The 54,715-nt window shown below is 35.6% G+C and overlaps 2 protein-coding genes across 4 annotated transcripts; one reads left to right on the top strand and one right to left on the bottom strand.

The window, feature by feature from the left end:
* Positions 1-21,629: 21,629 nt before the first annotated feature.
* Positions 21,630-45,290, bottom strand: LOC108973078 (alpha-protein kinase 1). Of its 3 annotated transcripts, XM_018940099.1 has the most exons (3): positions 45,076-45,290; positions 44,959-45,019; positions 21,630-24,889 (listed from the first exon to the last, which is right to left on the bottom strand). In XM_018940099.1, the coding sequence occupies exon 3, from the start codon at positions 24,750-24,752 to the stop codon at positions 21,717-21,719; it is 3,036 nt and encodes a 1,011-aa protein (XP_018795644.1). In that variant the 5' UTR covers positions 24,753-24,889; positions 44,959-45,019; positions 45,076-45,290; the 3' UTR covers positions 21,630-21,716. The 3 variants fall into 3 exon arrangements, with proteins under 3 accessions (XP_018795644.1, XP_018795645.1, XP_018795646.1); XM_018940100.1 differs by lacking the exons at positions 44,959-45,019; positions 45,076-45,290 and adding an exon at positions 25,292-25,863; XM_018940101.1 differs by lacking the exons at positions 44,959-45,019; positions 45,076-45,290 and adding an exon at positions 25,103-25,244.
* LOC108973077 (dynactin subunit 1) lies at positions 26,841-31,074 on the top strand. Its single transcript, XM_018940098.1, has one exon. It carries the CDS (start codon positions 26,992-26,994, stop codon positions 30,802-30,804), a length of 3,813 nt encoding a protein of 1,270 aa, XP_018795643.1. The 5' UTR covers positions 26,841-26,991; the 3' UTR covers positions 30,805-31,074.
* Positions 45,291-54,715: the final 9,425 nt, after the last annotated feature.

Here is a 54,715-nt window from a genome sequence, read left to right as displayed (position 1 = left end):
ACCGAGTTGTTGACGAGTGCTCTCAGAGAGCAGGAGGGCAAGCCGAGTAGAAAATCGTTCGGTTGTCTGTTGTAATTGCAGCTTCTCGACGTCGAACTGTGTTTGATGGCGTGCGTTTTTTGCTGCACAGATGCCCGTGCGAATCTTGGCTGCAACAAGATAGTGGTCCGAGTCAATGTCAGGACCTCGGAGCGCATGCACATCTAAAACACTGGAGACGTGTCTTCCGTCTATCACAACATGATCGATCTGGTTGGTGGTTTTTCGATTCGGAGACAGCTAGGTAGATTGATGTATCTTCTTATGCTGGAATCTAGTACTACAGATAACCATATTTCGGGCCCCGGCGAAGTCGATCATCCTCAACCCATTTGGGGATGTTTTCTCGTGGAGGCTGAATTTACCGACCGTAGTGCCAAAGATACCTTCTTTGAACTCCCTGGCGTTAAAGTCGCCAAGCACGATTTTGACATCGTGGCGGGGCCAGCTCTCATAAGTGCTTTCCAAGCACCCATAAAAGGCATCTTTGGTCACATGGTCCTTCTCTTCCGTTGGGGCGTGGGCGCAAATCAGCGATATGTTGAAGATCCTCGCTTTGATGCGGATTGTGGCTAGAAGTTCATTCACCGGGGTGAATGATAGTACTCGGCGACGGAGTCTCTCTCCCAAAACGAATCCCACACCAAACTTCCCCTCCTTTATATGGCCACTGTAGTAAATGCCACAAGGACCTACTCGTCTCTGTCCTCGTCCCGTCCAACGCATTTCTTGGACGGCGGTGATGTCAGCCTTTATTTTTACGAGGGCAGCGGCACCTTCCTAATTAAGGGACCGAACATTCCAGGTGCTTGCCTTCAATTCGTAGTCCTTATTTCGTTTGCCATGGTCGTCATCAAAAGTGGGTCTCTCATCCGAGGCTGTTGTTGCGTTTTCATTGGGATGGTTTTTTTTACGTGGCGGGTCCCAAATCCAGCGCATAAACCTATGCAGGGAATGTTTCGCCTTCTCACTTTAGCTCGCCTTCAAATGGATGTTCTTAGGCTACCCAGAGGATACTTGGTCAAGTAATGGAAGTCGTGAGCTGCTTGAGTCATATGTAAAAGAATCGTTTCTGGTCACTCCCAAGTGAATGGTGATCAGAGAACTTCCTCACTTGCGTGAACTTCTACACATGACTCCATCCATGAATTTTCTTCACTAATTCTATTTTTGTGCACAAAACATGTACAATGGGTACATGAGTATTATGCTCCCAAAAAAGGTATGTATACTTGTATGTAGTATATTATTTTTGTCTTCACACTAAAATAACTAAAATGTCCTTTCTTTATTCAATACGATAATTTACACTAATGACTTCTAACAGCAGTGTCAACAAACCATAACCACACTCAACTCTGATTTTCGTTCAATTGTTGGTGACCCTGCGCCTACAATTACAATAATGGAGGCTTTTCAGGAATACTTGAAGCAGGGCGCTTTTGCTAGCAAATCGAAAAGATTGCTCTTTAATAAATCTTATTGTTTCAAAAATAAAACAATTTTAAATAAAAAAATAAATAATTTTAAGTGCAACATAAAAGGGTTATTAGTTTAATACATTACAATCACTTTAACGAATTCGTTTATGCATTCACTATGCTTTAACTTACTGATGAAAAAAGGGCGATGTGGCCAACTACGTTCGCACTGAATGCCTATCGCCGTATTTCGTGGCTAGCTATTGATAACGCGCCATCATCACCAAATGAATCACGGAGAATTCCTCCATATTGTGTTTCGCAGTCGGTCTGCCTGCCTCAGCGCCTAGACGACTACTAATGGCGATGCCTGATGTCTTTTTAATTTCTCTTTGGCAACAGCTTGACACAACAAGGTAGACAGTAGGTATTTCTGAGCAAGCGCGCTCTGTCTCTGATTGCAGGTATGGCAGTTCAAATCAACTCAAATTAAACACTTCATGCTCCTCGTCTGATTAAATGTTCCTTTTTCCAGTACAAGTGTTGTATGGATATAACAAATGTTGGTAATACATGAACTTATTTTCTTTGTCTATTCTATTTTTATATTTCTATTTACCAAAATATAAGTTTTCTCTTAAAGCGTCGGAAAAATTTCTTATAGACTCTGTCTTTTGTTGTTTTATTTCCGTCTATCTGTTGATTCTCAATATGAAATTGAATTTGGCGCCACTGCGGATAAGTAATTAGAAGTGCCTTTTATGTCAATCGACCTTCAACAGCCAAAATTGTGTTAAACATTTACATATGTATGTATATGTAACATGCAAAACATCACTTGATTGGAAAAATTATGTACACACAGCAGAACCTAACTTCTAGTCACAACTTATATGTGACCGAAATGGCCTTTTCTGAAAGAATATAATTACTTTTGAATATTTATCCAAACGGTAGTAGGTCCCTACATTTAAACTTGATACCTTTGTAACCGAGTTGAATTTTCTTTAACAAATAAGATTTTAGTTCGAGAAAGTTTTGAAAAGTAATTCTCAAACTTTTTGATGCCGGCGATTTCGGCGAGAAATGTATAATACTAGAAGAGATTTCATCGTCATGAAGGCACGGTAAGAATTACTGAGGAGTGAACTATTTCGCAACTAGAAGAGGTTTCATCGTCATGAAGGCACGGTAAGAATTACTGAGGAGTGAACTATTTCGCAACGCAAATGTTATACGTCCACGGAGGCATGAACCATATTTACAGTACTACTAAACGACGCAAACCAGACCGTTTTAAAACACCTACTATGGAAAGAAGCATGGCGCGTTAAAAAACAAACTTATAGAACTAAAACCGGAAAATCTAGAATAAACGAGCGAGGATGGGCTAAGTACGGATGTAATCGAACATTTTATACTCTTGGAAATTTCAAGGTTCAAGGTCAGCTAAATATCTTCACATTTTGACATTATTGTAAAATATAGCGAAAGGATTCTACTTCACTATCCGACGAACTTGTGACTATAGAAAGTAAAAAAGAGTGAAAATTATACTAAATCATTCTCAATCAATTTTGTCTATTTTACTCAATACCACATACTACATAAAAGCCTCTGCGTTTCTGCGGCTAGCTCAGGCGGATGTTCCGAAATTCTACTATTAGTTGTATAGAGACTAAATCAGGTTTTCAAAGATTCGTAAACTTTTGTCTTAGGTATTTGGGAGTTAAGGGTAGTATTGGCCCGATTCAGTCCTTCTATTATTAGGAAAGGATTCTCTCCGAATTTCAATTACATATATCACACTTTAACCGATTTTTTTGGTAAAACAACTAAAGCAATATAGGCACTGGGCTTGAAAAATGTCGGTTCGATTTCTAAAAGATTTAGTCATAATGTGATGTGATACATACCATACAACCTTGAAGTGAACTAAACTATTATACTCTGGAGCAACATGTTGCAAGGGTATAAAAATAATAACAAGCGACGGAAAGTGGTATCAAAATGCCACGTATGTGGAAGACTACCCACTTAAGAGAGGGTCATGGACGCAGACTCTCTGTCCTCAGAGAATTCCGTAGGCATGCCTGTGATAGTAAGAAATTACCTTGCAAAAGAGCAATCGTGGAAATCTTGCCCTAAAGTAATAAGAAAGCGGTTCCGGGACAAGGGAAAAATACATGATAGGAGGGTTGTTTGTTTTAATGGGCACACCTTACTTATGATCACGATCACTATTTGGTTCGAAGGCATTTTAAACCCTTCTTACAGCCTTAAAAACAAAAGAAGGGCGATCCATCAGGATATTTTTATGGGCCTTGGCCCCTTGACTTTTTTTAAAATTGGGTGTAGCCCCACCCTGTAATGGGCGTAATATTTATATCTCCTAACTAACTACACTAAAAGTAAATTAACCAAATTTTTCAGAGAGAGTCTTTTCGGCACCTCCTCAAATAAATATGTTTCGGAAATAGGACAATAAGCATGACATCGTCCAACTTTAGGCGAAATTGTACATCTCAAGATCGACTAGATTAATTTCAACCAACTTGGTGCGTAACATTATATTGACATTCCTTGTCAATGATAAAATGATCGCTATGGGACCACAACCATGTCTATTCCTCATATAAGCACAAGTATTCGTTCTATCGAACGCTAATGAAGCACTAGGGCTAAAACTTTGCAAAAATAATGTTTTTTATACTTGCCATCTCAAGTGTAAAAATTGTCGAAATCGGACCTCTTTAAAGCCCCAGATACCGAATGTGTAGATGCCAGTGCCCTTGGCAGAGTTTTTACATAACATTCATATTAATAAGTCAATATGTAAGAAATCTAGCAAAATTAAATGAACGTATAACATTAGTTATAATTTATTTTAGTGCCGAATCCTTTATCCGGATTATTTATATACATACAAAAATAACTTTATATCTCTCTCAATTAATTTAAAGGTTACAAACACCACTTGATGACCTATTGACAATATAAAGTAATTCCTATTATTATGTTATCGCAGTGGCGCCAAAGACGAATTCATATTAAGAATCAACAGATAGACGGAAACAAAACAACAAAAGACAGAGCTTATTAGAAATAGATCCGACGAAATAGGAGAAAACTGATGTGCCCACAAAGTAAGAATGAAACTGACTCAAATATTACAATCATTTGTTATGTAAATACAACACTAGTACTGGAATATAAGAAGATTTAATCACTCGAAGAGAATCATATAATATATTAAATTTGAGTTGACTGCCTTACCTGCATTCAGAGAGAGCGCGCATGCTCAGTAGAAGCTACGGTCTACCTTGTTAGGAATTAAAAAGACATCAGGCATCGCCTTTAGTAGGCGCTTCGTTGTTGAAGCAGGTAGGCAGACTTCGCTGAGAAGCACAACATGGAAAATGTGTCTTCGATTCATGGATTTCAAAATTGACGATGATGGCACGTTATCCACGAACTAGAGGCAAAGTATGGGGCAGCCAGCGAAAGCAGTTCTCTGAACCGCCCCTCTTTATGTCACCATAATCACTAACTTAAAGCATAGTGAATGCGTGAACGAATTCGATTGCCTTCGCTAATGTGATTGTAATATGGTATTGTGACATAGCCTACGTTCAATTGCTTTAGCGTATTCTTAAACTAATAATCTTTTTGTGTTGCACTTAAACTTGTTTATTTTACAAGACTTAAGGAAAATATTTTAAGAAATATATATATTTTTAAATTAAATTGTTTTTTAATAGCGAATCTTTTCGGTTTGTTTTTGTTGGCAAAACCGCCCTGCACAAGTACTCCTTAAAAAATGACTTGACTTGGTGTGGCTTTGGTTTGTTGACACTGTTGTTAGAAACCATTAGGGCAAATTATTGTTTTGACTACAGAAAAAAAGTGTAGTTATTTCTTTAAATTTGGTTTAAAATTAACAGACACACTTGCATATATACCTAATGACATATAAACTTTATTTCTACATATCTTGACCAATTATATTATTATAGCAAATATTTATGTGTTGTTCATACGTAGCAGGTCGAATCAGATTGAGTAGTCCAGTTAAAAATTATTGTAATAAATTCTCACAAGCTTTCTTAATAGATAATTTCATTTAATTTAACCGAAGAATTAAAAAATATGCAGTTACTCATATGACATATTGATAGTGAAGTCCTCTGGCTTTCCAGTGACGTCATTTGCATACTCCTTTGTTTATTTAAATAAATTACCTGGTGCTATATATAAGGTGTTTATTCATGCTTGGTACTGTATTATTTATAAAATCTCTTTCTAGTTTTATGTCTATACATATTACAGTTGGATGCTTAAATATTGGGCGTGGCTCACTATCTAATTAAAGGCATATTAAGTAACTTCTACCACCTCCTCATATAATAAGCAAATTAATATAATGATCACGCCCACCCGCCATACACATATATAACGTTTTTGTTGAAAAACTAAAAGTGCAAAAGTTTGATGACTAAGTAAAAAAAATACACCGGGAACATTAAGTTTTACAACCAAGATGTTGCTTAAAGCTTCAACGGAAACATTTTAAAATGTGTTGAGCGCCGCCCCCTTTCAGGTGAAATCATATACCCCAGAAACTAGTTTACCAATATCAACCGCCTCATATCTAAAAATGATCGAAATCGGACCTTAACCTTCGTAGAAAGCGATATCGCCTCAGTGCAAAGTGTCTGATCTTCTACCGCAAATAAACAGTGAACCTATGGGACGGACGGACGGACAGACTATCACTCGGATTCCAACTGATCTTATCGTCCTAATCATTTACATAGACATAACACTATATCTAACTCGATTAGTTTTAAGTACATTACAATTTGATAGTTTAATGAAGAAAACTATTATACTCTGTGGCAACATGTTGTATGTAAAAGACGAATTAATGCACCGTAGCATACCACATTGGTTCTTGGTGAGCTTTTCACCAAATTTTTCCAATGACTTCTGACTATTCAGCAAACTCAAACGACCGCTCAGGGAAAACCGTTTTGCGTCAATTGAAGACATTAAACGTGATTCGCTACGCGGAGTACAGGTTCTTCCGGAAATCGACTTTAAGGGGTTATATCCACTTGTGATTTTCAAAAAATCGATATTTTTTTGTTTCCTTTTTTGAATGTACATATATTCAAGAATATTCTCTGAAAATTTCAAGTTGATCCGACTAATATTTTCGGAGATACAACCTTGAAAAGGTGGACGTTCGAGGTCAGGTATAAGCTGAGGGCGCAGGAATTAAAACTTTAAAGGCGTTTATCTCAAAACCGTGTTTTCAGAGTCGGTGAGGCTTACTCATATATATTTTTCAGGTAATGATCAAAGGAATAAGGTTTTGGACAATAATTTCGATTTTTTAAGCCACTTTGAAGTGAAAAGTTTTCATGAAAAACTGAATTTTTTTTTTGAACAGCCGCCATTTTGTCAAAAATCAAAATTTTGACTAGACCTTCCATCATTTCCTGTATTTATTTATCACAAAACTAAATATTTTTGGTTTTTGGTTTTCGGATAATTTTCACCAGAGATATTTTGCTCACCGCCAAGCACTTTTTTTCGGACGTCTCTCCGCAGATCCTCTACAGGAGCTAGGGGATCCAATATTTTTTTAAATAAGCCGCTGATTGTTAAAGTACATTAAATTCTGTTTAAGTACATGTTTTTCATTAATATATAAAATAAAATGCCTCTTTGGAAAAATCCAATTTTCTGCCTCGCAAGTGGATACGAGTATAACCCCTTACCTATTTCGAGGATTGAAAGACCGGCACAAGAGTGTTGTGGTCAAGGGGTATTACTATTTTAAAATTATGAACAAATTCTCACTATTTTTAGCTCATAGTAGTATAACTTTTACGTCATTCTAGAAGATCTTATGCAGGGATATATGTCAGTCAGTGTGCAAGTTATAGTTTAATAAAATTTAATAGAATGTTCTTGAGCAAAATCAAAAGTTAATACAATTCCTGTTCCAATATACAGTATATGTTAGTCACTTTCAACTTGACTTTAAATAAATTTGTATGATATTTTTCTGCAATTAAGTAAACCAATTTATACTGGTTATGAAATGAATTGGACTAACCACGTATCACTAACAAAATTAATCCCAATCCTCTAGTTGATATTTTCTACTTCAATCCAATTTAATAAACTTAGCATCTTCGGTTGAATCTCATGTGATTTATTAATAATATTCTTGCAAGAAACTTTAAAGTACACGGACCTGCTTTTTAATTCGCAAAAAAGAAATAAATAAATGCAAACAAAAATAATAATACGCCTGGTCTCAGAAGTATCACAAATGTCGAAATATAAAAGCTTGTAAGTGAAATAAGGCGAGCTAGACGTGAGTGGTACATAAATCGTTCCCCTTTCATTCATCTGCAATTGAAGTCTGCTGTACGTAAATTAAGAGCAGCGCTTAAGTGTGCGGAAAAATACAGTACTGAAAATTATATAAAGAAACTGTGCCGAAACTCAACAAGCAAACAATACTCCCTTTGGAAAGCACAAAAACGCATTAAGAATATATCAACACGCCCAAAAGAGACATGAGGGGTAATTGGGCTCGAATTGAAGAGGAAATGGTCATTTGCTTTGCAAGCCACCCAAGAAATGTATTTTAAGCTAAATACCCAAAAAACGATTTTAAGCTACCCACTTTCCCCGACACCACTAAGAAGTCATTCTTGTTTAAGAGACTTCAACTTTTGAAATTAAAAGGATCATAAGATATATACTAAAACATCGTGGGGACACCGCAATACAAGTATTATTGAAAAACTATTCCAACAAATTGGTGTACTCTCTTTGCTTTTTATGCAGTTTACAGGTTCAAAGACTATCCAAATTTAAGGAAGGCTCAGGTGGAGAAAACACATTTCAAGCCAAGTAAAATTCATGAAAATAGAAGTAAAATTAAAATATATCTTATATATAACAAGTAAGGAAGGGCTGAGTTCGGGTGTCACCGAACATTTTATACTCTCGCATGACAAGTTTCATTAAGATATCTCAAGTATCTCAGTTTACTCAAGTTACAGCTTGCACGGACGGATAGACAGTCATCCGGATTTCAACTCTACTCGTCACCCTGCTCACTTTGGTATATGTAACCATATATCTGACGATATATACCGTTATTAGCAACTTTATTGCGAGAGTATAAAAAAGAATGCTCTCTGAATTAAAATAAAATATCTGAGATATTTACCGATATTTTCGGTGAAAAATTAGGTTAAGTTATGTTAGGCACTGAGTTCATCGTGTTCGATATCAGGGATCTTGAAAAGTTATAGTCCGATCACGACAATTTTTCCACAAGGGATACCTCAGCTCAAATACCGTATTTGTGTAAAGTTTTATTCCGCTGTCATCATTGGTTCCTAATGTATGAATTATATAGAGAAGGCATCAGATGGAATTCAAAATAGCGTTATATTGAAAGAAGGCGTGGTTGTGACCCATATTTGGTACATGTCCTCAGGGTGTTAAGAAAATATTATATACCGAATTTCATTTAAATCGGTGGAGTACTTCCTGAGATATGGTTTTTGGTCCATAAGCGACGCCACGTCCATTTTCAATTTAACAAAAAAAACCTGGATGCAGCTTCCTTCTGCCATTTCTTCCGTAAAATTTAGTGTTTCTGACGTTTTTTGTTAGTCGGTTAACGCACTTTTAGTCATTTTCAACATAACCTTTGTATGGGAGGTGGGCGTGGTTATTATCCGATGTCTTCCATTTTTGAACTGTATATGGAAATGCCTGAACGAAACGACTGTATAGAGTTTGGTTGACATAGCTATAGTAGTTTCCGAGATATGGACAAAACACTAAGTAGGGGGCGGGGCCACGCCCACTTTTCCAAAAAAATTACGTCCAAATACGATCCTTTGTGCCAAATTTCACTTTAATATCTTTATTTATGGCTTAGTTATGACACTTTATAGGTTTTCGGTTTTCGCCATTTTGTGGGCGTGGCAGTTACCCGATTTTGGAAATCTTCGAACTTAACCTTTTTATGGAGCCAAGAAATGCGTGTACCAAATTTCATCACGATATCTCAATTTCTACTCAAGTTAAAGGTTGCACGGGCGGACAGACAGACGGACGGTATATATAACCCTATATCTGACTCTTTTACTTTTAGGACTTACAAACAACCGTTATGTGAACAAAACTATAATACTCTCTTTAGCAACTTTGTTGCGAGAGTATAAAAAGTAATCACAAAATGTGTTGCTAAACGCATAACTGAACAACGCCTGGACCAATTTTGCCAATTCTTTTTTTGAAATGTTCTTTGAAGTTATAGGATAGTTTTTACGAAGAGAAAACTTCGGATAATTGCCGGAAAACCCCTAAACAGTTGTGGATCAAGGAAGGTTTAGAAATAAAAATACCTTATACTCTTCACGAAGCAAAGTCGTAAAATTTGATAATTCCAAAAATTAACTTTTTTCCATACAAATTTAATTTAAATGTTTGTTTGTTTTGTTTTTCAATATTTTGATTTGTAAATTAATTGAATCATTCAATTTCGGTCGCTTGCTCTTTGATTCCGGCTATTCAAAAGAAAAATTATTGAAAATTATTCACTGAAAACTTTACATATGTGTGTTTCACACGAAAGAGGTCGCCCTAATCAACGTATGGCAGCCCAAGGCAAAGCAAGGCAAGAAATACCCCAGGATACGGTGAGATACGTGCGGAGTTATGGATCGCGGTCAATCAGCGAGCGATCGTCACGATGTCACAGCACGACTTTTCAAACAACAGTTACGATGTTTGATTGACTTTATCTTGAAGCAACGTATATGTGGTGCTGTTGGATGCTAGATGTACTCTGTTGAGTGGCAAAAGAGATGTTTTCCGTACCCACACATTCTTCTTTGGATGATGGTTACACCAGATCAAATTGATGAAATCATTTCTGCTCAAATTCCTGATGTAGAGAAAGATCCAGTCTTATACGATGTGGTGGAAACCAATATGGTTCACAGACCTTGCGGACACTACAATCCCTTTTCGGTTTGTATGTCTGACAATAAATGCACGAAACACTATCCACTCGCTTTTCTTTTGGAAACACAAACTGGAAATAATGGATATCAACTCTATCGGCGTCGGTCAGAATATTCAACAGAATATTCAGCATTCAACTTAGAAGAGTGAATATCGAAGTTGACAACACATGCATCGTACTATACTCACCATTATTATCGAATTCACATTCAAAACTCATATCAATTTTTAGTATTGCAGTTTGGTGAAATCGATCAAATATGTTTGATCCAGAACATTGCTCTATTCGGAAATGCCCTGATATTATACATGGAATGCATCGTCGAAGAAATAATTGCGCAGAAAGCAAGGCCAACAAGTAGATTGACATCCAGGTGTGTTCTCAAGTAATGCGTTAGGACGAATTTACAAAGTCCACCGAAAACAACGATTGTTTCTACCTTCGGTTGCTATTGATTAATGTAGGCGGTTCAACTTTATTTGAGCGATTCTTGCTGTGAATGATACGATGTGTGCAAGTTTTTGAAAAGCATGCCAGCAATTACAATTGCTCGAACATGGAATGAAACGATGAGCGATGTGATAGATACTTCCAATGCCACTGAAGTTCGCACACTTTTCGCGAACAAAAATGACATTGTCGAAGACATTTTACATCGTCTTCGCTAAAAATTGGAAATGTTACAAATGTTACCGGTTGATACTTCGGGTGGTTCGATATCAATTCCATCTTCCCTTTATCAATTCACGAAAGATGAATTATCCGTATAGACTTTAGACTTCACATATTCTCATAGGAAATAATCTAACGGTGTGATATCAAATAATCTTGGTGGCCAATCGACCGGCCCAAAACATGAAATTATCAGCTCACTAAAATGTTCTCATAATTAAAATAATTAAGTTTTACACCTCGGACCGCACAAACCAGCTTCACAGGGGCCAATATTAAAATTGCTAGTGCTTGTTCCATTCTCAAATAATTCATGAAGAAATGGCTGAGCGCTGTATAATGCAAGAAAAAAGCTTAAAAACTATATGAGTGATCAACCAAATAGTAACAGAAACTTTACCCATGTATTCAGTGTTCTTTTTTAAACGATTTGAAGAGTTTAAGACATAAGTTCAAATAGCCAAGCCGTTAATTGAAAATCAACATTGAAACGTAATGAATATTTTAAGATCTGTCGGGTTGAAATTCATTTCTGTCTAGGAGAGGTGGTTAAACAATGGTGTAGGGCTGTATGATGACCCTAGTTGTTAGATTTCTTAATATTTTAAGCCGAAACCTCCCTTCACTTCCAGTAATTTTGGGATACGAAAATTGAACTTTGTATTCCAACAAGCCAAAAACCCAAACATACGGCCAAAGCATAGATTTTTCTCTTGGCCTCCACAATCTCAAAAGTCTATGCGGACAATCTCGCTTCTACAAGATTCAGGCCTTGGAGCAAAACATCACTCGTGTTATTCGCCAGTCGAAATGCTCGAACGAATCATCGAAAATTGGACTCATCGAATGGTTAATCTGAAACATAGCCGCGGCCAACATTCTCGATCTCTAAATTTTATTAAGATTACTCTCACATTGGCCGATATATGCGATATAAAGTCACCCGTTATTTCGAAAATCTTGATATTAGGTTTATGGGGGCTAAGGAAAGTATTGACCCGTTTCAAACCATTTTTGATAGATAGAGATACTATTATCCGAATTTCAATCATATATCTCACACATTGACATATATTTTCCGTAAACAGTCAACTATATCTACACATATTCAGTACCCAGGGACTGGAACAGTTTTTCTTCTACTTATAAAATAGTTGGTCATATAGGGGTACACTTAAAACACTGAGAGCGCGTAGTTCTAGTTTTATTCGTCGCATCGGGTCATGCTATAACTTTTTGGAAAGCTCATTTCACGCGCTAACATTTCCACCGCACGCTAGTTTCCATTTCCACCGCACGACGATGATTTCAACGTTCTCGTTCTGATGTAGAGGTGGTCGAAGATGCGCCACGCTCCGGAAGGCCTCTCGTCGAAAATTGCGATAAAATCGCTAAATTGGTCGAAAGAGACCGGCATAGTAGCAGCCGTAGCATAGGTCAAGAGCTGGGCATGAGTCATCAATAAAAATTTTATGAACAATTGAAAATTCAATAAAAATACCGCAAGACTTTTTTGACAAACTAATATGAGGAGGAAGCGTTGTCAACATCCAATTTCATCCATTTCTACACTGTCGTAGGAATTCTTATATCATTTGTGCTGGACGGATTTGGTTATTTTGACTTAAACAGATTGAGCGTTTTTCGTCATCCTGATCATTGACATATGTATATATAACCCTATATATACCTCTATTAGTTTTAGGTGTCACATAGAACTGTTAGGTGAAAAAAACTATTATACTCTGTAGCAACATCTTACGAAAGTATAAATGTTGTGGGTTGGCCGTGATCCATGTTACCTCTTTTCATTTCATTTCATACTATATGACATATTAGGCGAAGATGATAGCTCTCACTCATGAGCTAAATGTTGAACTCTTGACGCCAAACGTAAACGAAAGAAAGTCGAAGTCGTTATAATATCTGAGCCAAACAAAAACAACTAGCTCTAATACGTGGGTTTCAAGCAAAACCAAAATTTGGGCCTATGGTAATAAAATTATACAATATAAACCATAAATCAGCAGAATACACTTTTACCGTTCTTACTTTCCACCAAGCTTTCCACTTCTTGATGAGTTGGTTGAGGATAGCCAACAACTAAACAACACGAAATTTCAATGCATGAGCCTTAGAAGGGATGGAACAGAAGCATACTGCTCATATTGTGCTGCCAAACACAGGTTGTGGGAAACCTTTGCCAGCGAATCTCGAGCTCGAACGGCAGGGTGACAGGTGTGTCGCACGCACACACACAGTGACCATTTCACAATTATTATAGGGGTAAGCAATCACTGCGTAAGACAAAAAAGAGGTGCTCCTGAAAAAAAGTAAAGCTGAAGGGTGGAAAGAAAGCATAATCGAAACTCATGTTAAATGCTAAGGGACAAGCATCAACTGACTTGTGAACGCCTTAAAGCACACTTAGATGAAGTTAAAGATGATCTATGTAGCAACGAATGTGGGCTTCTAAGGAAACGATCGATTATCGACACAACCAAGAAAAAAACTGACGGAAATAGCAGATAAAGCTATTGAAGGTACAAAGGATAATGTGCAATCAACACTTTTGATGTGGTTGTGATGCTGTCCCCACCTAATACGAGTCTTGGAGAACCTCGAAATTCCGGTATATATGTATATTGCGGATTTTAAGAAGCTATGTTATTATATAACACTGAGGAAGGGGTGAAAGGTTTTGCGTTGACCGATGGAGTTCCGCAAGACTCCGTTTTGGACCCAATATTATGTAACATCATGCATGACATGCTGGAAATCATTGCTGTGACAACAGTAGGAAAAGGAGCTGCATTAAACCAAACCAAAGATATGACTAGATGCGTCGAAACTTCAGTTAACAGGACAGAAAACAGAAAAATTCTGATTATGAGCAGGAAAAGCCAGAGACCATTATCCTAAACATTAACGGGTATACAATTAGAACTCAGTCGTCACTAAAGAATTTAGGTGTCATAATATATGCAATAATCAACTACAAGAAGTATATTTTAAACAAGAAAAAATGTTAACTTCAGTTGCACCGAAGCTAAATACCCTTCACAGGTGCATTTCTGTTAGTAATTATGCGTTCAGTTTGTTTGGAGGCTATATGCTATAGTAATCCGATCTGAAAATTTTTTTCGGAGATTATATTATTACCTTAAGCAGTAATCCATGTCAAATGTCGTGAAGATACCACGTCAAATTTGAAAGTTTTCCATACATGATCTAAACAATTTCTTCGGAGATTACATTGTTGACTCAGAAAATTATCTATACCAAATTTCGTGAATATATCTTGTCAAATGTGAAAGTTTCCCATACAAGAACTTGATTCCGATCGTTCAGTTTGTATGGCAGCTATATGTTATAGTAATCCGATCTGAACAATTTCTTCGAAGATTATATGTTAGCTTTAGAAAATAAATTGTGCCAACTTTCATGAAAATACATTGTGAAATGTGCAAATTTCCATACAAGAACTTGATTCCGATCGTTCAGTTTGTATGGCAGCTATATGTTGTAGTAGTCCGATATCTGCAGTTCCGACAAATGAGCAGCTTCTTGAAGAGAAAATGACGTTTGCAAAATTTCAAAGCGATATCTTAAAAACTGAGGGACGAGTTCGTATATATACAGACAGACGGACATGGCTAAATCGACTCAGCTCGACATACTGATCATTTATATATATACTTTATAGGGTCTCCGGCCCTTCCTTCTGGGTGTTACAAACTTCGTGACAAACTTAATATACCCTATTCAGGGGTGGACAGAAAGCATGGACATACGGAATTCTATATGACGCAATTTCAAACTGGTCATGGCTGCTTCGGCAGTACCTGTTCAAGTATGGCCATGATAACTAAAATGTGCAACATATCTTAACGAAATATAAAATTGTAATAGCAAATATTAGTATCACGATAGACTATATACAAAAAATTTCGAATAATTTATCAAATCATATTGAGAAACTGAGAGAGTGATTCCAATACTATCTAAAAGTAATAGAATAAAATAGGCAGCCTTAGCAGTAAGCTTTAAGTGGTTCCAACCAATAGTTATTACTTCCGACGTAGAAAGAAGATTTCAATGTCGAGTTAAATAACTCAAAACATCTTTGGACGAAGTGATGTTCGTTTGTGCAAAAAACGTGAGCAGAATCCTTTTCATGGCTGGAAAAATATATTTCATTTCTAACGAGCGGAGATTTTATTAAACTATAGGATATGCGTTAGTCAAAGTAAAGACAAGAGCACATTCTATTCTTTCAGGAACAAATTCGAAATCAAAGCATTTGCTAACATATACAGGGCAACAACTTTTTTTTTTTTTGTTTTTAGAGATGTATCATTAATGGAGTAATCCTCTTATTTCCTGATTTCTTCCTTTCATGGTCCCTTTTTGGAGTGGCATAGTTTGCTGCGCTCCTTCACAGAGCGGGAAATGTTCTTTTAAGACGTAGTGTGATTTCAATTTCGAAGTTGCGACTTTTCGTTGTTCTCTTATATGAATTTACATTAGCATTTTCTCTATATTTAATTTTTTCGTAACATGCAATTAAAAATCAGGAATAACAATTAAGTCCTTCACTATTGTGAAGATTGTAGTAGAGAACGTATATCGTAAAACGTATATCATATCGTTATCTGCTAGTAGGCTACGATACCATTGCTAAATTACGATCTTGCGGTTGAGTTATAAGCTGCAATAACAACCCAAGAAATATACCACCATAAATAAAACTTTTCTGGTAAATGTCTTCGATTATTATTGCATCTGCGAATTCATTACTTTCTCCGCTATTAAATTTATGCTTTCAGGCGTACTTTTTACTGATGTTCAAACTTTGGACTACAGTGCCACTCAAACATATTGTGCTTTAAAATTTAATACATAAGATTTATTCATATAAAACGTAGTAAAAGGAATTATAACTCATTTATAAACAGTTGTCCACAAAAAAATGGTATTTCTAATAAGACAAATGTATTTGGCTACATAACTTTTATGGTCCGGTGTAAATGACGATGTGCTTTCATTAAATTGCTAAACAAATTTTAATGGTAATGATCGTTATTCTCTTTCAACTTTGCTAGTTCTCGATGACCCTTGATTTTGGTTCTATAAAAAAGTGAAGAACTAAACATTTCCTTTCTAAAATGAAAAAATCTTTACCCTAAGAATATTCGCCAAAATAGCGAAGTAAGTAGAGTTTCATAATCCAGCAGCAAATCGATTTAGTTTTTGTAAATTTATTAATTGCAATTTTTTTTCAGTGGGTAGAGGAAAGCATTATACAAGGGTGAAGAGAGAAATTACACAAATAATTAAGGAAATCAGAATATCTTTAATTCAATAAATCGAAGGATATTTTGTTGAAATTGTTGCAAATGCATTAAATTATTATAACAGAAATGAAACAAAGAATGGCGAAAGCGATTGCAAGCAATCTCAATATAGGATACTACTGCACAATTAACGCCTTTGCGTCAGCCAAGAGCATCAGCGATGAACTCGTAAGTACCACTAAAAAAACAAGATTAAGCGTTAAGATTTAAAATAAAACTATCAAAAATTGCGCTAAAAACCATTTAAAGGATAGTAGGTCCACAAAGTGGAGTTGCAAGCGTCATGGATCATATGTCACATTTTAGCTGAGATAATGTTAAAAAAAAATCTATCAAATATGAATGCTCTATGCTTTAAAAATTTAAATAAATTTTTTTGTATTTATCTCATTACAAAGAATACTGCTACGAATATTTGTATTTTACATAAACTGTGATATCACGTTCATTAATTTGTTTAGTAATTTGTAAGATATATAAATATGCATAAGAAATATTAGGGGACGTCCGCTGTCACCAATACCAATCTATTCTGATACCAAGTATCTTGATTTTTACTAAGGTATCGCTTGCACGGATAGGCGGAAATATGGAAGGACGAACAGGCAATAACCCATGCATACATATATGTACATATTTACCTATGTTGTGAACCCAATATAAATGAGGAATGAGAAAAGGTGGTAGGTTTATAAAAATAAATTAATATATAATTAATTAAAATATAATTCCCTTTGTTTTCAGATTCATAACACAGCAGTGAAACTATAAAAGCCTATAATAATATATTATTTCGTTCCGCTATTTATGACGTCCCTTAATCGCGTGGTCCTATTACCCTGACTGATTGCGTCTCTACATTCCACAGGAAATTTTAATTTTTCCATATCTTTATGAGAAGATGTTACTCAATGTGTCTTCAAACGTTTTCGTTTGGATTCAAGTTAAGGGAAAGTGCCATCCATTATTTCGCCAATATTATCGTTTATAGAGAAATCCTTTATACTCCTCGTTACACCATTCGTCTTCTTAAAAAGATAATTTCTGTGAAATTTCTTTCTATACAAAAGCGTTACCTACTCCATTAGTTGGATATATTTGGTTCATTAGGACTTATGTACATGCAATATATACATCATGCCCTACCGTATGACAAGCAGTGCCAAACCATCATTCCTGCATACTTATTCACTATAACTATTATTGCTGACTTTTATATTGAGACATAAGAAACATCTTCTGATTTTTGCTACATATACAGATGTTACTACTTAAATCATCCTTAATCGTCAGAGAGATAATTTTTATGTGTCTTCTAACAAAGTACATGAATTTTTGGTCAGTTTTTTTTTATGCAAATTGTAACAAAGAAGTTTCCTGAAATTGTACATCAAACGCAAAATATTTAATTATTCATCAATATTTATTTTGTCGCCTCCAAACTAATTCCCACTTATGCCAATTATTTTTCAAGTCCTCGAAACACTTTTTATAAGCACTCCTTCAGCGAATTTTGTTTTATATCTTCGATCGACTGAAAAGGGTTTCAGTACTATTTTTGAAAAAAAAATCAGCTTTATCGGGACGAGTCGAGCAAGAACGCGTTCTTCTCAAACATCCACTGAAATCATTCGAACGGACACGCGAGAGATGTGTCGAGCTGTCTTACCATCTCTCTAACACTTGCTTGACGATTTCAAGCTCCACATCTTTCACTTTTTTTAATATTTTCATCAGTTGATCAGTTTCAGAACGGGGAATGTCTTCAAAGATCTTTCGACCGTCTTAGAAGGCTTTGTAGATTTGTGTTTTTGGTAAAAGTAAATCACCGTAAGCCTTTTCCAACATTCGCAACTATTCCGCACACGAAAATTGTTTAAAAATACCAAATTTAGGAGTAATTTTTTGTTCGATATTTTGATTCATTGTGAAAATCGCAAAGCACTTCTGAGGTGTAACGACTTAAGCAGCTGCTGTAAACAAACTGGTTGACAAATTGCGCCCATATTTCTCATAGTATTTAGGGACAGATAGCAACTTAGCAAAATTTTTTCATACTCTCGCAACAATGTTGCTAAAGAGAGTATTATACTTTTGTTCAGATAACGGTTGTTTGTAAGTCCTAAAACTAAAAGAGTCAGATATAGGGTTATATATACCAAAATGATCACGGTGACGAGTAGATTTGAAATCCGTCTGTCCGTCTGTCCGTCCGTCCGTGCAAGCTGTAACTTGAGTAAAAATTGATATATCATGATGAAACTTGGTACTCGTATTTCTTGGCTCCATAAGAAGGTTAAGTTCGAAGATGGGCAAAATCGGCCCACTGCCACGCCCACAAAATGGCGAAAACCGAAAACCTATAAAGTATCATAACTAAGCCATAAATAAAGATATTAAAGTGAAATTTGGCAAAAAGGATCGCATTAGGGAGGGGCTTATTTGGCCGTAATTTTTTGGAAAAGTGGGCGTGGCCCCGCCCCCTACTAAGTTTTTTGTACATATCTCGGAAACTGCTACAGCTATGTCAAAAAAACTCTATAGAATCGTTTCCTTCAGGCATTTTCATATACTGCTCAAAAATGGAAGAAATCGGATAATAACCACGCCCACCTCCCATACAAAGGTTATGTTGAAAATCACTAAAAGTGTGTTAACCGACTAACGAAAAATGTCAAAAACACTAAATTTTACGGAAGAAATGGCAGAAGGAAGCTGCACCCAGGCTTTTTTTAAAAATTGAAAATGGGCGTGGCGACGCCCGCTTATGGACCAAAAACCATATCTCAGGAACTACTCGACCGATTTCAATGAAATTYGGTATGTAATATTTTCTTAACACCCTGATGACATGTACGAAATATGGGTGAAGTCGGTTCTCAACCACGCCTTCTTCCAATATAACGCTATTTTGAATTCCATCTGATGCCTTCTCTATATAATACATACATTAGGAACCAATGATGACAGCGGAATAAAACTTTACACAAATTCGGTATTTGAGCTGAGGTATCCCTTGTGGAAAAATTGTCGTGATCGGACTATAACTTTTCAATGCAATTAAAATAAATAAAAATACAATTCAATACTCAAAGTACACAAATTGATCTAATCTAATTAATTTATAGCAAAATAAAAAAATATGTAAATGACGGATAATGAAATCTCGATTATCACTTTATCATGCGAGAGTATAAAATGTTCGGTGACACCCGAACTTAGCCCTTCCTTACTTGTTTTAGTATCATTTGCTTGATGAATTACTTATATAATTGTATCGAACAATCAGTAATGAGTAAATGTTGTTGGTACCTTGCCACTACGATATATTTTAAACTTATACTCAACCTTAAAAAAATGCAATCAATTTACCAGAAATGCAAAAACAATGCTTCCCTTCAAAAGATGCATAGGTAAGAAGATACATGCATTGTCTGTGGAATCAATAATTCAATATATTGATGAGAAAAAATACTAGTCATCACACAAGCTAAAATTACAAAACCGTTACAATTCACGGCACAACTGGTGGCTGTGCAACATTTCTAAATGTGCTTTAAAATTCTGAAAGTTGTTGTGTCGTTTTTTAAACGAGGTGCTGCTCTCTTGCATAGGGAACTTACCTTTTTTGCAGCGACGACACCAACTGCACGGCACAACCACCAAAAATCGTGCCCCGTGAATCAACAAAAAACTGTAAAATAAAGGTTTGCCATTTGGTACCCTTTTTAAATTCAGTCACCCTAACAATCTCTGAGTTTGCGTAAAACGCGATCTGATGAACCGGATTTCACAGCCGTAACATCTGCCCAGCATCCAAGTGAACTTAAATCGGTTTTTTACGTACACTCAAGCACACATACGCACATACACACCTATGCAGTTTTCTCACTAATTGTTCGCTTGCACTGGCGCGAATGGAAGAGTTGCAGCTGCCTGATTGAGTTTTTTAAGCGCATGCGCGCGCACTCGTAACGCACCAAGCAACTGCAAGTAGATTTTCCCTGCATTCGGTTTAGTATGTGCACGTGTAAATTTACTGCGCACCCCTTTGCCATTCGTTGGCCGCGCGCAGTCTTTGTAAGAATATTTTCTTTACAGCGTGCTCGGCATTAGCATTCTTCTATGGCATTTGCTCTGAGAGTGTTTTAAATCGATAGCAGTCAAGTAGTCTGATCTGACATTAAGGTATGTAAGTTGAAACTAAAGCTAACACTCTGCAGTCAAAGAGCTAAGTAGCTAGAGCGAAGTTTTACTCTGATACAAGAATAATATTTTTTACCAAGCATACACACAAATTCTCCTGTGATAAAGCAATTTCTCCAATTATTTGCAACACTCACACACAAGCAAACACATTAGCAAAGGAAAACGAAGTAAAAGAGCAAAACCTCCCTTATATTATAGGTTATTTGAGCCTTGTGCGATTCGTAGTGTGCCCTATCTTCACCCCTCATACGCGTAAGCCGAAAGTAATTGAAGGATTGTGCAAAAATATTGAATTTTTGCCCAAAAAAAATCCTCTTTTTTAAGTCTAATGAGTCAACACAACGCAGCATCAATGGGATAGGGTTTGTGCGATCGTTTCGCTTATCATCACAACAAACAACCAATCTATGATAGAATTTCATTTCGCACATCGAGCAGATTAGCTAAATGGGATGATTGGGTTTTTGCAAGACCCCACAAAAACAAAGCCTATTGAAAATAATTTGATAGGTGCCGCAGCACTGTTCGAAACACAAATTTGGAAGAAATAAGAATAAAATACATATAAACAACTAAATGACGCATACAAATCCTCTGAATATCGAACTTTTTCGAATCGTCAGCGCAGTTGAAGTCTGACAAGTGGAATATTTGGGTAATAACATTTCTTTATAGGTAAATATAGTGATTATTATTCAAATATATGTAGATATAAAATAGGATACCTCGAAATGGATCATCCTTTAATTTATCAAAATTTTTGCAGCATTCCCAAAAAAAAAGTATTTGAGCGTTGAAGCTAAAAAGTGTAACAGAACCGAATTGTACTACTGTAAGTGATAAATGAAAAAGTATTAAATCTATTAAACCAACAAAAGATAAGCAAGCGATAGATTTATTGTTTAAAAGCAATAGTTTTACAATTTCGTTATAATTTCCTGTCGCTTAAAATAATTGATTATTTTTTAGATATTCCAACATTCCTTGAACATTAGCATTAACCTGCGCTTGAGCGGCAGACTGGGGGTTCATCTGGTTGTTTGGCATGTGCATATTAGCACCGCCAAGAGCTTGGTTGCCGAAACTGTTTTGCTGCTGTTGTTGTGCCAAATGTGAAGCAAACAAATCCTTTTGTTGATGATGATGAAGCATTTGAGATGGCTGAGGGCCTGATGGGAATTGCCGGAAAGATAGTATGGCCGGATCCATCGCTGTCCAGTCATTGCCCAAATTACCGGCATTTCGATTATTTTGATTCATTTGATGTGCCTGCATCTCACTAAAGTTTGGTAATTGATGTCGTGGCGATTGCAAATGTGAATCCCAAGCGTTGAAAACGGATAAATGTGGAATATCATTTAAATGTCCCCTATTTCCTACTCCCATATTTGGGAATGGCATCATTTTGCTTGTATTGTGCTCCCGCGGTGCATTTAATCCAAACGAATTCATATGATTAAAGCCCGGTGGGGGCATGCGAGCACGTTGCATATTATCAATGTTGTGTTGTTGATGTTGTAGTGGGTGTTGGTGTATCATATTGGTTTCGGCGCCTACACGAATGGTGTTGATATTGGGTTTCGGGTGCTGTGGTTTAACTATTTCATTTTCCATCAGCTCAGCCAAACCCTTTTGCGTTTCTGTGAACGGATCGAATCCCAAATCGTCGTCAACAAAGGCATTACTGGAAAATTCATTTTGTATTCTACTGTGATTTTGCAGCAAATTATGCTGTGGCGTCTGTATGGTAGAATGGTGTTGTTGCAACGCCAACATTGAGTCAAGTTGCCCAAGAGCCATATGTTTTTGCTGGTTCTGTTGGTGTTGAAGTTGTTGTTGTTGTTGCTGCTGCTGCTGCTGTTGTTGTTGTTGCTGCTGCAAATTCGTTAGACCCGAGTGCTGCATAAACTGATAGGGATTCGAGGTATTTTCTAACATCGTATTGCTTCCATTCATAAGAGGCTGATCATTGTTGCTACAATGTTGCTGCAACTGTAATTGCTGATTCTTATGAAAATCAAAAAATTTCGACATATTTATGCCATACAGATTTTGACTCAAGAGAAGTTCTGATGCGTGCTCCAAAGTTGTTAGTGGCGATTGCCCAATCTCAGATAAGCTGCCAAAATGGTTTTGCACACCACTTGGTGGTAAATTAGGCTGTAATAAATTCAAATTGCCAAATAAACTATTTTGTTTGTGTAATTCGAGTAATCGTGCCAGTTCTTTCTGTTGATGAGGATGTACTTGTTGAAACTGTTGTTCTTCAATGCCCTTTAATAAATCGGGCAATGGTGATATTTTTACATTATTCATTTGATTGGACAAGTCTTCGACTTTGTCTTCTGAACTGTTCTGCAGTGTTGTGCCTGGGGAGAATGGATTTAGTTGTGAAAGTGCTGGTTTTGTATTAACAAGATCTTCGCTTTCCTCAGTTTTTAAATTAGTATCTTCAAACGATTTATCCGTCAACAAATCATCTCCTTCGCTAGTTTCAGTCTCCTTGCTATCAGTTAGTTCGTTTCCTGATACTTCTGGACTTTCGAAAAGTTCTGATGTTGTATTTATATCATTGCTACTTCCATTTTCGACCTTATCACTCTCGTTTCCATCAAAATTATTCTGACAGTCCTCAATTGGCTTAATGTCGATTTCGTCAACATGTTTCTTCGAAGCCTTTGGCTTACTTATTTTGCCCTTTGTTGTACTGCAACTAATATTATTTGGTGTAACGTTACCTTCTTGGACGGGGCTGTCGAATATTGATGCATTACCATCAGCAGATGACGATTCCGAACTATCTTTTACATCACTATTATGACTGCTATTTTCCCGCTGTGCATTAAGAACGTAACCTTTATTGACATCATTTGAACTATTTTTATTTTTTGATTTTGCACTTTTGTCATTTTTAACTTTTTCGTGTCTACCCCTATCCTTTTTATTTTTAGCCTCACCAGAACTCGTTGTTACAGGGTCTCTATTAACTGGTGAATGTGATAAGGTAGGGCAAGGATCTGTTGCGCTTTCCGGCGAAGCTCCATTAGGCGCCGGTAGTAATGAGGGTGAGGATACACCAGACGAAGTTGTCGCCTGAGGGGGCGAACTGGAATTTGTTTTACCATTTTTGCCACCACTGCCATGATTACTTTCACCGCTATTACTTCCCCACACAGGCACACCACCATTACCATTTGCTTGACCTGATTCACTTGAACCGCTCGCATTAGCACTATTTGAACTCACAACTAATGCGTCATGTAAGCGTTTCTCATATTCTTGATGTTTCCCCTGATGCATTTCCTCCTTCGTAAAGCTAGCCTCTGGATCACCCAACTCATGCAGATACATACAATCGCCTTTGGGACACACTTGATTCTTCATAAAATGACTGCAATACTTTGTTGTACCCAAACTAGTTTTTATAAGTCTGCCATCTATTATTATATTACGGGTATTGACACTTTGTATAGCTCTCAGAGCATCATTATTCTGTACATAAGTGACATAGGCCGAAGCAGACGGACCCTGTACCCCAGCATATGCGGTACTCGGATTTATCACAACTTTATGGATCTTACCATATTTGCCAAAGTACTCATGCTTCTTGAGTACCTCAGCATCGGCCAATCGTGGCGGCAAACCAACGACAAATACTAAATTCTTTTGCACCACTCTGACATTCGACAAATGCTTGCGGTTTTCAGTCACGCGTACCTTTTGCTTACGCTTTTGGTCGCGTTGTTTCTTCTGCGACTTGAAAGCAAGAATTTGCTCTTGAGTTAGCGGCGTAAAATCCGCGGGATTCTCCGTATACTCCTTTCGACATGCGGGACACAGTTTATTCTCATCGGTGCGTATCCTGTGCCAGCAGAATCGGCATATTTGATACCCGCATGTGCAAGGAAAGAAGTTCAAATCATCGACCTCAAGGGGCTCCATGCAAAGTGGGCATTCAACTGAGTCTTCGTTGTTATCCATATTGGTCTTCTTTGATTCCCTTCTGATTTATAACAAACAAAAGAAGGCCACAATCCAGACAAGCGGACAGAAATGCTGTAGTTTTTCAAGAGATTTTTTGTGGTCAAGGGTAGGCCTTTCTATGTCGGAGCCAGGAGCTGTATAAAGAAGAAAGAGAAAAACATATGTTAAGCAAAATTTATTATCTTACGTATATGTGTAATAATTTAAAAAACAACTGCAACTATATACATATACATATATGTATGTGTGCTCATATGCGGTAACAACATATATCAACAGCTGCGATAACTCAATTTTCCACGAAAAGCACAAATTTTAACTCAATATTGTCTTACAAACATATTTACATGCCACAACACAACTGGTTAATCCTGTGCCATTTTGGCGAATCGCTCTTGCATTATAGCGAGGCAATTTTTGATTTTCCAATATTGTCCTGTGCTGTTGTTGTAATATGCAGTCAGAAATTTGGCCATAATATCGAAAAATCAAATATTATAGCCAATTAGATGTTTCACCAAAACTTCGTGCACTACCTGCGTGTTTGCGTATTTGCACTTGAGTTTATATGTATTTGTATGTGTTTATTCGATTGCCACTGCACTTTGAGAGGAGCAGATTGAAATACTAATACTTTTAACTTTAAAATCAAAACAGGAATCCAAAGGCACTACGAACCGTCCAATCTGTCACTTAGACATGAAGCTACGGGAAAGGAAACGGAACAAAATAGGCGAAATGGAAAACGATTTCCTCGTGTGCCAACAGGCTTACACATATAAGTGAATCAGTTGAGCGCTCGTATTCCGGCAAATTTGCTTGTACTCAGAGCTGGTGGAATCGGTACGAATGGAAGTGTGTGGCGTGTAAAATTGTGCTTGTCATAGAACCGCTATATGCATTTCATAATGTTGCATTAGTGTGTGTGTCTTATTTGAGGTAAAAAAAAGGATACGCATCTCGCGCAATGCCAACAATAGCAGCAACAACCCGTTTCACCGCACCACTGTCCTCTTGAAGGCCTTTTCTACGTTCATTCGCTTTTTAGTTTAAACTCTGGAAGGGATGATTTGAGGGTTCACCCCTTCGTATAACTTCCAATCAAAAAAAACACAAAAACAACACAACAATTCAATGCAATCTCGCAAATGCACGAACGACAACAATTGGGAGCTTAGATTTTTTATTATGCGTGTATTCTTTCGATTTTATTGTGCGTTCGAAATTTTTAAAGTAAACTCGCTAGCGCCGTTCTAGTCGCGAAAGTTAACTCACACGTCGCAGATGGGAAAAATGACGCGAAAGGCCGTTTTAAAATTTCCAAAGTTGCACACTCACACCACCACGCTACGCAGAAACTCTCGCCAAAAAGTCGCCGCTACATTCATGGCGTGGAACAGTGAATCGTTGGATTGACGGTAAAGTTGACGTTTGAAACGTCAGACGCACTCGTGCACTCAGGAAACAACGCTGTCGCTGTCCTCTATGTGTAACACCAACAACCGACCACCACTCTACGAAAGCAAGACAAATAAGAATTTACCGCGTGTGCGCAAATTACATTTTAAAGTGTAAAAAAGTTAAACAAAAATTAGCAAACCTAATTTTAATAGTAAAATAATCAAGTGAACAGCTGCAAAAGCGGCATTCTAACCGCCAAAATGTATTCTTAAATTAATTTAACAAACAGTGGGTTTCGTTCGGTTTGTTATAAGTGCCGCAGATAATAATAAAAGATAAACATTTACGCACCGTTGCCAAAATTGGGCATACTTTAAAAGCGATTTGAAAGCTAAATGCCTGCTAGTGAACTGGTAAGTTGAGATAGTTGTCAAATAGTAGCTTGTATGGTTTAATGCACTATTCGAAGCATACTTTTAGGCCGCTAAATTGGTTACATAAAATTACTAATAAAACTAATACATTCATTGCGATATGCACACGCTAGAGCTTCTCTCAACGATTTTAAAGTTTTCCAATGGCAATTCCATTTGTGTTAGAGGGGGTTGCAATACATTTATTTATATATCATCAATGTGCATATATACATACACACGCATGTAGGTGTTTGAGTGTAGTGGGACGTGTAGCAACAACTATGGTGGCGGTTATCCGCCATATTGACGAGCATCTTTCATTTCCTTTGCTGTATACGCTACTGCTGTTCGTGGTTTTGTGTGAAAATAGGTTCCTGCAAAAAGTTAAAATTGCGAAAATGTTAAAATAATGCAGTAAAATGGCCGAGCGCAGTTTTAAAATCGGCCAAAATGTGCAAATTGTGGGTAGAAATCTGCGTGGGCAAATAGCGTACGTGGGTTTGACCAGTTTCTCACCGGGCAAGTGGATAGGCGTGGTGCTGGACGAAAAAGATAAAGGCAAGAATAATGGTACTGTCAAGGGCACTACCTACTTTAAATGTGCTGCTAATTGTGGACTCTTCGTACGACCAGCACAATTGATTTTAATTCGAGACAGTGAAACCGATGAAATGACAGAGCCAACAGCGTTAGAGGCTGGCAAAAGCAGTGGCTTGAAACCAGCGGGAAGCGAAAAATTTGCAATAGCTACGCCAGCAACATCGCACCCAAGCGCAAAAGCAGTGGAAAAGGGTGAGACTAAGAATCAAAAGTCTAATGGATCAGCAACAACTGTGCATACGGAAGCAGCTAATAGCAACACAGTAGCAACTTCGAATGGAAATCTGCTGAAGGCAACCAAAATTAATCAACCGTTGCAAGCGAATCAACGTGTTATCTCCTCCAATACTCAACTGGAATTATCCTTTACGGGTGCAACCGTATCAGTGGCGGCACCAAAGCGCAGTAAAACTACAGTTAGTCCTTCAGAGTCATTTTGTTGTGTAAGGCAGCGTTCAGCATTTGTGGAAACGGGCTTTCTGGAGATACTCCATACACAATTCACACCCGGCCACCCATTACGCTCGCCCACTGCATTCAACCTCAACAATGGATCGCACAGTACTCTGGCAATCAGCCCCACAGAGCAATTGCAACAACAGCAGCGGCAACAACAGAGATATAAGGATTTGGAGGAACAAAATGCTAAGTTAAATGAGGAATTAAATGAGTTGAAGAGTCAACGCTTAGAAGAAAAACGGCGTTTGCACGAACTCGAAAAGATCCGTTTGCAAAAAGAGCACTTAAGCGAGTTCAAAACTCAAATTATGGAGCAGCATAGTATGCTGCAACGGGAACTGCAACGCTGTCGACAAGAGCTGAGGGAGGCTAACGAACACAAGACCATGTACAAACGTGAACTGGATGAAGTAGCTGATAATATTGAACTGCTCACGTTGGATAAGGAAATGGCCGAAGAACGTGTTGAAACCCTGCAAATAGAATTGGAAACGGCAAATGAGCGTGTTGAAGAACTGATGCTAGATATTGAAATCTTGAGAGCTGAGAATGATAATTCAACATCAGTTACAACTGGCGTACGTACAGATAATGGGTTGAAAGAAGAAATAATACAGCCGTCAGCGACAGAAATCAAACGTCTCGAACAGTACAATCAACGACTGCGTGAGACGGTTGTGCGACTGCGCGATGTTTTGACACACGAAAAGCAAGACCTACAAAAGGCCAAAAAAGAATTGGAGACGAAAACATCTGAAATCTCAGAACTAAAGAAAACCAAGGAGATACTTTCGAAGCGAATTGATGTAATGGAAATGCACATTATCGACTTAAAAGAACAAGTAGACGCTGCACTAGGTGCGGAATCAATGGTTACATCCTTAGCAGAATCAAAAATAGAACTAGAAGAGCGTGTCAAATTATTGGAGGAGGAAGTAATGGAGCTCGAGGCTCTGGAAGAGATTCACGAACAAATTATTGAAGGTAACCAAGAACTAGAATTGGATTTACGCGAAGAGATTGATGCGCTCAATTTAACGATCAAAATGTTGCAAGAGGAAAAGAATAATACGCTAGAAACAATATATGATCGAGACGTAACTATTATGAAATTTAGAGAGCTTGTCAAAACATTAAATAACAATATACTCTCAAAAGATCCGCCAACAAATGTATTGGGCATCGCTACAGGTACTGGCACTTCCACATCAGACGATCTCAGCAGCACCCTCTCCAATCAGGACGAAACTCAAAGTATCGACTTTAATCAAATGTTCTCGGTGACAAAGGCTTGCGAAAGGGCCATCGACTCGCGGCTAAATGCAATTGAACTCAAACTGTGCAAAGCTCACATTGGGCACCTTCTAGCGTTTGTGCCTGAGGAGATCATGCTGCGCGGCTGCGAATATGACATCATATTGGTGCTGCTCTTACTGCAGCGTTTGTATGAGAAAATCGAAATTATTTGCCACATAATCAATGAAAAGTTTCCATCATCCTGTGAATTTGCCAAAAACACTATATTTGAAGGATTCTCCGTGCACCGCTTCGCTTTCCGTTGCAAATGCCTATATGTATTGCGCAGCCTTAAACTGGTCATTAAGCAATTAATTTTCGGTTTGAATCACTGCGAGTATGAGGTGTGCACACATGCCGCTATTTATCGCGGAGAAATGGAAACACAGGAGAAATCCATCGATGAATTGATTAAACGACTAAAAGGCGACATGCTCGATGAAAATACACCCATGGAATCGGTAGAACGAACTCTATCATTTTTCAATACGCTTTACACCAATCTCATTTGCTCGCAAAATCTTGCCGAGTTAATAGACGAACAACAACTCTACGTTATGCTGGTGGAAGTACTGGATGTGTGCCTGGACTGCATCAACACTAATGCTGGCATACTGCATACAATTATACAGTTGGGAGATGAAAATACCGAATCATTTTGGGCCATGCAATTTCTAATGGAAAACGTTAATCAATTCAAGCAAAAATTACGCAAGTTACAACGGAAGCTTCCTTCTGCTACAGTAGATATTTCAGCTATGCAGCAACAACAAATTCAGCGCATACAGCATATACTAACTACGAATGAACATTTCGGCCGATTTATTAATATTTTAATAGCAACATCCAAAGATGCAACGAAGGACATATCAACAAGCAGCTTCTCCACCAATGGAGAGCGTCTATGCGACGCAGCCATCGAACATAAAAAGCTTTGGAAAATCCTTATTACGAACTGTACAAAATATGCTGCTGAGGAAAAATCAACACCAATTGCCTTATTCCATCATTGCATTCAGCAGCTCGACGAAATAATCAATGAGCTCACTATTTTCATCTCGGAGAACGAGTCTGTGCGCAACGCAAACAAAAATACGATGTTCGTACGCTCTTCGGCTACTACGTTGCTGCAACGCTCAATGCAATTAAAGCAACATTCAGAGGATATGAAGAGTTTGAAACACTCATTGACCGAACGGGATAAGGAAATCAAAACACAAAAATACTTGGCGAAAATGAAACAGAACGAATTCTCCGAAATGCAAATACGAAAAGAGATCGCCGAACGTAACCTGTCAAAGGTGCAACGCAGCCAAGAGGAAGCTCTGACGCAGATTACGGACTATATCGAACAATTCGACAAGCTAATATGCCAACGTGAGCATATAATCGCGCAATCATTCAATATTATAAAAGAAAAACTAACTGCCATGGAACATAACCACGCACGTCTTGAGCAGAAACTTATCTCACGCAAGGCAGTCATGCATATTTCCACAGACGAAAGTTATCGCGAAATCGAAACACTTAATAAGTGCTTACGTTACGAGCGGGCCGAACGTTGTAAGCTGCGTATCGATGATATGAAGTTGCGCATGCGCAGCTTCGAGCCACTGTATGTGCCACACCAAAGGCGTATGGTAGACGCAACGGAAACCCGACTCGCCAAGGAGTTACTAACGCTGAAAAACCAATGGATTCTTTCACATATTAAATTAAAACCAGTTACGGAAAACGAACGTTACACACTAAAACGAAAATCAAATGAACTGCTGCAACGTACATGGAGCACATACTTTAAGACGCATCCTCACCGCAGCGCGTCAAATAATTTCGGCGATTTCGGCACGAAAGATGTAAACCAAATATTTAATTAAGATATTTCTAGAACACGTGCCGTTAGTACTTTCTTTCACTTCAAAAATATAACGGTGGCCTATAGATATGTGAATTAATAAGTTCTTTTAGACTAAATTAGTTTGATGCTGAGGTATTGATAAGTGATTCTCGTAGTTATTGGAAAGTAATATTTTTCGTTAATTCTTAAATTAACCTTTTAGCTTATCGAGTTTGAGATCGAGTTGTACTGAAAATATCATCTATAAATATAACGAAAAGCCTTTTTAATGTGATCAAGAACACCAATTAATTTTTAAACACTATGGATTCTTCTAAAAATGGTGTATATGATTTTCAAATTTCTTTTTTATTTTATATTCATTCATTGAGAATCAATCAAAATCTTTCTGAAAACAGTATTACTTAAATTTCTCATATTTTAATTGATGAAATCAAAAAAAAAAAAAAATGAATAATGATAATAATAAATGAATAGTAATAAATATAAAAAAGAAAACATTGGAAATTAATAGTCTCTCTAGAATATTATTTTTATACCCTGAACAGGCTATATTAAATTTGTCATGAAGTTTGTAACACCCAGAAGCAAGGGTCGGAGACGGTATAATGTATATATATAATATAGACAGATCAGTATGTCGAGCTGAGTCGATCTGTCTGTCCGTCTGTCTTTCTGTATATATACGAACTAGTCCCTCAGTTTGTAAGATATCGTTTTGAAATTTTGCAAATGTCATTTTCTCAACAAGAACCTGCTCATTTGTCGGAACTGCCGATATCGGACCACTATAACATAAAGCTGCCATACAAACTGAACGATCGGAATCAAGTTCTTGTACGGAAAACTTTCACAGTTGACAAATATATTCCCGAAATTTGGTATAGATTATTTTCTAAGGCAACAATAAAATTTTCGAAGAAATATAGCATATATTTTAACTGCCATACAAACTGAACAATCGGAATCAAGTTCTTGTATGGAAAACTTTCACATTTTACGATATATCTACACGAAATTTGGCACGGATTATTGCTTAAAGTAACAATATAATCTCCAAAAAAATTATTCAAAACGAATTACTATAGCTTATAGCTTCCCTACAAACTGAACACAAAGTTACTAACAGAAATGCACCTGTGAAGGGTATTTAACTTCGGTGCAACCGAAGTTAACGTTTTTATTGTTTATTACAACCACTATATATCGTCACCTGAAATTTAAAACAACGTATCATCAAAAGAACCGAAAATGAGTTTTTTATTGCTTACAATTTACTACATATCGTCGCCTGAAATGCAAAATAACGTATCATCAAAAAAATCGACATTCAACATTTTCAGGTTCTGCGGTCTGTTATAAACCAGTTTTAACCAATATTAAAATTTTGCTTCACTCATGTTCCATTTTATTTCGTGTTTCATTCATGCCACCGAAAATGTTGTTAAGTTATTTTGCATTTCAGGTGACGATATATTATGTAGTATATGTTTCATAAAATTTTAACCTCCCGCTGTCAGATATAACCAGTATATAATCACTTTATAATCAATATATAACCGTTTTATAACCAAAACTTAAATTTTGTTTCCATATCCTGTGGACTTGTGAAGAGTGATGTTACGTTATTTTGCATATTAGATGACGATATGTACTTACATACATATATATGTATATATATATAATAAATTAGAACATATAATAATAACTACTTATTATCACCATTCTTTCAACTATGGTAATACGAGTATAAAGCTTTATTATTGGCTTTACGGATATTTATTAAATTATAGACTTATAAATATTGTTATTTACAATAATCGAAAAATTACTCTTTGCTAACAAAATTTAGCATACTTTACACTAACTTTTAGTGCATTTAATGAAATTGATAATATCGTAGTTTAAAGGCATAGTTTGGACAAAAACTGAGAGAATAAACTGGAGAGAAGCTTAATGAGTGTGTAACACTAATCAGTAGAAGCATATGTACTTAATCTCTTGTTTATAAACTTATTTTAAGCAACCTACAAAAACAGTTACAATAAATAAAAGTTAGATCTTCATACAGAGTAATGGAGTATTTTTTGAAAATTGCGAATAAATTATTTGGCTTTGTTAATGGTGTTGTTATTTATTGTTGAATGCTGTATAAATATTACTGGGATTTACCTACGGAGCAAACTATCAAAATATCTGATTTTGTCTCATTCATACTTATCATATTTCAACAAATTATTCCAAAATAATAAATCATAAAAAACTTGAATTTCAAACTTAAAATGCAAAAGTGTTTAACTTATTATTCCAACCACTGACCTTTCTCCATTTTATAACAGTGATCAACCCTCCGTCCAATGAACCGCAGCGTATACTTGCATACATTTAAAAAAGAATTACCTACTGTATGCTAGTGTCGTATGCTCTTCGATACTAAAGGCAACACGCACGCTCATTGGATTGTTACACATTTCGATCGGCATTGGTCATCCCTTATTGTCAATGCATTTACTTACTTATTTACGTCCGTGCATCTAATGTATGTGCACTAAAATGCAGATACGCATGCATATTTTAACAGTTACCCTGTAGTAGAATATCTCTGTTCAATACTGGCATGACCACCATTTTATTTCACATTTTTGTTGCCATTTTCTAAGTGGTTAAAGTTAATATTTCATAGGTGGTGCGTCGAATATTAAGGCTTAATGTAATTATTGTGCACATTTTTCATGCGTTTTAAGAATGCAAGTATTCTAATATTTTATCGCAACATATTGAGTTTCATAGTTTTGTTCATCTTACGATTGTATGAATCACCTTAAGCTAATCGCGATAGATATATATTTAAATTTGATCCGTCCGTCCGTCTATCTGCGCAAGCGATAACTTGAGTAAAACTTGAGAAAATATAATGAACATTTGTGGACATGTTCCTTGTAGATAGGAATGACCGCTCAAAAAAGTAATCAAGAAATTAAGACAAATAATAATATTTAATAAATATTTAATTATTATTAATAATATTATTATTAATATAAATTTTTTTAAATTAAGTGTAGTCCCGGCCCTAAAACGTGTAATGTCACAAAATTCTAAAGTTAATTGAAACTTGATGAGAACAAAACCTTTTAGCACCTCTTCGTACACTATGAAAACAATCAAAATCAGATGATAAACACCGTCATTAAAACCGCCATATAATGCTTGTATTGCAAACTTCTGAAAGTAGTAACGGACCAACTAAATATCTTCAGGTGAAGTCTCATTTACATATATGCATATCTGTCTGATAAGAGTATGATCTAATACTTAGAACTTACTTATCCTAACTCCCAAACATCTATTATAAAGATTTTCAAACATTCGGCTGACTTTATATTCTATTTATCAATCAATCTGTAAGGTATCTTAGGAACATTAAGTGAAGATACAATATTTGATATACTATAGCTTAATTCAGACTATATGAAAGTGGTCTACGAATTTTTTAATTCTAATAAACTGTATACCGAAGGTATTGAGCAATTTATAAGGTATATCTCTCAAATTGTATAATAGTTTTGTTCACTTAACGGCTGTATCATCTTAAACTAATCGAGGGTTAAAAACTAAATAAATTATCAGGATGACAAGACAAGTTGAAATCCGTGTGACTGTCTATCTGTCTGTCCATGCAAGCTATAACTTGGGTAAAAACTAAGATATATTGATGAAACTTGGTAGATATTATATATTATCAGACCACTACCACGCCCACAAAACTAAAACGTATATATTGCAATAACTAAGAAAAAAAAATATCCAAAATTGTAATTTGATACAACGAATTTCAAGAATTATGGCACGTGGCATGTCCAAGCAACCTAATAAGTTGAATGTATATATATACATATATCTTCCAAACCAATAAAGCTATATCACCTAAATTTGCACAAGATAAACCTTTTCTTACGATAGTGTAAAAGTAGTCGAAATAGGATAATAAACCTACCCGCTCCCCACATTACGGGTTTCTTAATAACTAAAAACACAATTAGGTTAAAATCCATATTTCGGGATCTTCTTCCTCTTTATTGGCATAGACACCGCTTGCGCGGTTACAGCCGAGTTTACAACGGCGCGTCTTTATGCAATATAGTGTCAACTGGAGATTCCAAGCGAAGCCGGGTCCTTCTCTACCTGGCTTTAAGTGGAGGTCTTCCTCTGCCTCTACTTCGCCCGGCGGGTACTGCGTCGAATACTTTCAGAGTTGAAGTGTTTTTCTCTCCATTCGGACGACATGACCTAGCCAGCATAACCGCTGTCTTTTAATTCGCTGAACTATATCAATGTCGTCGTGAAAGGGCAAATGACCAGAAATCTTCCGCCGAACCTTTCTTTTGAAAACTCGTAACGTCGACTCATTAGATGTCCATGCATTTGCACCATAAAGCAGGACGGGTGTAATGAGTGACTTAAAGAGTTCGATCCTTGTTCGTCGAGAGAGGACTTTACTTCTCAATTGCCTACTCAGTGCGAAGGGACACCTGTTGGCAAGAGTTATTCTGCGTTGGATTTCCAGACTGACGTTGTTGTTGGTGTTAATGCTGGTTCCAATATTGACGAAATTATCTACAACTTCGAACTTATGACTGTCAACAGTGACGTGGGAGAAAATCGCAAATGCGACTACTATTTGTTTGACAACAGGAGATATTTCGTCTTGCCTTCGCTCACTGCCAGACTCATTTGCTTCGCTTCTCTGACCAACCTGGAGAAAGTTGAACTAACGGCGCGGTTGTTGAAGCCAATGATATCAATAACATGGCCGTACGCCAACAGCAGTACACTCAGGTTTTCTATTTAGTTCTGCAGCTCGAATAATTTTCTCCAAGAGTAAATTGAAGTAGTCCCACAAAAAGGAATCGCCTTGTCTGAAATCTCGTTTGGTATTGAGAGGTCCTCGAAAAGGTTCTTCATGATTCTGGCAGAGCTTTTTTTATTGCAAATTCACACATCGCGGCATAAAGGCAGCTCCTTTTCCTACTTTCAAAAGCAGCTTTGAAATGACGAACGAGTGGTGCGTGTTGATTTTCTTTTCACGTGTCTTTTACAAGATTTGGAGCATTGTGAATATTTGGTAAATTTTGATTTTCCATGTCTAAAAACACACTGATAAGGGTTAAACACTTTTTTGAAGATGGGCTTTAATCTTTTACACAATACGCTCGATAGAACATTTTATGCGATGTTGAGGAGGTTTACGCCACAGTAGTTGACGCAGATGGTGGGGTTACCTTTTGGGGGATTGGACAGAGCACACTTAAATTTCTCGGTATCTATCCCATCCAGCACGTGCCTGAATCTACTCGACCGATATCAACCCAATTCGATACATAAAATTGTTCTGATATCCGTATGCTACAGAGCAAAAAAAATAAAGAAAATCGGAATGCAAACACTCCTACTTCAAATATAACACAATTTAAAATTCCACCCGATTCTTTCATATACGGTATACAAATCAAACTGAAACTATTGAAGCCACTAAGTACCGGATATGTGAACCACAGTGCCTATAGTTGACTTTTTATCGAAATATCGGTCAACATGTGAGACATATAATTGAAATTTGCGCATAATTCTTTTATCAAATTTTTGAATATCAAAAATGGATCAACTTCCCTTAGCCCCCATACACGTAATATAAAGATGTTCAAACTTTCGGTTTTTGGTGATGGTATATGAGGTACCTTAATAAAACCCAGACAGTAATTAGCCGGCTGCGATTTTTCCAAATTGCAGGAGTATAAAACGTTCGGTTGTACCCGAACTCAGACCTTCCTTACTGTTTAATGTTTAATATTTTGTGAAATTTGTAATTAAAAATTCCGAAAATTCACCTACAACTTCATCTCCCTTGACATCTCCAAAACAATGATCTAGTCATGCATCATCTTCATTATAGGCATTAAATTAAAAAAAAAAAAAAATCGTTTGTACATTGTAAAGTCTCGTTATTGGACGAAGGGAAAAACTTAAAATTAGAATTTTTGACACTTTGAACAAAAAAATAACACAGTAATTCGTAACATTTTCGCCATTTATTGACTTGAATAATTTAGTTGCAATTTAAAATACCTTATTTTATGGCTAGATAATTATATTTTATATGTACTTATGTATGTTTTTCAAAATTTGAACAAACTTCATTACCTTTTTATAAATCATGTTCACCGACTAAGAAATTGAGTTTTGTGATAAACGCGTCTAAAGCGAAGCGCTATACTGACGTTGCCTGATGGGCGGAAGTTCCGAAGGGTATATCCCTTAGAATTTTATTTAGAGCGATTTGAAATTTATTATTTTAATTAATTAATATTTTAACATACTTGCATTTTTGTTTTCATTTTTGAAAATTTCATTATTTAATTCATCTTTGTTTTTGCAAAAGCAGTCAGCACTAATTAAGGAAACCTTTTAAAAAATTTAAAATTAGTTTTTAACTAATTCACTAAAAATATTCTCTCTAGATAATTTATTTGGTAAAATTACCTAAAAAATACTTAGATATTTGATTAGCCACATATGACGATTTGTAAATAATACGAGTGGAATTTTTTTCCCTTGGATGTTATGACTTTGAAAATTCCATTAGGCATTGTCTCTACTACTTTTCTAAGAACATCGATTTCAGCAGTTCTGTATACTTCTCGGAGTTAATTTTTGTAGTAATGAAACACGGTGGTAGCTGTGCCCAAAAAATAAGGTGACATTGTATTTATTTTGAAAATTCTTTATTTATTCTTCCAAATCAATTTCATCCCCTTCAAAGTAATCCCCTCCCGATGCAATGCACTTACGCTCTATCGTATAAAAAGGGTGTCCCCGGAGCGGTCTTTTGAGCTTGGTGAACAGCCAGAAGTCGCACGGCGCCAGATCAGGTGAATACGGTGGTTGCGGAACGATATGGGTTGAGTTTTTGGCAAAATGATAGCGAATTACGAGGGCAGTATGGGATGGTGCATTATCGTGGTTTAAGAACCAAGAATTGTCTTTCCACAATTCCGGCCTTTTTAGGCGGATAGCGTTACGCAAACGACGCATAACGTTCAAATAATATTCATTGTTGACTGTTTGACCGGTTGGAAGGAATTCATAATGCACAACACCACGATAATCGAAGAAAGCAGTCAACATGACCTTGATTTTTTTGATCTCGGCTCTCTTTTGGCACGATATCCGCCCCGATCGGTTGTTTCGGGGTCGTAAGCATTGATTCAAGTCTTATCGACATTTATAATGCGTTTCATGACACCCTGGTAGTCGGAAATCATCGTTTCACACACTTCAACGCCGACGACGGTTTTTCAACACCAAATCTTTGATTTGTTGAACGTGAGCTTCGTCGGTTGAGGTTGATGGTCGCCCTGGACGCTCTTCGTCTTCGACACGTTCACCGCCGGTTTGGAAGTCACTATACCACATTTTTTTTAGACATAGACTCATCACCAAAGGCTTTCTGCACCATCCTCAACGTATCCGCAGCAGAAAGTTGATTCCGTAAACAAAATTTAATGAAAATTCTTTGCTCAGCAAATTTCGACATCGCAAAAAACGAAAAACTCACTTTTAGCAGCTCACAAAACGACACGTATCTCAAACACTAATGAATATATTGACATGAAATTTGACATAAATGTGACTGTCAGTACTACCAACCTCCAAATCCTTCGACGCGAGCAGTTTAAATTCAAATGTCACCTTATTTTTTGGGCACAGTACCGTAAAGTACGTAAACGCACCTCATACCATATCATATCATACAAAACACCCTATAAAGGTGCAGCTCATTCTTTCGCCATGGATTTTGCCGATATTCTGCCGAGAAAAGCTCAAACCATCAGAAACATCAAGGTTGCATTTCCTCTTGGCTGTTTTCTTTCATTCTGTGCCTCTAGTTTCTCAAAAAACACCCACAAGCTGTCGTTTGGTCACAGAAAGACATGCTTCATCTTACAATTGTGCACAAGTCAGTTTGTTTTTGGTGCCTTCGTCACGAATTCGCAAGCTCAGCTTTTTTTACTTGTGGCTTGGGTCGGTTACCATAAATTTTTGTGCTTTTTAATAAATGTCAAACAAATGTCTTAGATCTTACAATTTTAGGTGCAATTTGCCAATTCAACAAGTGTTATTTAAAAAAGGTTTTTTTTCGAATTCCAAAGTAGTTACGTGTTTTTTTCTTGCTCATGTTTTTTCCTTTTTCATGTCATAAACATGCTTCTAGCAAATAAAATTTGACAACTACTTTCCCCGAAATGCCTTAAGAACCAAAATTGCATTCAATTTCCTTACGGTGGAATATTACCAATATAAATTATAAAACAAAGTAAATATTTTGTCCATGTAAAATTAAAAAAAAAATTATTTTTACTATTTTCGCCTCAAATAGGCTTTATAGTCACAAAAATAAGGTTCTAGTTGATTTGTTTCCGTTTCAAACGACTCATCAAAAAATTCGAAATTGAGTGTCTTATTGATGACGCTTCACTACTTCAAACTACATACATAATATTACCTATGTTCAACATTTTCAGGTTATAAACCAGTTTTAAATAATATTAAATTTTTGTTTCACTCATGTTCCATTTTATTTCGTGTTTCATTCATGCCACTGTAAATTTCCGAAAATGTTGTTAAGTTATTTTGCATTTCAGGTGACGATATAGTAAGCCCACATCTTCTTCTGTTATTCCACCCCTGAAACTTTAAACGCATTTTTCTCAAAACTACGGTTTAACAATTAGCGAGACAAATAACTTTTGAAAAACAGTTTTCACTCAATCGACTTTAAAATTTCCCAATTTCTTGAAATAATCGAATCTTCGAACTTTTTCGCAATAATTCGGTTGTTGCACGTGTTGTGTGGCATGTAGCTCCATCTTGTTGGTACCAGATCAACTTCTTCCAATTGCGGCCATAAAAATTGAGATAACCGTAGCATCGATCTATACCGCTCTCCATTGACAGTAACGGTGTCACCAGCTTCATTTCGAAATAGGTAGCAGAAAAAACAAAGACCAAACCATCAATTTAAGTGAATGTAATGTTTGCTCATAAATATGCGCACCACAATCGACAGTTTTGTTTGTTTACCACACCACTCATATGAAAATGAGCCTCACCGAAGAAGATTCATTTGTTAGATTGTTAGATACTGGAGAACGATTATTTTGTTAATAAAATGCAATAATTTGTAAATTATGTTCTTGCATATATCTTTCCTTGATGAATTTGTAAACATTACTGAAAACAAGAAAAAACGTTAACTTCGGCTGCACCGAAGCTAATATACCCTTCACAGATGCATTTCTTTTAGTAACTATGTGTACAGTTTGTACGGAAGATATATGCTATAGTAATTAAATCTGAACAATTTCTTCGGAGATTATGTTATTACCTCAAGCTATAACCCATGTCAAATTTCGTGAATTTAGTGAACCGATCTGAACAATTCCTTTCGATATTTCATTATTTCTATAAACAATAACTCATTCCAAATTTCCTGAAGATATATCGTCAAATGAGGAAGTTTCCTATGCAGCATATGATTCCGATAATTCAGTTTGTATGGCAGCTAAATGCTATAGTAAGCCGATCTGAACAATTTCTTCGGGGATTACATTGTTGCCTTAGAAAATAATTTATACCAAATATACAGTGACTCACAAAATTAATCACGCTTCAGTTGAATATTCATTTCTTTTTTCATTCCGTCTTGCATATACAGTCAAACACAAATTCGACTGAATACTTATGTTGCTTGGTGTTCAATGTACCGTTATCTATATGTTTTACGTCGCCACCAAAATTAGCGGTAAAGTAAAATTTGAACAATACGCAGAAGACAAGCGTGATCAATTTTGAGACTTTCGCTCGAAGTGTTTGGACGTGCGCAAAAAAGTGAATTCATTAAATAGAATAGTTTGAATTATTTGAAAAAAGATATAAAAGGTAAGAGAAAATATGCATACGTTTTTCCGCCGCTATAGTTGCTTATATCTTTGGCAGACATGGGAAAAAAGAACATGGTTATCTCCAATGGAGTTAAAGGCGAGGTGAAAAAATTGTTGATTGATGGTGTGACTCATCGCGAAATTTCTCGAAGGCTGAAAATCTCCGTTGGCATTGTGAGTAAAATTCGCAGAAAATTTGCAGATTTATTCAATAAAAATAAAGCAGGCCGTAAAAGAATTCTTAGCTCAGTTCCGGAAGTTGCGGCTAAATTTTGCCAAAAAATACAAGACCTGGAATGCAAGTGACTGGGAGAAGGTCTGTGGTCGGATGAGACCAAAATAAATCGTTTAGGATCGGATGGGCGCGAATGGACCTGGAGAAGCAAGGGTGCGAAATTACAGGCACACGACGTTAAGCCTACACTGAAGTTTGGAGGAGTCTCCATTATGGTATGGGGATGCATGACGATCAATGATGTTGGTACATTGGCCAAAATCGAAGGACGAATGACGGCAGAGTCTTAATTGAAATTCTGCGCAGTCATTTGCTTGGCACTATAGGAGACTTAGGTGGAAATGGGTCGGACATTGTCTTCCAACAGGCCAATGATCCGAAGCACACAGCAAGAGCGACTCGCAAATGGCTCCAGGACAATAGTATTAGTATACTAGATTGGCCTCCGCAATCTCCAGACCCCAACCCCATCGAGCACCTGTGGGGTATATTAAAAAAAATCGGTCGCCGGCGAAGTCGGCTCATTGAGCGAATTATGGCCTAAGGTGCAGCAGGCGTGGGATTCTACTTCGTCAGAAACATGCGCAAATTTGTGTTTAAGTATGCCAAGGAGAATCAAAGCCGTTATAGATAGATGCCAAATATTAATACGAAGTATTAATATTAATTTTTAACCCTGTTAATATTAAGTCACAAAATTGATCACACTGAAATATTCTATATTTAGTTTCTTTATTGCTTTTATTTGTTATTGTCAAATGAAATATTACTTGTGTTTTATTCTTTCATATTATATCTTAAAAAAAACATAAAAAATTTCGAAAATATCAAATCATATACGAGTTTTTTATCATCGCTTAGGTACGTATTGATACCGTGATCAATTTTGTGAGTCACTGTATCTTGCCAAGTGTGAAAGTTTTCATACAAGATCTTGATTCCGATCGTTCAGTTTGTATGGCAGCTCTATGTTTTAGTGGTCCGATATCGGCAGTTCCGACAAATGAGCAGCTTCTTGAAGAGAAAATGACGTTTGCAAATTTCAAAACGATATCTTAATCGAAATCGACTCAGCTCTACATACTGATCATTTATATATATACTTTATAGGGTCTCCGAAGCTTCGTGACAAACTTAATATACCCTGTTCAGGGTATAAAAATTACAGTTCATAACATATTATATTAAAAATGGGCGAAACGATACTTGGAGAACATATAATCTCTATTGTAAAACCCTTTACTTCGAGCGGTTCTTCGTCTTATTGGCACTTAAACATCATGCAAAGAAAATGTACACTAAAATTTTTATTTTTTTACACGTTTCATTTAATAGTTAATATATTCCGCGCAATATATTTATATAGTAAAAAATATTAAAACCTTGCGATATACATACATATAAATACAACAGGGCAATACTCCTACCTACCTACATATAAGATTGGAAAGCTTATTAGATGGGAATATGCCCCAAAATTGAGAATTTCGTTGCTTTTGTGGCTACGAATCAACTTTTTTGTAATATATTGGTATAAACATCCTATAGGAAAGCATTATTGTTCACTCTATCTTAACTAATCAATCGAAAATTTTAATAATTTAAGCAAATATATACCTTAATGTAACACATAGTAATCTATATATATAATATTATATAAAGATATGTAAATTTAACGGAGGGCTTCAAAATAATTTTAGAAATACTGTCAAGTTGACTGTCTGGATACAAAGCGCGACCACGGCGGCGCTGGATGGACCAAAATTGTACATATTTGTTTATTTATTTATTATTATAAATATAAAAAAAATACGTTCAAATTTGAATACGGAAAGATTTTTTCGATTATTAAATATTTATTATAATACCAGAACAGCTCTTGGCTATATAAAATACAGATCGATTCTGGTAGCAAGCAACTAGCTATGGTAGGATAGATTGGATAGCTTAATTTGAACTAGAAAATTGTTAGCTCTTTAGCGGCAGTTTAAAATTTTCGTATCGCAGTTAAATACATGAGCACGAATAGTTTCAGATAATAAATCACCATTTCATTGTTTTGTTGTAGTTGGATCATAAGCAAATTCATTAATAAATGATGAAATGATACGTTTAAGCGAAATTTGCAGAATATTGATGTTTCGCACTACAGAAAATTGGCTCAAAAAATTGGATTGTTGATTAGCTGTGCATACAATTTATTTATATTTTATTTATTTATATAAAAAAATTGTTGTAATATTCTCATTTGGAAGAAATGTACATCAATGTATACTTCCTATCAGGATGACGAAAAGGCTAAATTTAAACTTATACTAACCCTTTCCACCTCACATAATATATATGCCTATCAGAGTTAAAAGCCAAAGCGCTGGTTTAATAAATGTTTTTAAAGATACTACACACGCTCATATCAATGTATTTCCATGCGAAAAGGTATGAATACCTGTGCTGCTGTCACCATCCCATACCCTGTTCAAGGAAACATTAACATGCCGAAATGTAGAGTGTGAAGTGTGAAATAAGTATGTTTATATGTGATCCAGTATAATTGTGTGCATGTATGTGTGTGTGTAACACATCAACGCGGTTGACAAGTGGCGAGATAAAACATATTTCTGAACTCTCGACGTTTTGCAGCTATAGATAGCCCTTATTCGCCATATCAATTTTTTGAATATTTAATTTTCAATTAAGGTTTTTGAGGAACAGTTACATGAAAAGTGCATTTCGCGTCAAGCCACTCAATTATAACAAAGTAATGGCAAAGGTAAAAATCAACTTTTCCAAACTTTTTATATTTGCTATACTCAGGCGCATAAGTAAGGGCAAAATTCAAAACAATTCAACTCTGTTTTCTTATATTACATTTAATCGAATTCATTAATATTGTTGTTTTCATTAAAAGTTAGCATATCATTCAAAGATGACTACTGGTCCACGTTATTTTTTTATTTGTGTGACTGTGCTTTCTATTGAAATTCTTTATACAATAATATTGCTTCGTTTAGTACACTAAAAATTAAGAAAAAATATACACTCATAATACCCTTCACATATACAAATATTCCAATGTCCGATCGGAACATTTCTTCGAAGATTGTACCGTTCCTTTTTTTTCGAAAAGATATTGTGCAAATCAAGAAATTTTCCATACAACAGCATGATTTTGAGTCTTCACTTTTTATGGCAGCTGCTCATTGGGAGAAAAGGTGTGCAGAATTCCAAATCAATATCTCATAAACTGAGGGACCAGTTAGCGTATATACAGACAGACGGATGGACAGCGCAAATCTCCGACGTTTTCTTCTGGGTATTAGTAACTTCATGGCAAACTTAATAAATCCAGATCATCGAAAAATAATCCGTTATTTAAAAACCGATGATAAAAAGTAAAGGTTTAGATTTTTTTATAAACCTCTTCATTTGCTGTTGTTTTTACCTTCGTTTGTGGTGGTAGTCAGAACATAATTTTGTTTTGTATGAGTCATGATTATATTCACTCTTTTAAAAACAAAACATTGCAATAAAATCAATAATTTAAACATTACTATTTCGAAGCATTTTATGGATAAAATAGATTTTATACGGATTATTAAAATAAAACGACTTTTCGAAATAGAACATAATAAAATTCAACAACATTGCAATTTGTGAAGCAATTAATTCTTAATATTTATATATAAAAATGTTTTCACATTAGATTCATGTTTAAGCACTTCTAACATATTTTAGCCCTAAATAGTACTTTATTTGATATGGACGATTTTACCTTGATTTGAAAACTATTTTATATATGTATTCGCATTTAGGCAGAGCTATATATTATATATCCATATATTTGTATATACAAATGAAGCCCTAATGTTAAATCACACAAAGCACAAATATTACGCATTCTTGAACTATATTTTGACAACACTTTTAAACATTCACTTACCTGGTCCAATTTTCCAAACCTTTGCAAGTTATGAGAAGTGGCAGACGCAATAATTTAACTCCTGAAATGAAATTATTTTTCGAACATAAACCAAAATTTTTTCGTCATTTTGCTTACTTGGCAAAGTTGTTGCGCGGCAGTATCCCGATGTCTTTGCAGACAAAATAATCTTAGCCAGTGAAGAATTATGCAATTCAACTTTCTACACAAAAACTATGAATGTTAAGTTGCATAAAAAAGCAAATTTTCACAATAAGAAAGGAAAAAATATTCTTTAAAACAATATAAATCCACTTGTGCGATTCTTTTACTGATAGAGACAGCGCGTTGATTATTTTGACAGATCACAACAGCTGATCTTTCTATTCTCATTGTGAACTGTTTATAATCGAAATATATATAAAGAATATTCGAATGTCACAGGTAAGAAGCAAAAACGAACTGACATAAAACTTTCTTTTTCTCATGAACATATCAAATTTATTGCTACAAAAAACTCTTTTATAATTAAAGTATAATATTTTTTATTTTCATTAACATGTATGTAACTTTTTTAAAGGAATATAAAAAAACCCCTGGACAAATTTTCTGTTATTATTTCAATTTTTATTGGCTAAAAAATAACTAAAATACTGAATGTAGGCAAAGTTATCAAGCAATTATTCTCGGCCTTTTTCTACTTAGAATTATGGGAACGTTTATGTTTCCAATTCTATACTCAAAGTTTCCTTGAAGGTAATCCATGCAACAGTCGTTCTTTAAAAGTTTAAAAACAATCACATATGATATAAAAAAATTAATCATTATGAAATTTCAGTATTTTAAGTTCAACACTGTTTATTGAATCTATTCATTCAATTTTGCAAGAAGTTCACAAATAAGTTGCTCTCTAAGAAGAAAAACACAATATTCAAAATATGTGCATTCCTGATTAGCGCCATCTATTTGTGACTTTTTTAGTTTCTTTAACAAACACAAACCTTGTCCGTAAGTCAGCAATCGGTTAATTAGACAACAGCGCTACCAGAGATTTCTATTAAAGTTTCGAAACCCCAAGTAACAATTCTCACAGAAACGTTTGATCATTCTTCCCTTTCTTAAGAAAACGCCTTATGAGTTAGAAAGTATGTATGCTACTTATTACTATTGTGGGAAAACCGGAAATCAATCTTTCTTCAAATTCTTTTCATATAGACAAGTTGTTTGCTTACGTCTGCTTTTTATAGAACAGATTTATTGGAAGATCCTCCGTTTTTATCATAATTGAGTACAATCCTTATATTGTATTATTTATTTTGAAAATTTTTGTATACATACATATTAATCAACAGAATTGTTTTAATCTATATACTACATAGATGTAAAAGAAAGTTGTGTTAGTTACACCACTCAAAAATGGCTAACCGATTTGGCTGAAAATTTTTTGCAAGTTAGCTTCGAACCAGGATAAGGACATAGGACAACTCATAAATACAAAATTTATATTTCAAATCATAAGCTCAAAATTCATGTTTGTAGGAATCATTTGAATATATGTGTACAATTTTAAACAGATTCTTCCTCAAAAATAATACAATTGATAAGTATTTGGGATAGTAGAAAAGAATTGAAGCCAAATACTCAGTGAAATAGATTGTAATTGGTTCAGTAATCAGTCGTTGAGTATGTATTATACCACGTTCGAGAACCGGTTCATCATGTGCAGTCCACTAGAATGACTGTCGAGTGGACTTCAGTGGGAAATGATGGAGCTATGTTTCTGTTGTCACACACCGACGCAAAAATTCAGTTCTATTACGATTAAAGAGCACTCAAACACTTCTCAGAATCAGTTATTCGTTGTTTTTGTTGGATGGCGAGGCACCAACTTAGCAAATATCTCTTAATAAATGGATTTCCCTGAGCCCAAATTCAACAGTATTTTCCCAATGCAATGCTTTAATCACACACGAAATGCTTCATGATCCATTTTTTGTATGTAAACTAACACAATATGCTTCACAAATATGCTATATCTCATTAACTAATATGTAGTTATAATCCAACTAATTATCTATGTATCAGCCACAGTGGAGCGTGGACGGGTCCTCTAGTTATTACAAATTCCAGACTCAACAAGGGTTTTTTATATATTTTTTTTGTTTGTTTATTATTTGACGGGCGTGTTCTATTAATAGTAGGCAGTACCACACCCATTTCCCAATATTTACCCGGCTCTCATAAAGCCCTCTCCTACCACCCCGGGCGGATTTTATGTCTCTGGCATATTTTTATACTTTATTTATTGCACTTTTAGTCGTTTTTACCATTACCGTTATATAGGAAGAGGACGGGGTTATCATTTCATTCACTTTTATTGCTTAAAGAGTAGAAACCGGTTTGAAAAACATCAATCTGAGAAAAACGCGTTTAAAGATTGAAGTTGGAATGTTTCCCACTCTGCACTCTTCTACGAGAAACGAAAATTTCAGACTGAGACGTTCCCATAATGCACAAATCATTACTAAATTCTTTTCACTTTGCCATCCGATATCAAGTTTTTAAGAAATATATAACTTTAAGTATGAGAAATTAGTATTTTTTAAATACTATAGACTCAATTAAATAATCTTTAGAATTATGGTATAAATGAACAGGGTGATTAAATTAATCGATTTAACTAGTTAAACTAGTCCCTCGGTTTTTGAAATATCGATCTGATTTTTTTGTTTAGATACCAGTTTTTTCTCCAAAACGCTACGAATTTATCAGAACTGCCGATATCTGTCGGACAGCTATAACAAGAGAACGATGCATTTTCGGAAGATATTGGTCAGATCGGAAGACTTTAGCATATTGCTGCCATAAAAACTGGCCGATCAAAATATTTTATATTTGTGAAGGGTATTATTATAGCTTCGATGCAACCACAGTTAATGTTTATGTATAATAAAAGAACTTGATTTTCTACTAACTCTCCTCTAACTATTACATTTATAATTCTGGTATATTTTGCATGACACACACATTTATAAAAAAAATATATGAATACTTATGAGACTGAAGTCAAGCCCGTTCAAAATTGTTGTTTTAACTATTTGTATTAGTATGTTATCGAGGTGAGTAAATAATTTAGGTTTTAAATATTTTATTTAGCGCAGGGGATGGCAAACATATAGTGCTGGATTATGGAGCATGTGAATATACATATATACGAGGTGTGTTCAAAAAGTATCGCGAATTTTGTGTTTTTTCAAAAATTATTTATTTATCCATGAATAACTATTTTGTCCCCTTCAAAGTAATCCCCATGAGATATTATACATTGTGCCAACGGTTTTTTCAATCTTCAAAGCACTTCAAAAAATCATTTTTGTTTTATCTTCTTCAGTTCCTCCTTCGATGCCGTCTTTATCTCGTCAAGAGAAGCGTAACGTCGTCCTTTCACGGGCCTCTTCAGTTTAGGGAACAAGAAAACGTCACAGGGGGTCAGATCTGGGGAATACGGTGGCCGCGCCGTCATTAGTGTGTTGTTTTTGGCCAAAAAGTCGCGCACAAGCAACGATGTGTGAGCAGGGGCGTTATCGCCAATTTTTGTCACATCTTCTCGGCCTTCTGAGAACGTTTTGTACCACCTATAAACGTTGCTTCGGTCCAAGGTAGCTTCTCCGTATGCCACAGTCAACATTCGGAATGCATCCACGCACTTAATTTCGTTTTTCACACAAAATTTGATACAGGTTCTTTGATCCATTTTTTTGAATAGGTAAAAATCGAAGACGATCCAAAACACGTGCAAGCAAAGCAGCTGTCAACAATTAAATGAACATTCAAAATGGCCGAGCTTGTCGGCATAAGTGAGAGACATGAGTACCAACATAACTCCACAAAAAATTCGAAATTCGAATATACGTAACCCGCGAAAATTCAAAATTCGCGATACTTTTTGAACACACCTCGTACATATATGCATACATAAATAAATTTCATAATACATGTGTTTGCGTATAACGTCATTCAACCATTTGTAGGCATCAGTTACCTCGGAAACCTAAGGCATGATACTTTTTTGAACATTGCATGAATATCCGTTTTCTACGAAGGCATAAGATTCCCATGAGCTCTGTCAGCAAACCCATAACAAATGCCATAATATATCGGAAAAGACATTTAAATCTAAATATCGCCGAATTCAAAGAGTGTCAGCCACATCGGTAACTGACTCACTCATGCGGGGGTGAGGTCTTTGCAACTCTTTGCGGGATACAACTTGCAAGACGTCACAAGTCGAAGAAACGTGTCAGCTAATGATTTCGTGGTAGTTATATTTGTTTTGCTTTAGAAACGAGCAACCTGCTGGAAGTTACTCCTAGCATTCGGCAATGATGTCAGTAAACAAGCTGACAGACTGAGGTGGATAAACAAAACAAAACCAAAATTGTTTTAAAATCGACGACATGCATCACACTTCCTACCGCTGATGCAGTAAAGGCACAAGGACTACTTTCTGTGTACTCGCACATAGCTTCACTTGCCGTAACAATTGACCTCATTTATAATTCAATACGTTAAAAGTCACAGCATCGTTGCGTTGAAATAATGGTTTTGTTTAATGGTAGCTGACAGTGATGGCGGTCGCGGTGCAAAATGTCTTGGATATGCTTAGTAGAATTGCACTTTTCTCGACCTACGAAAATCAACAACAGTCAGACAGACAAGTTTTAATTTATAAACAATTCAATATAGTTTGAGATGCGAAGGCAATGTTGCAACAGCTTTAATTGAGGATTTTCAAAGGTAATTAACAAGTCTCCCAACAATTAGGCACAAGAAATAAAAAACAAAAAACAACATATCAATTTAAGGAACGCCATGTCTGTGAAAAGATGTAGAAGACTCATGATTAAAATAGAAAAAAATTCAAAAAAAATGCAGTTGAAGTTTCCAGTTTCTGCCCAGCCAGTTTGGATATCGTATCATTGAAATAGCTATATCTCTAAAAGAAATTAATGTTTTGACAAATTCTCTAAAGAATATATTCCACAAAGTTACGCCTTAACAAGACGGCATTCCTAAAAATTTATGTTTTAAGTTCCTGTGAAACCTTCATTTTTCACTCTTGACTTATAGGGGGATCTTTACTTTGATTTTAGTATGAACAAGTAAGGAAGGGCTAAGTTCGGGTGTCACCAAACATTTTATACTCTCCCATCAAATACCGTATTTGTGTAAAGTTTTATTCCGCTATCATCATTGGTTCCTAATGGATATATTATACAGAGAAGGCATCGGATGGAATTCAAACTAGCGTTATATTGGAAGAAGGCGTGGTTGTGAACCGATTTAACCCATATTTCGTACATGTCATCAGGGTGTTAAGAAAATATTATGTACCGAATTTCATTGAAATCGGTGGAGTACTTCCTGAGATATGGTTTTTGGTCCATAAGTGGGCGACGCCAAGCCCATTTTCAATTTTTAAAGAAAGCCTGGGTGCAGCTTCTTTCTGGTATTTCTTCCATAAAATTTAGTGTTTCTGACGTTTTTTGTTAGTCGGTTAACGCACTTTAAGTGATTTTCAACATAACCTTTGTATGGGAGGTGAGCGTGGTTATTATCTGATATCTTCCGTTTTTGAACTGTATATGGAAATGAAACAACTGTGTAGAGTTTGGCTTTTGCTATAGTAGTTTCCAAGATATGTACAAAAAACTTAGTAGCGGGCGGGGCCACGCCCACTTTTCCAAAAAAATTACGTCCAAATATGACACTCCCTAATGCGATCCTTTGTGCCAAATTTCACTTTAATATCTTTATTTATGGCTTAGTTATGACACTTTATAAGTTTTCGGTTTTCGACATTTTGTGGGTGTGGCAGTAGGCCGATTTTGCCCATCTTCGAATTTAACCTTCTAATGGAGTCAGGAAATACGTGTACCAAGTTTCATCATGATATCTCAATTTTTACTCAAGTTACAGCTGGCACGGACGGACGGACAGACGGACGGACGGACGGGCAGACAGATATCCGGATTTCAACTCTACTCGTCACCCTGATCACTTTGGTATATATAACCCTATATCTAACTCTTTTAGTTTTAGGACTTACAAACAACCGTTATGTGAACAAAACTATAATACTCTCTTTAGCAACTTTGTTGCGAGAGTATAAAAATTGGGAGAAAGCAGTATTAACCTTTTGCACTCCGCACGATTTTCGACGTTGGATATCAGTTACTCGGTTTAACTTATGTATTATAATTTAGAACTAAGTAACGTGTTATTATGATACTTGACTGATATGAATTGGATGAGATAATAACCCAGATTGAAATCGGGTTTGAAAATATTTTCTCCATATTTATTATTTTTTTTTTATAAATATAAATCACACTATAGAGTGCCGTGCTGTTTTCGTATATCGATCTTTCTTCTAAAAACTTCCCTTATCGCTCTTTTCAAGTGGTTCTTGTATATATCTCTTAGTAATTCTACCATGTTTGGATGTGATTTCTTTTGTCGTTTCAAGAGAAAACTTTAGAGAAATATACATGTCACAAAAAATTGCGTGGAAATAGCTTAATTCGCTGAACTAACATATACCGTATATACAAAGAGTACTGGAAAGTAATACAAATAGGTATAACTATAATAAGTTTTGAAATTAAGAAATATAGAGAGATATCGCTCTACTTAATTCAATCGCACTAAATTTTCGAAAAGCAACATTAACTTCCTTTGCTCGAAACACTCGAAATTTTGTCTCGATTTACTGCTAATTTAACAATAACTAAGAGTTTGAGAAATATTTCTGGGTGTTACACATAGGCTTGTATACTGCCCAAACTATTTCTTATTGGCCAGCACTTATGTAAATATTCTTAGCTATATCCGATTGTATGCTCAACACAAGTTATTGCAATATTTTATATGCCGGACCTAGTAAATGCAATATTTAAAAACAACAACACATTAAAAAGCGAAGGGGTGGAACGCCTACAACAAACAAACAAATCAAAAGAAGGATTATAGCAGTTAAGCATTATATCATTTCACTCATTGAAGTCAGCCCACCGAAATTCCCACGAACACTCAAAGAAAAAATCTGTCGGAAACTCACTATCCACTATCGCATACCCATATGCACGTACGTATGAATATATAAATGCACACACCATGAGTCCACAAATCGTGCAATATTTTCGTATGGACGAAAGCACTTGTGTATTTTAATGTGAGTCGGACTCTGTTTGTTTTATTGCTGCTTGAGCGATTGTAGTTGAGGACATTCCATCGGCTCGAAGATGTGTGTGACAATGCAAATAATCTTCGTGTGCCGAAGCCAACAATTGAATTGGCGGTCACAGCGCCGACGCAGCAATCCAGTGGTTATTTGTATGCTTCTGAGGATCACAGCGGAAATCGGAAGTCAGTGAAAACACCGGATGCAGTTAGTTTTCGGTTCTCATACCGTTAGGACGTTTTCTAATGTGCCAGATTTCGACGCAAATATCGTGCGATTCTACTGTGAGAATTTTTTCTATTTAATGATTACTGAAATAACCCATTCTAAATTTATATAAAAGTGAGTTTTGTATATAATGTGTTTAAACCTTTGGGTGTTTGTATAATTTTGATTGTTGCTCAGAAAGCCCTTTATTTGAGCAGGCTTTCGAGCAATAATTAAAACCAAACAAAACACACATATCTTCAATAAGCAATACACCCAAAACAGTTTCGCGAAAAGGGTGCAATTTTTATTGAGTATCGATTTCTTCCAAAATTCTAAAATACCATTTAAAGAGAAAATATTCCAAATAATTGTAAGGTAAGCAATATACCCTTCTACGAACTATTCTGTATCAATTTAGTGATGGATGGATGTAATAAGTGCAGTAAAGTCTTAGCGTTTGATTGCGATTATTTTTTTTTTTAACTCGCTATTTTTTAGTTGAAATTTTGAATCAAACAGGTTGGTGCTCATATCTGTGCACAATTTAAAAATCAGCTTTTCGACATAGTGTTATTATATCATTTTGTTACAATTTTCAAAAAAATTATTACAAAATTTTTATTTAAGAAACCATTTTCTTAGCAATTCGTTTAAAATATTTAATTTTAACGATCACATTTTTTTGGAGTTATGATTTAACAAATTGAAGAAACTCACTTAAATCTGGCTGAGTTTCATTAACCAAGTTTTTTTCTGGTAACTTTTGTCATAGCCTCATTGTCTCATAAAAATACCCAGGAAGAGCAAAGTCAAGCATTACACCATTCAAATGGTAGCAATTTTCTTAGGTACCATGTGCCAAAAATTTAAAGGAGTGATATTGCATCTTTAATTTACACATTAGTACTGATTATGATTATGTTACAATCTAATTCATAGACATATTCTAATGGGATAAACAGCTGAAATAAACATAGAAATATTTATTATTGTTTTAGTTTTTTATTCTGCAAATTATTTACACTCTACTTTTATTGAACGATCCCAAAAGTAGTTCCAAATTGAACAAAAATCTACTGAATTGGCAAAAAAGAAAAGTTTATTTTTGGCATTTTGCGACTTCTTCGAAACTAAACGTTTTCAGGCTGAACTAGGGATGTTCGCTCGCCAATTCATTTCCATATCTACAAAATCTTAACGAAAATAATTGCATTTCAGCTTTCGGTAGCTTATTTTCAGATATAGGCCAGAAAATTATACTTTTTTGTAGCTTAGTGAAATAAATGGGCACACATATTGTCAAATTTCTTAAAGCACCAGTTTGGTTTGCATTGGTATAAACTATACTTTTAAAAATGAGAAACTAAAACTTAAAAATTAGTATTTTATATATTTTTTGAGTTGGTTGCCCAATAATTGGTTCTGAATTTAGCATGATAAAGAATGTTGAATTAATGGTAACATCTTTTTTATTAATCCAAATGATTCATATGAACATTCCAAATAATATAAAAAATATAATTTAATTCATTAAACAATAAGCTTATTAAGTATTCGTTTTCATTATGTTATTTATTTCTTATGTTTTTATTATTATTATTGTACTTATTTTTAGAAGTCAGCATCGTTTGCAATTAGAAGTTTAGTCTCGTTTTGGAAACATCAGTTTCTTTATGTTAATTTTTATACAACATATTTCTATAATCTATTTCATGTATCTATTTTCCTTTGCTGAGAATAATGTGACCTTAAAAAATAATTTCTTGTGTTAAAGTCATATGGTTCATATATGTATGTATGTATACCTATAACGAGATTTGTTCAAAATTCCGGTGATTTACGTTACAGATAATCTTCGTTATATGATAAACTGTTATTTGCTTTAGCTTAATTTAGTAACAATTTCACTTATGTACATTTTGTCTTTTATTTTAAGACGATTTTTGAAGTGTGTTTATTTTTGCAACTGACACTAGAAACAAAACCGATGGGTAATGAATAGGTGAAGTGCAGATCAATCAGTTTTTAATAGACACTTTTCTTTTACTCATATGTAACATGATATATTTCCAAAATATTTTGATAAATCCATTGGGTCTTTCCACATCATGCTGTATATACTCATCGAATTTAACTTTTATTACAATGTACACTTGTGCTCATATAATTAAGTCATTCAGTAATTTTTTACAACATGTAAAAAACAAGGTATATTTCTTTATGCAACATCCCTAATATTGCGAGAGCAAAAAGTTCCGTTATTCTAGGAACGCCACCGATTTACAGCGCATTCAAGTATTTTCGTTTGGGAGAGTTTAAATGAAT

This window comes from Bactrocera latifrons, unplaced genomic scaffold (genome assembly GCF_001853355.1).
Source record: "Bactrocera latifrons isolate USDA-ARS-PBARC rearing strain unplaced genomic scaffold, ASM185335v1 scaffold_453, whole genome shotgun sequence".
In the NCBI taxonomy this organism is placed as follows: domain Eukaryota; kingdom Metazoa; phylum Arthropoda; class Insecta; order Diptera; family Tephritidae; genus Bactrocera; species Bactrocera latifrons.
The sequence above is the reverse complement of the archived record's forward strand: the minus strand, read 5'-3'. Positions and strand labels throughout refer to the sequence as shown.

Coding starts and splice junctions, on each gene's coding strand:
- LOC108973077 (XM_018940098.1), top strand. CDS start 26,992: ATGGCCGAGCGCAGTTTTAAAATCGGCCAAAATGTGCAAATTGTGGGT.
- LOC108973078 (XM_018940099.1), bottom strand. CDS start 24,752: ATGGATAACAACGAAGACTCAGTTGAATGCCCACTTTGCATGGAGCCC.